The sequence below is a fragment of the Marmota flaviventris genome, chromosome 14 (assembly GCF_047511675.1).
Source record: "Marmota flaviventris isolate mMarFla1 chromosome 14, mMarFla1.hap1, whole genome shotgun sequence".
In the NCBI taxonomy this organism is placed as follows: domain Eukaryota; kingdom Metazoa; phylum Chordata; class Mammalia; order Rodentia; family Sciuridae; genus Marmota; species Marmota flaviventris.
This window is the reverse complement of record NC_092511.1, coordinates 88,423,311-88,495,399: the sequence shown is the minus strand read 5'-3', so window position 1 is coordinate 88,495,399 and position 72,089 is coordinate 88,423,311. Positions and strand designations below refer to the sequence as shown.

Sequence of the window (72,089 nt, the reverse complement as noted above, 5' to 3'; positions counted from 1 at the left end):
CCTTCATGTTCAAAACACTAGAAAAATTAGGGATAACAGGAACATATCTCAACATTGTAAAAGCTATCTATGCTAAGCCTCAGGCCAACATCATTCTAAATGGAGAAAAATTGAAAGCATTCCCTCTAAAAACTGGAACAAGACAGGGGTTCCCTCTTTCACCACTTCTATTTAACATAGTTCTTGAACACTGGCCAGAGCAATTAGAGAGATGAAAGAAATTAAAGGGATATGCATAGGAAAAGAAGAACTCAAATTAGCACCATTTGCTGACGATATGATTCTATACCTATAAGACCCAAAAAAGCTCCACCAGAACACTTCTGGAACTAGTAAATGAATTCAGCAAAGTAGCAGGATATAAAATCAACATCCACAAATCAAAGGCATTTCTGTATATCAGTGAAAAATCCTCTGAAAGGGAAACAGGAAAAACTACCTCATTTACAATAGCCTCAAAAAAAAAATAAAAATAAAATACTTGGGAATCAACTTAATGAAAGAAGTAAAAATAAAATCTATACAATGAAAACTACAGAACACTAAAATAGGAAATTAAAGAAGACCTTAGAAGATGGAAAGATCTACATTGTTCTTGGATAGGCAGAATTAATATTATCAAAATGACCATACTATCTAAAGCACTATATAGATGTAATGCAATTCCAATCAAAATCCCAATGGCATTTCTCATAGAAATAGAAAAAGCAATCATGAAATTCATCTGGAAAAATAAGAGACCCAGAATAGCTAAAGAAACACTTAGCAAGAAGAGTGAAGAAGGTGGGATCACTATACCAGACCTCAAACTATACTACAGAGCACTAGTAACAAAACAGCATGGTTTGGCAACAAAATAGATGTGTAGACCAATGGTACAGAATAGAGGACACAGAGACTAACCCACATAGTTACAATTATCTTATATTTGTCAAATGCACCAATAACATGCATTGGAGAAAAGAGCCTCTTCAACAAATGGTGCTGGGCATATTGGAAATCCATATGCAACAAAATGAAATTGAATCCCTGTCTCTCACCATGCACAAAATTCAATTCAAAGTGGATCAAGAACCTAGGACTTAAACCAGAGACACTGTATCTATTAGAAGAAAAAGTAGGCCCAAATCTCCATCATGTGAGATTAAGCCCCATCTTCCTCAATAAGACTTCTATAGCACAAGAATTAATATCAAGAATCAATAAATGGGATGGTTTCAAACTAAAAAGCTTTTTCTCAGCAAAAGGCTTTTTTTTTTCTTATTTAGAAATTTGGCTCAAATGCCCAAAGAAAAACTTTTAATCAGGCTTTATCTTGTTTTCATTTCAATTTGTCTTTATCTTAATATAAGCAAAAAAGCCAGATTTAAAATAGGGGGAAAAAAGGTACACAGAGAGATTAAAAGAGAAAAAGAAGACAGAGGAAGGAGAGGTAAGAACATGCTTGAGAATGGACTATACTGTATTCCAGGTTGTAGTATATGAATAGGGACATCTTTTGTTGCACTTTAGAATTTTGGGATACCATTTGTTTCTTATTAATTGCATGAGAGCAAAGAAAATCCAATCAGCCATGTCAGGGAATATTAAGAGTGTGGGTAAAGTATTTTGGTTTGACACGTGTATGTGGCACAGGATTGTTTTTCCTTTTTCTTTTTTTCACTTTGTGAACAGCCTTTATCCTAGTTTGTCTGACCTGTGACCAAGGTTTCCCTAGTCGAACGGATATTGTCATGTGCCTGGTAGTCTCCTTCCTAGTGGTAATCGTTCCTGTCTATGACTAGCCAATCTTCACATGGAGACTATTCTCAGAGATGAAAATCTGTTAGATGGTGGCAGCTAGACTTGCAAATTTTAATTGGTCGTCCCATCTCTACCATTTAGAATGTTTAATTTTGGTCTGAGAAGATTTTTGAAACAAAATGGGGAGAAAAAAGTGTCATAAATCCATATCATTAAAGATTTATAGCCAAATAAAAATGAAACAAAACAAAATATATTCACAAGAAATTTTAAATTTAGGATGCAGATAAAACAAAATACATAACTATGTGTGCAGAACCAAAGAGAACTCACCAGAAGATGAAATCTTCATAAGCAACTTAAATTCTGTAGAAACCAGAGTACTCAAATCAGAAGGATATTGTTATATAGAAAGGGCTCACTAGAAAAAAAAATCTTTTTAGTCTTCAAAAGGATGCAACATCCTTTCTTAAGGTGGCCTTATCCAAATCAGATCCCAAATAAAGTCTCTAGGGAATTTCTACTAAAAAAAGATGGACTCGCCAGAGCAGAAAAGGGAAGCCATGGAGATGAAGAACACAAAGGGCTCAGTGTCAGAACCATACTCAGTTCTAGGAGGCTACAATTTCCTCTGAAGGTGGTCTTGCTTCAGACAAGACCAGATATGCCAACCTTAATAACAACCAGAGAGAGATTATCCGATGGAAAATGATATTTATTTGAAGAGAATAGCATTGCAATGGGAATGTTATTCATAATTTATCAACATGCTCAAAGAAGTTGAGGCAAGAGGAAGTTTTTAAAGGCAAATTTAGGATGATTACACAAGATATTTTGTAACAATAATCCTTGGATATGAAGATTAATAGCAAGGATCGTGGGAATTTGAGGTTGAACAGAGAGCAGCTGGGTAGATTTCCTTGCAGAAGTAGTTGTTATATAAGTACTTGTTGTGGTGGCCTTTTTGTAAGGTTATGGTCTGACAGTCAAATATGCACAATTACCCTTCCTTCATAAACTCCAAGACTTATTCCTTTTTTGTTAGGGTAGTCTTGAGGGACTCCGTTTTGATTCTGACAACTTTCACACAGTTGACCTGAGTTAGAATCATGAGGAAGTTTCCTCTGCTTTAACCCATATATGAAAGTAACCTGAACTAACCTGATGTTAGCCAACAGTCTATTTATTGTTCTATTTCTTCGTTTCCACCTTACAAAATGCACTCTTCTGCTATTTTCCAGTGGAAGCTCTAACCTTATTTTGTAAAGTGGAGGATTCTCTGATTTATAAATTGTGAATAAAATCCAATTAGATCTACAACTAAGTCTGTTGTAATTTTGGCATTTGAGGAGCTTCTTAGGACAACAAACCTATATCTTCGTTGCATTTCTTCCTGGTTTTGGTTGTGATCCTCTAGATACTAAACTTTACAGGCTTAATTAGCCCCATTCAATGCCTTGTCCTCTCATTCCTCTTTCTCTTTCTGCTCCTGTTTTCCTTCTTCCACCTCCATTCCCTCTACCATAATCATCCCTGCCCCAGAACATCTCTGAGACACTCATTCCACATGAGTCATGCTTATGTCTCCCTCTGCCTGCTTCTTACCCCTCCAACTTGGTCCTGGTCTCCTCTGGCATCCTTTCTGTCCCCACTTCTCCTTTTTTATTGCCCAAGGTGAGACAGACTCATGGCAGTATACGTGTAAAAATATGGTCAGGTTGGACACTGTAAAAGGGCAATTATATTAACATTCTACTTCTGTCATAAATTCTGCATTATTTGTATTATTTGCCATGTACATATACATGTTAATATTGATGTAATGTTTATGACACAAAAATTTTGCCTTATATTTTTTGACTCATACTCAAAGTAATTTTCTGATGGTCCTAGATTTCTATAATTATATTTAGAACTGCGTAGCAAACTAGAAAGTGGCCAAATATTGTATTTAACAATTAACTTTTACTGCATGTGCATTTATAAGTACAGATTTGTCCCAACTGGTTTGACTGATGATTTTTCAACATTACTGTACTTTAAATTTTGATCTCTGCCTGGGCTAGTGTTTTGTGATATTATAGTCTCTTATGATACCAGGCAGTGACAGTAATCCCTGAGTCCCAGTTAGCTACAAGATATGGTGAGCAGTCAATACTCTACTGCATCAAGCTATGCTATGCATTAAATTAGATGTATTGAATGCATCTTAAGCTTATAATTTCAGTTTACAATGTATTTATCAGGATATAATTCAACTGTATGTGAAAGAGAATCTCTACTAATCTATTGAAAGGTATGTAAGGTTAATAAGGGTAATAAATTTACTTATTTATTATAACAAAATCTGCATGTAACATCCCAAATCATATCATTATTCTGTTTTATCCTTCTGAAAAAAATAGTTCAGTTGGAGAAATTCTGAATTTTAGGATGAATTGTGGGTTAAACTGTACTTGATTATGTTTTTTTATGGTTTGGGTTTTTTCCCCCACATTTTAAAATTGGTGCATTATAGTTTTACATAATGATGGGATTTGTTGTTACACATTTGTACATGCACAATATTATTTGAGTAATATCACTCCCTAGCACTTCCCCCTCCTTTCCCATCATGGTTTGAAGTTGATGATGATAATTTCAGTTGAAGGTTTTTCTACTTTGACCTTAGAATTAGTGTTTCTCAATTATGAGAACTATAACATTGACTAGGGAATGAGTGATTTCTACACACTTTCTTTCACTTGTTTCAATAAAATTATTTTATATAACATAAATCTTGGTGTGTTCTATGAAATTTTTTTTTTTTTTTTTGCGTAAGAGGCTTTTTTCATGTTCATTTTATTGAATCCCTCCTCCAGTATGAATTATGTTATTTCCCTATTTCATTTCAACTACACCAAAGGTGTACTGCAATCCAATTCTGACACCATCTGCTCAGAGTTAGCACCAGAATTCCACATTTTTAAAGGCTCAGTCTCCAAGATTACCCTTACTTCGTATGCCAGGCACATTTTGGGGGACCCCAAACCACTTGTACTTTGATAAACTGGCTGTAAATTTTGAAGTTTCCATGATTTTATCAGATTCAATAATTCACCAAAAAGACTCATACAGCTTAAGTATGAGCCATACTATGATTAGAGTTTTATTATAAAATATACACCTTTATAACAGCTAAGTGAAGAAATACATAAGGAGAGGTAAGTAGGGATCCACAGCCCTCTCCCTGTGGAGTCCTGGATTGTTACCCTCCTGAACATGAAATTATTCAGCAATCATGAAGGACCCTTGAGCCCCACTGTTTAGAGGTTTTATTATATAGGTATATAATGCTTGATCAAATCATTAGCCACATAATTTAACTCAATCTTCTGCTTCCCATTCCCTTCCCAGGTTGGGCTGGCTCAAAATATTAACACTGTAATCACATGGTTGATCTTTTTGGTGAGCAGCTCCCTTCCTGGCGCTGCGTAAGGGCCATGACACTCACCTCATTAGTACAATAAATATACTCCTGTCACTCAGGAAATTCCAAAAGATTTGAAACTCTGCAGGAACCAGAAACAAATACCAGATATATTCTTTAAAAATATTAGCACATACTAATAGAAAGTAATTATTTTTATTAGATTTTCATCTATACATATGCTTTGATTGCAGATAATTACAACACATTTCCCATTATTTCCACATAACATTCAGGAAGCTCTCTTTTCATGATTCAGAGTTTCCTCTTTCAGGGCTGCCCCTCCTCTGAGTTTATTTGTGGATGTCAAGGCTGGATTTTTACACAATACTTGTCCATGGTGACCATAGATCCAGGGTTTCTCCCTAGTTTAGTTGACTTCTATTGTTGAAAGGATACATTAGGAATGAAGGCATCTCCACACTCATAAAATATATAGAATTTCTCCTCCATGTGAGTTCTCTAGTGTTCATGAAGTTTAAAACTATGACTGAAGGCTTTTTACATATTTATTACATTTATAATGGTGAGTTCTTCCATGTTGTTTAATTTTTAAAAAATGACTGTGATTTTAGTATGCCATTCGTGTAATTTTTTTCCTATTATTTCTTTTGTGAAAATAAATGTGAGTGCTCAGTGAAATACGAAATGTTTCCACAGTATCTTGTACTTTATTCTCATAATTAATCTAATAAACATAAGCTTAATCAGAACAAACAAGCTTTTATTCTGGGAAAAACAAAAAACAAACAAATGAAAAACAAAATGCCTGTTTTTACTACTCAAACCCTAGCCTAGTGCTTAGAACAGAATTGCCAGTTAGTAAAAATTTAATCCACAAATGTATTCATTCAAAAAATAGTCACCAAGTCTCCAGCACTCAGTGTTCTCCCTGTTGAAGCTCAAGTAGTAAGGAAGACATGAAATTGTGATCAGGAACACTGTATTCTAGTGAGTGACACACTAGATATAAGTAAACAAGGAAAAAAATCTTTAAGTAGCTGTAAGTGCTCTGAAGGATCATGGATGAGAGTGGAGAGTGGAGTGTTGTGTGGTGCTGTTCTGGACATTTGGATAAGTACATCAGTGTTGAGACTTACCCACTGGGCCCATGTGACATTTACTGTCATCTCCTAACCTTCTTGAGCAGGAACATATCAACATGATAATTTATGCATGAAAGCATTTTCCAACAGTAAAATACTTTATAAGATGATGCTAATAATTAGAGGTAGTGCCTGGAAAAATAATGAAAATGAGTCATGAATAGGGATTAGATTACAACCCTTTGATGGAGGTCCTAGAAAGACTGAATGGGGAAAATGGGGGGATATTGGCCATAAGGAGATAAACTTCCAGTTATAAGACAAGTTCTGGGTATTTAATATATAGCATAGTGACTGTAGTTAACACCATACTGTATACTCAAATTTACTAAGAGAATATATATTAAGTGTTCTTACCTCATCCTTACACAAAGGTAATAGATGTACTAACTAGCTTGATTACAGTGATCATTTCACAAAGTCTATGTATATCAAATCATTACATAGTACACTTTATGTACACAATTTTCATCTGTCAATTACATCTCAATAAAGATGGTAAAAAGTTTTTTTTGAGGACAAATCTTGTTAAGAGTAGAACAGTCTGGCATATTTTAAAATGGTCCTTTTCTTTTGTGGGAAGCACAAGGGTATTTTTCACTAATATTCATTTATAAGAACCTGGTAGAGCTTTGGGAGGTAAACTCATGGAAAGTGAAGCTCCCTCCTGGAGACTTTCTCTCTCATACTTGTCCAAACTAAGCCTCTAGCAATTCATCAATTACTGCTTGGGTTTCTTAGCACTGATTACCATGGAGGTTCTGTTGGTGGATTTCTGCTTAGTAAGTTGTGTTTTTCTCTATTTAACTGTGGATGTCTTCAACTTTAGGGGCTGAGGTTTGTCCTTATAACCTTACTTCTCTATGGATCTAAGAGGAGTTTCAAATTTAGGTTTTTAATACCATTTTCCAATAAAAGAAGGCAGAGGTCCTCAGAGAAATGGATGACACTAGAACTGGGGCATCAAAATACAGAACTAGATAAAATTAAAGTGCCAGAAAGAAAGAAAGTGTCCAACAAAATAAAACCCACCAAGATGGGATTTTGTCAAAGAAAAGAAAGCTACTGGCAAGATTCCCCAATGGCTAAAGCAGGAACAATAGAAATAAATAACATAGTACTGAATTATAACCAAAAGCTTAAGATAACTATCCAGGTGTCCATACTGGATGAACGAGTTGGAGTAAATAGAAAGCTCCTATTTAGAGGAATTCTCCCCAAATAATGCAGACAGTCATCGAGATGAAGCTAACTGCCAACTTCTTAGATGTGGGGTGTGCATAGGGATTTCCTCCTAAAGACTACATCAAGCATAGATGGGGCAAAATGCAAATTCCTGGAGGAGAAACCTGACAAACAACCTTATCCAAGTGGTCATAGTTAACATTAACAGGGAAAAACCATCTATAGAGCACATATGTATGATATCGAGTGTGAGAACAGCACCCTACCTCTAATCTTTTCCAGAACCAATAAGCCCAACTAAATTATGAGGAAAACATCAAGGAAATCTCAAATGGGGAACTTTATCCAACTTGACCAGTATAAACATTATTAAGATCATCAAAAATATGAAAGCCTAAAAATCTGTGATAGCCAGAAGAGCTGAAACATATCACTAGTAAATGTAAGCTGGTGTCCTGGTTGGGAATCTGGAACAGGGAAATTGGTAAATCTAAATAAAATATGAACTTCAGGTGGTAATAATTAATATTTGTTCACTAATTGTGACAAATGTACCACACTGATTTAAGATGTTAATAAGAGGGGGCTCTGGGAAGTCTCTATACTATTCTCTTCAAATTTTGTGTAAATCTTACATTGTTCTGAAATAAAAATTTATTAAAACATTTTGTTTTCAAATGTGTGTACGTTTAGTGTTAGTTATTAATAACTGACAATGATAACTGGCTGTACTTTTTTAAAAAAGAGCACACTGAAAAATAAAGAATATAGCCTATCTTTGTAGAATTTCAGGTATCACTTATTTTATGGCTTAGGTGTATAATTATTCATTATATTATTGTTACTTTTTATTGATGTGTTGCTGTGTCCTGGGCTCATATTCTAAAAAGTAAGTGACATTTCACCAGGAAAAGGTGTAGCCTTCAGATAATCTACATTACTTCATGGCTGAACATTTTCAAAATACTGGCTTTATTAAAAAAAGCTCCAATGGTGAATTGCTTCATTGTGACTGGATCACTTATTCCAAAACATTCTTTATTGTGTTTCCATGTTAGTTGTTGTAATGCAAATATTTGCCACTGGGAAAAAACATTCAAAGATTAGGAGAATATGAACAGAATTCATGACATGATGATATGATGTTTCACTGAAATGTTTGCTAAAACAGAAGCATTCCAAAGGCACTCAGATTGATAATTTACTTGATGACGCTCTACAGAAAGTAATCAGAGAAAAAAATGGAAGGATATTTTGAATGGTTTTAGACGTTTTATTCTGTGGGGAAAATATTACCTCTTTGAGTTATTATTTTGGAGGCACAAACAATAGAATGCTTCTAATTTTAATTGAATGAATAATATTGATTTAGCTAGTCATATAGCTAATGATAAAAAAGGGATATGTGACTTATTTGTATAATAAAATCCAAAAGAAATTTATAATGCTCCTAGGAAATCATGTTAAACCTGAAATACAATTATCAAAACCAGAAATAACACAGTTTTCTTTACCTTTAAATTTCTACAACAGCCATTGCCCATTGTTGGCAAATGTATAATATCACAAAGTATGTTCACATTAACTACACTGTCATAAAATAGAAGAAGCTTTATTGACTTTATTCAAATGAAAGAAGAAATGGACACGGTCTAGCTCGGGATATTATCAACAAGTTAGAAACATCATAATGACCTAATAATGCTTCTCACTAGCGATATGACAATGCACAAATATGGCAGGTATAGAAAGCCTTTAGATTCCCTTCCTCAAAATGATGAATTCTTGCTTATAATAGTTAATGGTTACAATGCCTGTAAATGATATAGCTAGCTACCAATATTGCATATATTGTATATGTATGTGTGTATACTATATATACATAATATATATGTATATGTACACATTGTAATACACACATACACACACGTGTGTGTAGTAGTTTGTATATTTACATATAAATACACGAGCTTATTTATTGATAATAGAAATTCCATTATATATAAATAAAAATAAAATCAGTTATTGGTACTGATTGTACTAGTATGATAACTGATAAAAATACTGTTATTGTGTTAGTAATCACACACACACACACACACACACATCAGTAACTGATAAGAAACAATATCAATGAGTGGATCATAAGAATTGCCAAATAGCAATTATGTCATTTGAAACAGTGTAATATGCATATTTTAACACTACAGTTGACTAAAAATAGAAAAGAGAGAAAAGAAAAACATAGATAAGATTAAGAATACTGTATAAAAGCCAGGTTTGCTGGCACACATCTGTAATCCCAGCAACTCTGGAGGCTGAGGCAAGTTCAAAGCCAGCCTCATCAATTTAGCTAGACCCATTCTCAAAATAAAACATAAAAAGGCTGGGGATGTGGCTCAGGGATAAAGCACCAGTGAGTTCAATCCCAGTAGGAAAAAGAAAATTATTTTTGTATAAAAGTACAAATATAGGAGAGACGAACATTTCCAATAAACGTACAATAAAACTGTAAACCTACAGAAATTATGTAATTTCCTAGAAAATGTAAACCAGCAAAATGGACCCTGAAGTAAGGAAAACATAAATAGTGCAAACAAAAAGTAGCATTAAGAACTCAGGGTTAGGGAGGAAGAGCATGAGAAGATGATTACCTCTAGATAAGGAAGAGAGGTGGAAGAGAAAGGGAGGAGAAGGGGAATTGCATGGAAGATGGAAGGAGACTCTCATGGTTATACAGAATACATGTATGACGATGTGAGGGGAAAAAAAAAAGAAGTGTGTCACATTAGATTGTGTAGAGAGAAGTGAGGGGAGGGGAGGGAAAGAGGGGAATGGAAGGACAGCAGAATAAAATAGACATTATTATCGCTGTGGGTATATTCGTGACTGCATGACCAATGTGATTCTGCAACCTGTACACTCAGAAAAATGAGAAATTATATCCCATCTGATTCAAACATATGATATGTCAAGATCATTGTACTGTCATGCGTAACTAATTAAAACAAATAAAAAAAATAAAGATGGGCAATACTTAAAAAAAAAAAAAAGAAGAAGAAGAAGAAGAAGAACTCAGGGTTAATTGACCTTTAGTTAATTCTGAATTTATTATAAATGACCAAAGTCTAGGAACAAAACCAAAACCAAACAACCAAACCTCTCTTCATTTTGTGGTTTAATATGAAAAGTTAATATGGTGAACCTATTTCACCTAAGATGCTAATCCTTGTAAAAAAAAAAAATACCTGTTACTTCATTGTTATACGTCAAACTGGGACTTTCTTCAACGAAAATAAATATTCTTGATGTATTCGCTTTCATTAAGCCAGGAAAGTGAAATGTTAAGTTTCGGTTTCGTAGTAACAGTTGAAGGAGTGTCGCACATTTCGTAGTAACAGTTGAAGGAGTGTCGCACATTTCGTAGTAACAGTTGAAGGAATGTCGCTCTTTTCTAAGTCTTGCGCTTGGGACCACCCCGGGAAGCCGGGCCGCCACCCGCCACCCAGGAGGGCAGAGGGCGCCGCCCCCGCCGCCGCTCCCTCGTCGCCCCGTCGGCCCCGCCTGGGGAACTCACCGAAATAACGAACCCAAACTTGTAAAACCCCAGGCAAAGCCTCAACGAGAGGACGCTTTTAATAACATGTTTAAAAAGTGTTCTCTTAACAGTAAAGAACAAACCTCACGAGAACACGCCAGCAAACGAGAACTTCCCTACTTCCTATTTCAGAAAAACTTCCGGGAGAAGTGCGGCAAAGAACCCCCCTTCAGCCATCTGCAAAGGACACGAGGGAAGCGAACCTCTCCTTCCCGGCGGACGCGGCCCAAGTGAGGCGAGGACTGAGTCTGACCAAGGGGACTTCCGTAAGCGAAATACGCACGCGCAATACACAGGTCAGAAAAGCGGGCTCTGGCGCCCCCTGCCGGTCCCAGGGCTCAGTGCCTCACGCACTGAGTTCATGGCTTCACAAGAGTCCCACCACATCACTGAAATGTTGGGTAAAAATTATACAATGCCACGATTTTTGAAATTCAAATTGAAATGGACCTATCTCTTACCTTGATCTGAAATGAACGGAGATAACCAGAAGCAAAGTAAAAGACCAATAATACAAGTCAATTGATTTCCTAATTTTACAATTGGAATTTGAAATTAAAAAAAAAAAATTATGACGAAATATCCCAACTTCAAGTCTTTAGGTATAAACCTAAGAAAAGATGTATAAATATGCATCCAGAAAACCCTGAAACACAGAATAAAATAGACATCATTATTGCTGAAACCTTGAAACACAGTTAAATGAAATAAAGAAAAACTAGAATAATTGGAGAGATACTGGTTTTCAGGATTGGTTGACTCAATATTAAGATGGTAGTTCCACCAGAATGAATCTACAGATTCAGCACAATCTTAAAAAAAATCCCGGGAAAGGAGATCAACAAAGTGTTTTAGAACCTAGAGTAGATGACAGAAGACTGAAGAGAAACAAAGTTGAAGAACTTACACATCTAGATTCCAAGATTTATAAATCTACAACAATGGAGAGTGTAATATTAGTGAAGAAATGGGCACATTGATAAACTCCACAGAACAGAGAGCCCCTGAATACATCAACGTAGATATACTCAACTGGCTTTGTCCAAGGAGTAAGAGCTGTTTAAAGATTCCACAAATAGTGATGAAATCACTAGATGACTATGTAGAATAAAATGAATGGAGAAATGAGCTTCACAATTTACACAAAAATAAGTTCAAACTTGTGCATCACCTCAAATTTAACATAAAAAACTGTAAAAATCCTAAATGAAAACACAGACAAAAATTTTCCCCAATATTATGAAGGGTGATGATGTTTTGAATTCAACACCAAGAGGCAGTTAATGAAAGAAAAATAATTCAATTTGTAGATTTTATTAAAATTGAAAATGTTTGCTCTGTAAAAGATCCTGTTAACAGAATGAAAAGCAGCCACAGATTGGGAGAAATATTTGTAAAACATATCTGAACAATGACTTATCAAAAATACACAAAGATTTCTAAAACTCAAAAAGAATAAACAGTCTGACATAAACAATTAACAATCTGCAGACACTTCACTGTAGAATATATACAATGGCAAATAAGTGTAACAACAACAACAAAAAAGAAAGCTCAACAGCATGTCATTAGGGAATTGTAAATTAAAACAATAGTGAGAGTCCTGTGGTGATTAATTTAGGAGACAATTCAGAGATGGAGAGTTGTTAAAACATTAATTCCAGGTGTGTTTGTGAGAGTGTTTTGGGAATAGATTAGCATTTGAATCAAAAGACTGATAAAGAAAATAGCCCTCACCAATGGACATGCTTATCATCCACTCTGAGTGTTCAGATGGAACAAAAAGATGGAAATAGAGTGAATTATCTTTCTTGTCTAGATTTGGGACTTCCATTTGCTTCTGCCCTCTTGGTTCTTGGTTCACCTCACCCAACACTTCCCCTGCTCCACTCAAGCCTTTACACATGGACTGAGTTACACCATTGGTGTTTTCTGGTTCTCCAGCTTGCAGATGGCAGATGGTAGGACTCTCAGTCTCCATAAACACATTATTCAATTTGTGTCTGGAGGTTCAAGGAACTCTTGAAGAGGAGGAATTGGACTAAGAATAAATGGGATCTTTGGCATGTGTGGATGAAAATAATTTCAGCATATGCCATTTGAGACACTGGTAGATTTATTTCAAAAAGCAGATATACATAAGGGAGAATGTGGGCCATCTCAGGGAAGATACTTTTTTGGGGTAAAGTAAGAAATACACATTCAAGGGAAAATGCTGGCCATCTTTAGTACAAGGGAGAATGCCAAACATCTTGAGTGAGAAGCTTTGGGGAAAAGCAAAGAATACACATTGAAGAGAGAATGCAAACTATCTTCAGAGGGAGTAACAGCAACCCCATGGTATGGGGTGTTAATATTTACAGAGGGATGGTTGCTAAGAACTGTACCAGAGGTGGAGTCAGGGGATAGTTACACAATATCATACCAGTTTTACCCATGTTTGTGCATTACTTTCATGTGATTTTTTGCAGGAAGTGATGTATTATATATCCTATTGGTTCTATTTCTTTGGAGAAGCCTGTGTAATACAGATAGCACCACTTACCTGTTAGAATGAGTAAGTTTCAAAAAACTTAACACCAAAAAACAAACCAAAACAACAACAACAACAAAAAACCAACCCCACAAATAACCCAATCAATAAATGAGCCAAGGAAATGAACAAAACATAAACATAGTCTTACTGTATAATTCAACAATTGTGACCTTAAGTAGTTAGACTGCTTTGAAACTTGTATTCAAACAAAACACAGTAATATGTATAGTAGCTCTATTCATAACATTCAGATTCCTTAAGCAATCAGGACATACTTGAATAGGTGAAATGAATAACCAATCTGGGGTACATCTACATGATGTAATACTGCTACTCAATAGGAATGAACTTTCAAGACATCCAAAGACATAGATGAATTTCAAGTGAAAGAAGCCAGTCTGAAGATACCATAGTCATCTTAAAAAAGGCAAAACTATAGAGGTGGTAAACAGATAATTGTCTGTTAGTGGTTTGCAAGGGTTGTGTTATAGGGGAATAGGGTGATAGAAGTAGGTTCAGCAGGTCAGGTGGAAGCAGACCTCCTATGGTTGGTAGAATCATGCTGAGTATTGTAAACAAGGCTTGGTGTGCCCTACCAGCATGAATAAGAAGGCTGCTTCTCTTTTAGACATGTCTACTTCCATGTGGTTCTCTCAGGGCCAGTTTTGAAATGGGCGTTTACCAATAATTTGTCTTTTCTTAGGACCAAGTAGAGAACCATCCTCAGGCACAGGCACAGCTCTTTGTCAGGAAGGGGTGTACTCAACAGATCAGGACAGTTGGTCTTTGGTGTTCAGTTTTGCATTTTCAGGGACACCAAGTGCCAGTGTTTCATTGTCGGTTTTCAGTTTTATTCTTTCATCTTGATTTCCTGCTATTCAATGGGTCTTTGTAAATGTTTTATAGAAGGACAAAGTGGTGGAGGGGACACTTTTCTCACCTGAAAGTGGCCCTTTGCACTGAAGCATTGCCGTCAAGGCAGGAGATAGATTGTCTATAGGGAGGAGAATGGGGCCTCAACATCCAAGATTTAAATTCTAGGCTAAAACTTGTTTGTTTTTTTTTTGGGGGGGGGGCTGGGGAGGGGGCACTTCCTCAGTGAAAGATCCCACTCATGCCTGGATGCCTATTCATTCTGTTGTTGTCCCCAGTTTCCTTGACTACCCTAACATTAAACCCAAAGAATTGTTCCAACCCAAGAAATTCTTTTTTTTTCCTTTTCTAGGTTCACTGCTAATTTTATCTTTTAAAAAATTATTTATTTATTTTTTATTTATGTATGATGGCAGGATGTATTACAATTCTTATTAAACATATAGAACACAATTTTTCATATCTCTGGTTGTACGCACACTATATTCACACCAATTTGTGCCTTCATACCTGTACTTTGGATAATAATGATCATCACATTCCACCATCATTAATAACCCCATGCCCCCTCTCTTTCCCTTCAACCCCTCTGCCATATCTAGAGTTCATATATTCCTCCCATGCTCCTGCTCCGTATCCCACTATGAATCAACCTTTCATCAAACATTCAGAATTTGTTTTTTGGGGGATTGGCTAACTTCATGTAGCATTATCTTCTCTAACTCCATCCATTTACCTGCAAATGCCATGATTTTATTCTCTTTTATTGCTGAGTCATATTCCATTGTGTATATATACCACATTTTTTTATGCATTCATCTATTGAAGGGCATCTAGGTTGGTTCCACAGTTTAGCTATTGTGAATTTTGCTGCTATAAACATTGATGTGACTGTGTCTCTATAGTATGCTGTTTTTAAGTCTTTTGGGCACAGACCAAGGAGAGGAACAGCTGGGTCAAATGGTGGTTCTATTCCCAATTTTCCAAGGAATCTCCATACTGCTTTCCATATTGACTGCACCAATTCAGTCCCACCAGCAGTGTATGAGTGTACTATTTTCCCCACATCCTCACCAACACTTATTGTTGTCTTCATAATAGTTGCCATTCTGACTGGAGTGAGATAAAAATCTTAGAGTGGTTTTGATTTGCATTTCTCTAATTGATAGTGATGATGAACATTTTTTCATGTGTTTGTTGATTGATTGCAAATCATCTTCTGTGAAGTATCTCTTCAGGTTCTTGGCCCATTTATTGATTGGGTTATTTGTTCTTTTGTTTCTTTTGCTGAAAAGAAACTTTTTAGTTTGAGTCCATCCCTTTTATTGATTCTTGATTTTAATTCTTGTGCCACAGGAATCTTATTAAGGAAATTGGGGCCTAATCCCACATGATGGAGATTAGGGCCCACTTTTTCTTCTATTGGTCACAGGGTCTCTGATTTTATTCCTAAGTCCTTGATCCATTTTGAGTTGAGTTCTGTGCATGGTGAGAGATAGGGTTTTAATTTCATTTTGTTGCATATGGATTTCCAGTTTTCCCAGCACCATTTGTTGACTGTCTTTTCTCCAATACATGTTCTTGGCACCTTTGTCTAATATCAGATAGTTGTGGTTTTGTGGGTTAGTCTCTGTGTCCTCTATTGTGTACCATTGGTCTACCAGTCTGTTTTGGTGCCAATACCATGTCATTTTTGTTACTATTGTGCTGTAGAATAGTTTGAGGTCTGGTATAGTGATGCCATCTGCTTCATTCTTCTTGCTAAGTGTTGCTTTAGCTATTCTGGGTCTCTTATTTTTCCAGATGAATTTAATGACTGCTTTTTCTATTTCTATGAGGAATGCCATTGGGATTTTGATTGGAATTGCATTAAATCTGTATAGTGCCTTTGGTAGTATGGTCATTTTGATAATATTAATTCTGCCTATCCAAGAGCAAGGTAGATCTTTCCATCTTCTAAGGTCTTCTTTGATTTATTTATTTAGGGTTCTGTAATTTTTATTGTATAGATCTTTTACTTCTTTCATTAAGTTGATTCCCAAGTATTTTATTTTTTTGGATGCTATTGTAAATGGGGTAGTTTCCCTCATTTCCCTTTCAGAGGATTTGTCACTGATATACAGAAATGCCCTTGATTTATGGGTGTTGATTTTATATCCTTCTACTTTGCTGAATTCATTTACTAGTTCTAGCAGTGTTCTGGTGGAGCTTTTTGGGTCTTATAAGTATAGAATCATATCATCAGCAAATAGTACTAATTTAAGTTCTTCTTTTCCTATATGCATCTCTTTAATGTCTTTGGTCTAATTGCTCTGGCCAGTGTTTCAAGAACTGTGTTAAATAAAAGTGGTGAAAGAGGACATCCCTGTCTTATTCCAGTTTTTAGAGGGAATGCTTTCAACTTTTTTAAAATTTAGAATGTTGTTAACCTTGGGCTTAGCATAGATAGCCTTTATGATGTTGATATGTTCTTGTTATCCCTAGTTTTTCTAGTGTTTTGAACATGAAAGGCTGCTGTATTTTGTCAAATGCTTTTTTTTTGCATCTATTGAGATGATTATATGATTCTTATCTTTGAGTCTATTTATGAGATGAATTACATTTATTGATTTCTGTATGTTGAACCAACCTTGCATTTCTGAAATGAATCCCACTTGATCATGGTGCACAATCTTTTTGATTATTTTTTTATTCAATTTTCCAGGATTTTATTGAAAATTTTTGCATCTATGTTCATTAGAGACATTGGTCTAAAGTTTTCTTTCTTTTATGTGTCTTTGCCTGGTTTTGGAATCAGGGTGATATTGACCTCATAGAATGAGCTTTGAAGTGCTCCCTCTTTTTCTATTTTCTGAATAAGTTGAAGAGTATTGGTATTAGTTTTTCTTTAAAGGTCTTGTAGAACTTGGCTGTGTATACATCTGGTCCTCTTACACTGGGGCTCTCCGGTGGGTGGTGCCCTGGTCACATTGTGCACCTGTGTTAGGCAGCTATTGTGTTGGGTTACCGCCACTGGGGAGAGGGGGAGATTGCAAACCTGGTACATGGCCACTGGAGATCTGATCTGGGAGCTGCCCCCACCTAATATGGTGAGAATGTTCAGCCAAGATGGAGGCAGTCTGCTTTCAGCACTGGGGTGTCTGGTGGGGTGAGGGGAGCCAGGTGATGGTATTGTGCTGTGGGTTGGTAGCAGCTGAGTGACCTGCATGGGTGCAAAACAAAGTCTTGGAGATCTGCAGGTGTGATGATAGGTGATTCTGCTAAGGTGCTTGCAAGCCCTGTGTGGCTAGATCTTTGGACTTTGGGTGTTGGAGGCAGGGGTCCTGCTTGAATTCTTGGCGTCCTGCTCAAACTCTGAGGCCCGGAGCCCTGCGTGGGGTCACAGTGCTGGTGATTTCTGCAGAGAGCAGCTATATAGGGGTCTTCTAACACTCTCAGAGATGCAGTGTTCTGACTAGATGAGATATGGATCACAGACAGAGTGACACAGAATGCTGCCTCCCTCTGGCCCGCCATCTTTAACCCAGACTTTTATTTTTGTACTGGGGATTGTAATCAGAGACACTCTACCACTGAGCCACATCCCAGCCTTATTTTGTATTTTATTTAGAGACAGTGTCTCACCAAGTTGCTTACTGCCTTGCTTTTGCTGAGCCTGGTTTTGAACTCACAATCCTCCTGCCTCAGCTTCCTGAGCTGTTGGGATTACAGGCATATGCCACCCCAACTGGCAGCAGTGACTTCTTGGAAACTTGAAAGTGGATGGGTGGTTCCTGATTTGGTTACCAGGAGGCTCTCTAAGATGATTTTGGCCAGGTGATTACAGAGAAAGTCAATTATAGTGTGAAGGAAAATTACAAGCTGTCTAAATAATTAACAAGCCATTTAATAATTAATGTGACCTGAAAATATTCCCTCAAATGAGTAGCAAATATTTCAATACTCATTAACTATTTTGAGTATAAACTGTTGAAGGTTTTGTAACAGGATTTGGGCAGTAATTGTTATCATTCAAAATGCGTGTGCAATTTGATCAAGTGATTTTACTTCTAGATATTTTATTTACAATCACATTCTCTAATGTATGTAAAGGCTCTCTTGCATATTTAGTGCTGCAACAGTTGGACTTAAATATCTTCCACAGTATAATTAAACAGTTAAGTACACTATGGAACATACATTTGTTATACAAATTGAAGTTAATCTGTATGTGCTGTGGTGGAGATATTCTGAATATAGTTTATGTTTAAAAAGCCAACTATTAAATATGTTTGTGGTATAACACATGTTAAAATATCTACACAATGTACCATAATATATAGTGCATGCATAAATCAGTAAATATATTTATTTAATTCTTACATACTTATAAAATCATCAGCAAATACTCTAATCATTTATGTTAAAACCTGCATAAAATCAATAGCATTCAAGTAAGGAAAGCCAAAAGTCCAAAGAAAAAATGGTCTAAAGTAGAAAGTGTGGTGAAAAATGATGAAACCCCTCTGTATAAATCCAAAATGTGAAATTTGAAGATATCTTTGTAATTTGTGACATGGGATTTAGCAAGGAAGGCCAATGTTATCAGGATATATGTATAATCTTGGGTAATGCCCTTAATCTCTTGACCCTAAATTTCTTAAAAGTGAAATATTTTGGCTTTGCACTAAGCACATCTACACATTTTGTAGCATTTATTAGGATTTATACTACACAGTGACAACTGAAACACTGGCAGACATGTTCTTCTTAGTTCCTCCATAAGCCCACAACAGAATATTGCATGTTTTTTTATAAAATGCTTTAAAAATGTCCTACTTTTTCTTAGTAACTAATTGTCAAAGAAGTCAGTCTAAAATTGCTGGAGTCTGGTGAGTGCTTTCAGAAGACTGAGGAAACTCAGATAAGTGGCAGACCTCTTTTTCCCACTCTGCTTTTCTGGAATGAGTCATTCATTTGCCATATCATAATAATTTCCTTTCACTCCAATACAGAAATACCTGCAATGCCTCCCTCCTGCCCTCTACTTTGCATACCAGTCCCTTCTGGCTGTGAGATTCCTCTAAGGAGTAAGAATCTACAAATAGGGAGATTTGAAGAAGTTTTTTTTTTTTTTTTTAATTTTAAGAGAAATCCTTTTTAGGTTGAATTTTTTTTGAAGCATAAAGTTTAATATTATATGCTGTCCCAGTAGCTGGGACTACAAGTGAACAGAAAAGATATAGCACACTAAGTACCCTAATTAATTCAGTCATCCCTAGTGAAGGGGAATCTCAATTTTCAAGGTGACAGAGCCAAAGACCAGGCCTGTGGTGCAACTTCTCATACTTAAAGAAAACCTTGTTGCTCCCCAGGGATTTCCCCACATAGGTGAAAAAAGCCATCACTTTGTAAGAGTCAATCCTAGTAATGAAATAAAATGGTTCCCTTGTATTTTAACTCATTTTTTATTGAGCTGAAATTCACATAACACAAAACTAATCATTTAAAAGTAAACACTCAGTGGCATTTAGTCTATCCACAGTAATGTTGATGGGGCCCAAGTCAGATGTTGGTGGGATCTTTACTAACTGGATTCAGTCACGTGCCTGCATTAGAAATAAGAACAAGTGATGGAGAGAGAAAACCCAAATTTAATCACAATTTGACCAAAACTGGGAAGATAGCTACAGAAATGTTATAATTTATTGGAACAAAAGCCAAGAAATAAACATATGCAGATTTGGCTAGGCTGTGCGAGACTGAGATATGTTATAGTTACCATTTTATTGGATGTCAACCCAAGCCCAGGGGGGCAGCTTCTCAATATCCATTCTCAGATAAAGAAGCTGGAGTAGAAAAACTACAGGTTATCAAGAAATGGGGAAGGAAAAAATAATTGGAGGATTATTATTTTCAGAGTAATACTGTTATACAACCATCAGTTCTACCTCAGTATAAAACATTTTCATCACTTCCAAAAGGAGACCCCCTGTACTTGTTAAGAAGACATTCCTTATCTATCTGTCCCCATCCCATTACAACCACTGACCTTTTTCCTTTAGTTGTTATAAGGAGGGTGAGTCTTCACTTTCTTGAAAGATATGGCCTCTGTGAGCAATCCTTAGTCTGTGAAGAAGGAAGTGGTCAGATTGTGAACCCTACCTGCAGTTGGGTGTGTAGATCAGAGGCTTCAGATGCATCTCCAATTGGCCATTGTGGCATTGTAAGATATGTATTTGGTCTTTGTTTGTCTTTCTTGGCATAGTACTTCTAAAATCCTTAAATTCTTCAAAGTTATAGTATCCTATCATGTTAGAGTCTGTAAACAAGTCAAGATGGTGCCTGGCATTTTGCCAGAGGGAGTGGTTTGTGAAGTAACGCCAGCGAGCCATTAAGTGTGGAGATTCCTTATTGGTTGACTGCTGTATCTAGTTTACGTTAATTAAGATAAGCTGTGTGGAATGTATATATACCCCTCCTGTCCTACAATAAACGGCTCCCACTCCTGCTGTATCAATCTATGCAAGTTCCTCGCCACCCCCCCCCCCCCCCCCCGTTTATTTTGCTGCAGCTGGACTGCGGCACTATCATATGCTAATAAGTTGACTGGTGGCTGGGGCTCCTACATAGTTTCTGGATGGGGACTGGTCATCAGAATGACCAAGGTAGAATTAGAATTAGGGGGTTGAGATTTTTAGCCTGACTTCCCAGCCTCTGGGAAGTGAAGAGGGGCTGAAATGTAAGTTTAACACCAATGACCAAGGATTAAATCAGTCATGTATATGCAGTGACGCATGCATAAATCAGAAAAGTTCAGGATTCCAGAAAGCCTCTGGATAGATGGGCATGTGCGGGAAGAGTAGCACACTGGAGAGAGTATAGGAGCTCTATATCCCTTCTTACTGGACTCATCTTATGCATTTCTTTTCCTGGATCCTCTGTAATATCTTACATAATAAACAAGTAACTGTGTTTTATTATGAATGTGAGATGCTTAAGCAAATTAACTAAACCCCAGGAAGGGGTTATAGGAACTTTGATTTATTACCAGTTGTTCAGAAGCAACTGGGGTCTGTACTAAAGTTGAGTGGGCAGGCTTGGTGACTGAACACCCACCAAGGAGATTGGACACACTCTCTAAGTAGAATCAAATCAGAGAACACCTGCTAGTGTCCACTACTGCAGAATTACTTGCTGGTGGGAGAAAATCTGGACAAATGTGAATCATTTAGTCACAGAAACCTTCTGTGTTGATTGTGATGTAACAAAAAAACTAGAAAGTTTTTTTTTTGTCTCAACACAGACCCTCAGGAGTTGTGGAGAGACTGTTGATCTGGGAGTGCAGTAGCATCCGAAATTGGGGAAATCATGATTTGAATGTGCCCCAAATTTAATATATTGGAAATGTAATCACCAAAGTAATATCTTAGTGGTATTTGGAAGTGAGTCTTTTGGGAAATAATTAGGAACAAAAGAGATCATAAAGGTGGGACACTAAGGATCAATATAGAGGCTTTATTAAAGAAGAAGAGAGACCTGAACCGGCATATATATTCTAACTCACTATCTAATGCTCTGCATTAATTCAGGACTCTACAGAATCCACATCCATGAGAAGGCCATTGACAGATGTGGTCCCTCAAATGTGAACCTTCAAATCTGTGAGTGGAATTACCCAGTCTGTAGTATTCAGTTATAGCAACAGCAGCAGACAAAGATGTCATGTCATGCTTGATGGTGTATTGGATGTCTCAGTGTCACACATAGGTTTTTAATACCAGAGCACATCACTTGATTATTATCAATAAAATAGCACTTGTTGGAACCCTGAATAATGATGTTTGCATCTTGGCCAAGTCTGACAGAGAGAGAGAGAAAGAGAGGGAGGGAGGGAGGGGGAGAGAGAGAGAGAGAGAGAGAGAGAGAGAGAGAGAGAGAGAGAGAACAAGAACAAGAGGGCACACAGGCGAGTGCAAGAGCACTCAGAGACAAATGAATAAACTTTAGGTTTGTCACTTGCAGTTGTCAATATTTGGTGCAGCTTGAAAAGTATTTTAAAATACACAATTGAGGTAGTTAAAGAGGATGTGTGTGCAGACATTGCTGAGTAAAGGGGAAAGGCTTCAACAAAGAAGGGAGCTCCTTGTTACTTGTCAAACTCTTTTCTGTTTTCCCTCTTTGGCACTCACTCAACCTCCATGTTGTCCATCACACTCCATCTCATTTTCCTACAGGTACTACATGGCAGCACCATGGACCTTCTTGTCAATGATGGAACCCAGTGCTTTGTAATGATGTCATTAATCCAGGACCATGGTACATCTCCATGAGGAGGGGGCTTTTCCATCCAAAGTTGACCATTGAGGAGGGAGAATTCATTGATGAGTTTGAAGTTATCTTAACAACAGATGCACAGCTTAGGAACACCTTATTTTTTGTTTGATTTTATCTTTTTTAAAAAATAATTAATCAATTGATTATAAATAGGTATATATGACAGCAGAATGCAATTTGATTCATTGTTCACAACTGCAACACAACTTTACATTTACATTTTACAACTTTACATTTCTATGCACACCTATCCAGAGTAATGATATCTGTCTCATTCTACCATCTTTACTGCCCCCATTCACCCTCCCTCCCTTTTGTCAAGTCAAAGTTTCTCCATTTTTCCCATGCTTCCCTCCTCCCCATAATGGATCAGTGTCCTTTTATCAGAGAGTACATATGGCCTTTTGTTTTTTGGGGGGACTGGCTTACTTCACTTAGCATAATATTCTCCAACTTCATCCATTTGCCTGCAAATGCCATTATTTTATTCTCTTTTAATGCTGAATAATATTCCACTGTGTATATATACCACAGTTTCTTTATCCATTGGTCTATTGAAGGGCATCTAGGTTGCTTCCACAGTTAGCTATTGTGAATTGAACTGCTATGAACATTGATGTGTGGCTGCATTACTATAGTATGCTGATTTTAAGTCCTTTGAGTATAGATGAAGGAGTAGAATAACTGGGTCAAATGGTGGTACCATTCCAAGTTTTCTAAGGAATCTCCATACTGCTTTCTAGATTGGTTGCACCAATTTGTAGTCCCACCAGCAATGTATGAGTGTACCTTTCCTCCCACATCCCCGCCAACATTTACTGTAATCTGTATTCTTGATAACTGCCATTTTGACTGGTGTGAGATGAAATCTTAGAGTAGTTTTGATTTGCATTTCTCTAGTTGCTAGAGATTTTGAACATTTTATTTATTTATTTATTTTTTAACAAAGATCAAAGTTCATTTATTTAAGTCCTGTTGCATTAACAAAAATAAAAATAAAATAGAAAAGGACCAAATGATCATCTAAAGTTTAAAATTCCTAAATTGTCCAATTTATACAACTGTGGGAGACTTCATCAAGTTTTCTGAGAAGTCCAGGACTTTTTCAGCTAAACCAAAGGGCCACAACCTGCACTACTGAAAGGGTCCTGGGTTAGTCCAATGAAATAGGAACGCATAACCACACACATGGATATGATCTTTGCCGGTTAGGTACTGATAAAGTCAGTCTCAGACAAGTTTCTAAACTGTGCTATATAACTAGATACAATTGAGAAACTCTCAAATGAAAACTTTATATAGTGTCATATCAATCAAAAGAAAATAATGAAACGAAGAAGAGCACGCCTCACTGGGGAGGAAGTGGTGTTCAGGGTGGGCACGACGTAGGCGGTGGGTGGCCGGCCCGCTAGGAAGGTAGGTCAGCTGAGGAGGAAGCATTGGATTTTCTCTGGTGCTGTTAGCTCTGGGGCCGGTCTAGGGCCTCTCTCCAGCGTGGCTGTCCAGGGTTGTCCCAAAGTGTCTGAGTCACCAGGACAAGAACGTTCATGTTTTGTTTCTTTTTTACACAGCAAAGAGAGACAAAAAAAAAAAAGGCCAAGCACCGAGCCACCGCTGGATGCCCACGAGCCTCTCCCCCAGCAGCTGCCTCATCCGCTGGCCACCTCGGGTCGCTGTGGTCTCCATGCTGCCGCCCTCCTCTGACCCACCACATCTCTCAGCCCACTTGGACGTATCAGAAATTCCAAATTTTCAAAGCAGTTTCAGTGTGTTCAGTATATATGTTGCATTTCAAAATGGTTCACGGCCAGAAAATGTTCAGCACCTCCCACACATGGATGCTGGCCCGTTGCCTGTTCTTGGCGTCTCTGTACTTTGTTGGTCCAACTCAGACAGCAACTTTAAAATATTCAGCGCAGCCATATCATGGCAGGACTCCACATCCTTGCCGATACCGTGGCTGATAAGAGGTGGCTGAGAGGAGCAATTGATGAGAGATACAAATTCGTTCTTGTTGTTTTTGGGGAAGTCTTTGTATTCAACCTGGAATCCCTGGGCTCTGGAAAGATAGTCTAGTTGCTCAGAGGGTCTTGTGAGAGGTCCATGGGGTACGTGGCCTGAAGAGATGTTATTCTTTAAAATGGTCTCGGCTGTGGGTGAAGTGCCCCCGTACAACAATTCTCGGGCTATCATGGCAGTTACCGTGGCCTTGGCAGGATTTGGAGCTGCCCTGGTGAAATCTTTGGTGTGATGTCCTTGACTAACTCCTACGGCCTGGGCGACCTCGGGCACCATGGGAAGAATCCCAGCAGGCAGCTGCTGATGACTGAGATAAGGCATCCTAAATTCGTCCTCTTTATTACTAGTCCCATTTTCGTCCCCAGAGCCAGGTTCAAAAAAGGTTACTTTTCTTCCATCCCCTGGTTTCTTTATTGGTGTCTTCTCCTCTGACTTGAGCGCAGGTTTGGTGGGCTGGGCCTGTGGGACTTTAAAACCAAGGATCTCCAGCATGTTCTCAGCTGCGTTGCGTTTGGCCACCTTCTTATTGGTGCCCGTTCCTTCTGCGGTGTGGTTTCCCACCTTCACCTGCATCACGAACTCCCTGCGACGGGGGAGGCCTCGCTCGGTAAGCAGCGTGTACTCCGGCTCCTTCTCCTTCTTGGCCTGCTGGATCTGGGCCAGTCTGCTGATGGGATTCATTCCTTGGCCATACTCTGGGCTTGTCTGTAGCTTGCCTGTGGGCCTGGTTTTCCTTTTGATCCTGGGCTTCACACGCTCCATGGCAGGCAGAGGGGGCAGCTTCCTGAGCTCCTCGAGCACAGCACGGGCCGCGTTCTTCTTGGAGATCTTCTTGCTCTTCCCTTCCCCTTCCCCCACGAACTCCCCAACCGAAACCCTGGTCACGAAGCTCTTCATGTGGGGCGGGCCACTCTCCCGGGCCACCTCGAAATTCACAGGCAAGTTCCGTTTAAGTGCAATCTCAAACACTTGACTTATTTCAGATTTATTGAGATTTTCTTCTTCTGATTCTCTTCCATTCATCTCCAGTCTCTCAGGCGGAGGCTCGTTCTGCAGGATCCTCAAGGCTTTAGCAGCAGCATCGTGTTTCGCAGCCTGTCTCGTCTTTCCTTTCCCATTGAATTGCTGTCCTCCCACAGAAAGTTCAACTTGATAAAGTAAGGGTGGAACTGGAAATGGGTAAAAGTACCTCGGGGGATAAGCACCTCCTCTCATGTTGTAGTTGTAGGTGGACTGCATCCGAGAGTAAGGGTCAACAGGCTTATACATTGGTTTTTTTCCAAGTTTCATGCACAGTGCATTTAGTTGAACAGTAGGAGTTATGCTTTCTTAAAGAGGGCGTTCCAGGAACAATGTTGTTTTTTGCTCAGTTCTGAGAGGTTAGATTTTGAACATTTTAAAATATATTTCATATATATTCAAATGTATACCTTTTTCTGAGAAGTGTTTATTCAGCTCCTTAGCCCATTTATTGATTGGGTTGTTTGTTTTTTTGAGTTCTTCATATATCCTGGAGATTAGTGCTCTATCTGACGTGTGTGTGGCAAAAATTTTCTCCCCAAATGTAGGCTCTATGATCATATCATTGATTGTTTCTTTTGCTGAGAAGAAGTTTTTAGTTTGAGTCCATCCAATTTATTCATTCTTGATTTTATTTCTTGTACTACAGGAATCTTGTTAAGGAAGTCAGGGCCTAAATCTGACATGATGAAGAATTGGGTCTACTTTTTCCCTCTGTTAGATGCAGGGTCTCTGGTTTAATTCCTACATCCTTGATCCACTTTGAGTTTTGTGCATGGTGAGAGGGGTTTATTTTATTTTGCTGCACATGGATTTCCAGTTCTTCCAGCACCATTTGTTTTTTTTTCTTTTTCTATAAGGAATGACATTAGGATTTTAATTGGAATCACATTGAATCTGTATAGTGCTTTGGGTAACATGGCCATTTTGACAATATTAATTTTGTATATCCAAGAACAAAGAGATATTTCCATCTTCTAAGGTCTTCTTCAATTTCTTTCTTTAATGTTCTGTAGTTTTATTGTAGAGGTCTTTCACCTCTTTTGTTAAGTTGATTCCTCATTTCCCTTTCTGAGGATTTTTATGGATGTTGATTTTATAACCTGCTACATTTCTGAATTCATATATTCTAGAAGTTTTCTGGTGGAACTTTTAGGGTCTTCCAGGTATAGAATCATATCATCAGCAAATAGTGCCAATTTTAGTTATTCTTTTCCTATATTTCTCCCTTTAATCTATTTCATCTGTCTAATTGCTCTGGCCAGTGTTTCAAGAACTATGTTAAATACAAGGGGTGAAAGAGGACATCCCTATCTTATTCCAATTTTTAGAGGAAATGCTTTCAACTTTTTTTTTTTTAATTTAGAATGTTGGATTTGGGCTTAGCATAGATAGCCATTATGATGATGATATGTTCCTGCTATCCCTAGTTTTTCTAGTGTTTTGAACATGAAGGGCTGCTGTATTTTGTCAAATGCTTTTTTTTTTTTTTTTTTGCATCTATTGAGATGATTATATGATTCTTATCTTTGAGTCTATTTATGAGATGAGTTACATTTATTGATTTCTGTATGTTGAACCAACCTTGCATCCCTGGGATGAAACCTACTTGATCATGGTGCAAGATCTTTTTGGTATGTTTTCTTATTTTATTTGCCAGAATTTTATTGAGAATTTTTGCATCTATATTCATTAGACATATTGGTCTAAAGTTTTACTTTTTTTGATGTATCTTTGCCTGGTTTTGGAATCAGAGTGATACTGTCCTCATAGAATGAGTTTGGAAGTGCTGCCTCTTTTTGTATATCCTAAAACAAATTGGAGAGTGTTGGTTGTTGAGAGCCACAGCCAAGTCAGCATTGCCAGAAGGAGTGGTTGAGAGGTGACAGCCATTAAGATAATTGCTGTGACTGGATGATGCTGGATTGAAACAGACTGTGTATTGAGTTGTATATAGACCCCTGCTGTCCAGCAATAGGGCGGCTCTGGCAATAGGGAGGCTCCTGCTGCCTCAGGCGCCTGCTACTTGGGAGTTCCCGTTGAGTTCTCGCAGGGGGTCCCCATGAGTTCCGTGGAGCCGGAGCCCTGGTGAAGCACGGGTGGAGTGCGGGTGAGGGTTCGGGCAATAAAGTAGTTCCTGTTTGAACCTACAAGTGCCTCTTGGCGGCTCGGTTATTTTGTGCCCAGCCAGACTGTGGCAGTTGGTATTAGTTCTTTTTTAAAGGTCTTGTAGAACACGCCAATGTATCTGTCCAGTCCTGGCCTTTTCTTGATTGGTAAACTTTTGATGGCATCTGCTATTTCATCACTTGAAATTGATCTGTTTAAATTTTGCATATTATCCTGATTCAATTTGGGCAAATTTTATGACTCTAGAAATTTGTCGATGCCTTTAATATTTTCTATTTTAGTGGAGTAAAGGTTTTCAACATAATTTCTAATTATCTTCTGTATTTCTGTAGTGTCTGTTGTGATATTTCCTTTTTTATATGTATTTTAGTGATTTTTTTCTCTCCTTCTCTTCGTTGGCATGGCTATGGGTCTGTCAGTTTTATTTATTTTTTCAAAGAACCAACTTTTTGTTCTGTCATTTTTTTTTCAATTGTTTCTTTTGTTTCAATTTCATTGATTTCAGCTCTGATTTTAATTATTTTCTGTCTTCTGCTGCTTTTGGTGTTGATTTGTTTTTGTTTTTCTAGGTCTTTGAGATGTAGTGTTAAGTCACTTATTTTTTGACTTTTTCTTCTTTTAAGGAATGAACTCCATGCAATGAACTTTCCTCTTAGAATTGCTTTCATAGTGTCCCAGAAATTTCAATATGTTGTATCTGTGTTCTCATTCACCTCTAAAGACTTTTTTTTATCTCCTCCTTGATGTCTTCTGTAACCCATTGTTCATTCAGTAGCATATTATTTAGTCTCCATGTATTGGAGTGGATTTTATTTCTTCTTTTATCATTGATTTCTAATTTCATTCTATTATGGTCTGAGAAAATGCAGGGTAAAATCTCTACTTTTATAATTGCTTAGAGTTGCTTTGTGGCATAGTATATGGTCTATTTTAGAGAAGAATCCATGTGTTGCTGAGAAGAAAGTATATTCTCTCATTGAAGGCTGGAATATTTTATAGATGTCAGTTAAGTCTAAGTTATTGATTGTATTATTGAGTTCTATAGTTTCTTTGTTCAGCTTTTGTTTGGAAGATCTATCTAGTGATGAAAGAGGAATGTTAAAGTCACCCAAAATTATTGTGTTGTGGTCTATTTTGACTCTTGAACTTGAGAAGAGTTTGTTTGATGAACATAGCTGTTCCATTGTTTGGGGCATATATATTTATAATTGTTAAGACTTGTTGGTGTATGGTTCCCTTGAGAAGTATGTAGTGTCCTTCTTTATCCTTTTTGATTGGCTTTTAGTTTGAATTCTACTTTCTTTGATATGAGGATGGAAACCCCTGCTTGTTTCTGCAAACAATGTGAGAGGTATGATTTTACCCAACCCTTCATCTTCAGTCTGTGAATGTCTTTTTCTATGAGATGAGTCTCTTGGAAGCAGCATATTGTTGGGTATTTTTTTTGATCCAGTCTGCTAGTCTATGTCTTTTGATTGGTGAGTTTAGGCCATTAACATTCAGGGTTATTATTGAGACATGATTTGTATTCCCAGCCATTTTTGTTTATTATTGGTATTTAATGTGACTTGGTTTCTCTTCTGCTTAGATTTTCCTTAGGTGTAATCCCTCCCTCTGCTGATTTTCATCATTGTTTTTCATTTCCTCTTCTTAGAATACTTTGCTGAGGATGTTCTGTAGTGCAGGCTTTCTAGATGTAAATTCTTTTAACTTTGGTTTATCATGGAAGGTTTTTATTTCATCATCAAGTCTAAAACTTAGTTTTGCTGGATATAAGATTCTGGGTTGGCATCCTTTTTTTTTCAGAACTTGGTGTATGTTGTTCCACGATCTCCTGGCTTTGAGGGTCTGGGTTGAAAAATCTGCTGAGATACAAATTGGTCTCCCTCTATGTGATCTGATTCCTCTATTTTGCAGGTTTTAAGATTCTGTCCTTATTCTGTATTCTACACATTTTGATTATAATGTGCCTTGGTGTAGATCTGTTGTAATTTTGTACATTTGGTTTCCTGTAAGCCTCTTGTATTTTGTTTTCCAATTCATTCTTCATGCTTGCGAAATTTTCTGATATTATTTCATTGAGGAGATTGTGCATTCCTTAGGTATAAAATTCTGTGCCTTCCTCTATCCCAATAACTCTTAGATTTGGTCTTTTGATGCTGTCCCATAATTCTTGTATGTTCTGTTCATGGTTTCTAACTCTCTTCTCTGTGTAGTCAAATTTATTTTCTAGATTGTAAACTTTGTCTTCATTATCCGATATTCTTTCTTCCAAGTGATCTAGTCTGTTGGTTATTCTTTCTATTAAATTTTTTTATTTGATTTATTGTATTCTTCATTTCAAGGATTTCTGACTGTTTTTTTTCAGGGTCTCTATTTCTCTCTTGAAGTAATCTTTTGAAACCTGTATTTGCTCGTTTAGGTCATTTTTAAATTCACAGATCATTTTATTTATGAAACTCCTGAACTCCTTCTCTGACATTTCATCAACTTTGCTGTCCATAGGTTCTGTTATTACAGTGTTCTGGTTTGTTTGGGGCATTTTCCTCCCTTGTGTTTTCATGTTATCTATGTGTCTGTCTGTCTTGCCGTGTGGATCTGAGATCTTACAGTTTCTTACCTATATTCTTGTAGTACTCTCTCAGATTGTTTTTACCTCACCTTGATGTTGGGCTTTCAGACCCTGCTGGTGACCCTCAATGGGTGCTACTGCATTCTGGATCTGGGACCTGTGTAAGTTGAAGTGGGTAGATCTGGGCCACTGGGGTTGACATCCCATGGTAGTCTGCTGGTCAGAGGACATAGCCCTGCACCAGAGGCTAGGCTCTGGTGAGTGTCTGCCCCATCTGAAAAGGGGTGGACCCAACTCACTGTGCACCTGAGCCCCACAGAGGCTGAGGTGAGTGTATCTGGGCTGCTGGGCTTGACCTCCTGCACCTGACTTTTCTTTCTTTTAATGAATGAACTCCATGCAATAAACTTTTCTCTTAGCACTGTTCTCAATGTCCTAGAGATTCAGGAACACCTTTTGAGACTCCTATTTTTTCTCCTGTTATTGCATTGGTGCTGTCTTCTGAATTTTAGACATCCATTCTCAATGAATAAGATGACTTTCTAGGCTTAGTTAATTGACATAGGCATTATTTCTATAATATTCATTATTAAAGTTGTGAAAATTTCAATCCTATAGAAAACTCAAGTAAAAGCCACTTTCTGTACGTTGTCCTCAATATTTTATTTAAGAGGTTTTTTTTTTTTTTCAAAAGCAAGAGACACAATCTCAATTTATTAAGAATGTGAATTGTTTTTCATTAGAGTCTTTCAGAGGTTTGGGATTGCTCTCTGGGTTTTATATTGTAATGAAATAAGAAATAAGGGGAGAAGAAGATGGGAATTGAGAGAAAAGTTGTATTTTTTATTGCTCTATGACTTGGGATTTCAGCAGTGGGAATACCTCTTCTCTGTAAGGTGGATGAATTAGGAATTTCACTGAAACTCAAAATTTGTCAGTTAGAGTGTCCAAGAGATTTAGAAATCTGGATACATTAAATGAAAAAAATAGAAAACTATGGAGCCAAGCCAGTAGTTGCAGCAGCAGCACACCCCCCAAAATGGAGCATCTATGTACATCAAACAAGATCTTCTCAATTTCAAGAATAATACTGGGTGACTTTAACATGCTTCTCTCATCACTGGATAGGTCATCCAAACAAAAACAAATAAAGAAGGTACAGTACAAACAATGCAATTAATAATTAAGACTTAACAGACATATATAGAATATTTCATCCCTCAAAGACTAAATATAATTTTTTTTTCAGCAGCATATGAAACATTTTCTAAAATAGATGATATTTTAGGCCATAAAGCAAATCTTAGCAGACAAAAATAGATTCTATCAGACCAAATGAAATGAAATTAGAAATTAATGATAAGATAAAAATAGAAACTACTCTAACATATGGAGACTAAATAACACACTTCTGAATGATGAATGGAGAGCAAGAAATAAGGGTGAAAAATAAGAAAATACTTAGAGGTAAATGAGAATAGTTATACAACATATCAAAATCTCTGGGATACAATAAAGGCATTTCTCAGAGGAAAGTTTTCAGCATTGAGCCCATTCATTAAAAGAATAAAAAATCACCAAATAAATAATCTAATATTACATTTTAAGGACTTAGAAAAAGAAGAGCAAATTAATACTAAAAGTAGTAGAAAAAGGAAATAATTAAAAGCAGAATAAAAGTCAACAAAATTGAGATTAAAAAGAATTAAAAAAATCAATAGAAAAAAGTTGTTTTGGAAAGAAAAAAAAATTGATAAATCCTTAGCCAAACAAACCAAAAGAAAGAGGGAAAAACTTGTAATTAAACTCTGTGATGGAAAAGGAAATATCAACACAGACACTACATAAATACAGAGGATTATCAGAAAATACTTTGAAAATTTATAGTTAAATGAGCTAGAAAATCTTGAAGACATCAACAAATTCCTAGAGACATATGACAGATAAATTTTAGGTAATGAAATTGAAGAAGCCACCAAGCGCTTACAAGCAAAGAAAAGCCCATGACCAGATGGATTTTAAGAAAGTCCTCCTAGACCTTTAAAGAAAACTAATACCAATTCTCCTCAAATTATTCTGTGAAAAAGAAGTAGAGGAAAGTCTTCCAACATCATTCTATGAAGCCAGTTCTCCCTGATATCAAAACCACACAAAGACACATCAGGGAAATAAAACTTTAGACCAATGTCCCTGATGAACATAGATATAAAAATTCGTAATACAATACTGGCAAATCATGTAAACACATTTACAAAAGATAGTGCCTCATGATCAAGTGGGTTTTATCTAAGGGATGTGAGGCCAGTTCAATATATGGAAATTGAAAATATAATTCATCATATAAATAGACTTAAAGACAAGAATCACATGATGTCTCAATAGATGCCAAAAAGCATTTGACAAAATACAGCATTTATTCATGTTTAAAACACTATAAAAACTAGGAATGGAAGGAACATACCTCAACATTGTAAAAGCTATATATGACAAACCCAAGGCCAACAGGAACAAGATAAGAATACTGATTTTCACCACTTCTACCCAACACAGTCCTTGACATCCTCCAGAGAAATTCTGAAAAATAAAGAAATTAAGGGATACAAATAGAAAAAAAAGAAGAACTTAAACTACCTCTGTTTGCCAATGACATGATCCTCTATTTAGAAGACCCAGAAACCTTCTAGAACTCATGATCAAATTTAGCAAAGTGAGAGTATACAAAATTAACACTCATAAATAAATTGTGTTCCTATACTCCCAGTGATGAATCAACTGAAAGAGAAATTAGGAATATTATCTCATTTACAGTAGTCTCCAAAAGTGAAATACTTGGGAACCAATCTAACAAATGAGGTGAAGAACAACTAACAATGAAAACTACAGAACACTAAATAAAGACATTGAAGAAGAACATACAAGATGGAAAGACCTCCCATATTCTTATATAGGCAGAATTAATATTGTCAAAATGGCCATACAACCAAAAGTACTATACAGATTCAATGCAATTCCAATCAGAATTCCAATGACATTATTTATAGAAGTGGAAAAAAACAGTCACAAATTCATTTGGAAAGATAAGAGGCCCAGAATAGCCAAAGCAATCCTTAGCAAAGAAATAAAAGAGGAATGCATCATAATGCCAGACATTAAATTATACTACAGAGATAAAGTAACAAAAAGAGCATGGTATTGGCACCAAAACAGGCAAGAAGACAAATGCAATAGAATAGAAAGCACAGAGACAAACCCACATAAATACAGTAATCTCATACTAGATAATGATGTCCCAAACAGACACTGAAGAAAAGATAGCTTATTCAGCAAATGGTTCTGTAAAAACTAGAAGTCCATATGTAGTAGAACTATGTCATGCTTATCTTAAATATCAAGATAGAGTAAACAGTGAAAGACTGTTTTGGCTTTAAACCAGATTTCAGGTTGTTTTTGTCCCTAGCTTGTTGAATGATTATGAGAGAAAATCAGAGATATGGAAGAAAGATAAGAGCATGTTTTGCTTTGAGTTTAGGAAATGACTGCATTTCATCTATGTGACAGAGAAGATCAATTTCAAATAGAAGTTCATCTCAGTTGAACTTAGAATGAAATTTAACCCTCTCACCCTGTACAAAACAACTCAAAGTGGATCAAAGACCTATGAATTAGACCAGAAACTGTGAATTTATTAGAAGAAAATGTAGGCCCAACACTCCAACATATCAGCTCAAGAACTGACTTTCTTATCAAGACTTCTTCTCCACAGTAAAGGAAATAAGAGCATGAAGAGAGAGAGAGAGAGAGTTTACAGAATGGGAGAAAAATCTTTACCACTTGCTCCTCAGATGTTAATTTTCAGACTATATAAAGAACTCAAAAAACTTAAGATAAAAAACAATAAATAACTCAATCAATAAATGAGAAAAGAAATCAAACAGTTCCTAAAAGAAGAAACATGAGGGCTGGGGTTTTGGCTCAGTGGTAGAGTGTTCGCCTAGCATGGGTTTGATCCTCAGCATCACATAAATGTAAAATAAGATATTGTGTCCATGTAAAACTTAAAAATAAATATTAAAAAAGAAGAAACATGAACAGTTACAAATATATGAAAAATTTTCAATATCTCTAGCAATTAGAGAAATGCAAATTAAAATTTTACCTAGATTTCATCTCACTCCAGCAATTATAAAGAACACAAGGAACAACAAATATTGGTGAGAATGTGGGGGGAAAGGGTACAGTCATACATTGTTGGTGGGACTGCAAGGGTACAACTCCTTAGAAAGTGGTAGGGAGAGACCTCATAAATCTATGAATGGACCACCACTTGACTCTGTTATTCCACTCCTCAGTATATATCCTAAGGAGTTAAAATCATCATACTGCAGTGATGCAGATATATCAATATTTATAGCAGCATAATTCACAAGAGCTAAGATACAGAACCAAACTAAATGCCCATCAACAGATGAATGTATAAAGAAAATGTGGTTTATATACACAATGGAATATTAGTTAGAAATAAAGAAGAATGACTTTATGACATTTGCTGGTAAATGGGTGGATCTTAAGAGTATCATGTTAAGCAAAATAAGCCTTTCCCTAAAAACCAAAGGTGGGATGGTTTTGCTGTTATGTGCATGCTAACATAGAACAAGGTGGGGTTAGGGGAAAGTAGAATTTCAGTAGATTAGACAAAGGGGATGACAGGAAGGGAGGGGGAATAGGAATAGGAAAGACAGTGGAATAAATCTGATATAACTTTCTTATGTATATAAATGAATACACCACTCTGAATCTCAATATTGTGTACATTCATGTAATATCCTAATTAGAATAGTATACTCCACATTCATATAAATATATCAAAGTAGATTCTACTGTCATGTATAACTAAAATACAAATTTAAAAAGTAAATGTGGTATATATACAGTTTGGTGTATTAACGACTTTATTATATTTTCCATAAATGGATGAATCTTGAGACTATCATGATAAGTGAAACAAGCCAATCCCCCTTCCCCCCCAAAACCAAAGGTCAAACATTTTCTCTGATATGTGCAAACTACACCCAATAAGGGGGGTGGTGGAGTAGAAGTTCTGTGGATTAAACAAAATGGAATTAAGGGAAGGGATAGAGATAGGAAGTGGAGACAGTGAATGAATTTCACACAACTTTCTTTCTGTGTACAAATGTGAATACACCACAGTGAATCTTACCATTATGCACGTTCACAAGAAGTTAATTTTAAAAAGTCAGTATGGGTAAACAGCATAAAGATCAACAGATGGAAGGGAGCATGAGATGGGGGGAGGAGAAGTACTGAGTTCTGAATTAGAATAAGGTATATTCCATGCTTGTACATTTATATAAAAATGGATTCTGTCATGTGTAACTAAAAAGAACCAATAACACAGGGGTGAAAACAAAAAATAAAGGTGGGGGAATCGCATGAAAATCAAAGGGAGTAGATGAAGGACCAAGGAGAGGGATAAAGAAGGGAGAGGGAAGTGCTGGGGAGAGATATTGGCCAAATTATATTGTGAGAATTTTGCATGTACAAATATCTAACAGCAAATCCCACCATTATGCCCAACACTAATGCACAACTCTAATGCAACAATAAAATATATGAAGAAAAAAATAAGTATCTGGACTTTGTCCCCAATTTCTGGCAGAGAGCTCCTGATGGACTTGCAACTTCCTGAGTGACAGAGGAATCAGGGGCACGTTTTGTGCTAATAAGGTAAGTCTTGATGGGACCCCAAATACTTTAGTGTGTGACTGGTAATCAGAAAGACAAACCATTAGATTAGATGACTGGAACTTTCATCCCCAATGAAGAACCTCTGAGAAGGGGTGAGGGACTCAAGATTGAGTTAATCACCAGGGGCCAATGATTCAACCAACCACACATACATAGTGGATCTCCCATGGAATCCTGAACACTGGGTTCTGAGAGCTTCTGAGTTGGTGACCATGTGCAAGTTCTGGGAAGCGGTACACTAGGAGAGAATATTTGGATCATTCTTCATTGTAGAATTTGTAATAATTTGGTACTAGTAAGTGAAGTGCTTTTCTGGGTTCCGTGAGTCTTTCTAGCACATTTTTAAACATAAAGAGGGAAGTATAACTCTGGAGTTATAGTTGGTACCAGGAAGCATTGAAGGCCTGGAACTTGTACATGACATTTCAAGTGGGTCCTGGCTTTGGGAGCAAGCCCTTAACCTGTGGGGTCTGCAGTAACTCGGGGTAGCGAGTATTACGCTGGAATTGTGAGGAAAGGGGCGGGTGGCCGCTGTGGGGACTCGCACAAAGCGGGCTCTCAGGGAGTAGGTAGCCCCCGGACGGAGTCTGGGAAGGCGGCCGCCCAGGGCTCGGGACCGGGACCCGCAGCAGAGTCCTGCCGGTCCCACCCTCGATCCCAGTCGTGGCGCTACAGGGTTGGCGCCGCTCCTGGTCAGGTCACTTTCGGCGACGACCTTCAAATCGGACCCGCAGCCCACCTCCAGGGCACAACTTCCGGGCTCGTCCACCTGGGACCCAGGCGCCACTGTGGGTCAAAGTTCGCGCCATCGGATAGGCCCCGCCCCCCACGCCTCCGCCGCCACCACTCGTCGCGCTTCCGCTTCCGCCTCTGCCTGCTGGGGGCGGTTCCCTGGGCTCGCCCCTCCAGCCGGGCTGTCAGCCCAGTGGGTGACCTCGAGTGGGACAGGTTCTGACTTCCTCACCTGGACACAGTCTCCGTAGGTGGGAGGCCTGCGGCTGCCACATCATGGCCATGGGACCTGTGGACGCCCCCCACCCCGCCATGCCCGGTTTCCCATATGAAGCAGCCCATCAGTCAGGGGGATGAGACTACTGTACAGGCGGACAGGGGCCCTGGGAAGGGCCTGCCAGGTCCCCTTGCTGTGAGGGGACCGCCTCCGAGGGCCTCCTGGACAGCCAGCTGCGGCAAGGACTTTCTTGGCCTTACGTTGTGAGCTCACCCCCAGCCTCAGGTCGGGAAGTGGGACCTTCCTTCAAGCAGGCACGGCTCTCTGGGTAGCACTGCCCAGTGGTGGCCCCGTGCAGACAGGGATGTGGTAGAAAACAGACTCTCCCAGGGTGTTGGGACTAAGCACCTAAGAGAAACTACACCAAAAGAAAGCCTCGCTTCCCAGGCTCCCCATGAGGTTGGCCTTGGAGTCCCTGGAGCTGCTGCAGTGCCCTGATGGGCCCCCCAGTTCCCCAAGCAGCCTTCCTGCTGAAGTGCTGAAGAGTTTGCTGTCACCCTGACCTTCCATTAGTGTTCCCCATACAATCCCATAACTAAGGTAACCTGGAAAGATAACTGAGTTCCCTGTAGTTTGAAGTGGCCAAAGGATGCAAAGAGCAGCACACGGTATGGATCAAATAGATAGTAGCCGATTCTATTAGGTAAAGAAAATGTCAACTTAAAGAGAATGACTACTGGAGACATTAGGGTGCCCTCTCTCATCCACTCTTCCTCTTCTACAGTAGCACCCCTAGTGTTTGGCTGCAGTTGGTTCAAAGGTAACAGATGCCATAAGGTGTACAGTCAGTGAGGTTGGGGACTTCTGTTTAGTTAAAGATAACATTTCTTTCATTTGATGTGATTAAACAAACACAGAAGCTCGGATTGCTGCTGTCAGAATTTGCCACTACAGTAGAAGGCAGCCTGAGAACAAATTGCTAAGAGGAAAAAGGAAGGACCAAGACCACCACAGAGGAGTCCAGGTCCACTGATGATCAGTGAGTCAAATTCATTTTGGTAAGTGAGTCAGTTAGCATTGGGATTTGCTGTTTCATGTAATAGTGTAAATAACTGGGAAAGAACAGTTTTACACTTTGAAAAAAAATGATCTCTTAACAGTGAGACTAAGAAGATGCTTATAAAGCTGCACATTGTACACCTTCCCTATAGAACTAGGAAAAAAAAATCTCAATTATTTACAAAATTAACTCCTAAAAGCCACCAAAAATTTTTAATATTTTTATAACAGAAAGTACTATAAAAGAAGAGTGGATAAATGTTTTGGCAGACTGTATTCAAAGCCTAAGATGGAAAGTGAAATTTCTCCTATCTTATCTCTACCTGTAAGTTGCCCTTCATTTAGCAAGAAACCCGTGGACACTTAATTGAATCTATTAAGTAATTCATGTAGAAAAATATCAAAGGACCAGAACTGAAGGGCACTAGTGATTTCTTTCCAGGTTTTGAGAAATGTTAGAACTGAAACTTCAGAGATGTGTTTTTTCTATTAATAAAAAGGATGTTCTGTCATTTTTCTCTTCCAGTGTGGTATCTGGGTATTGTTTTTATGTCATGTCTCTTCAGGTTTCTTTATTTGGAACATTTCTTCAGTCTTTCTTGGTCTTTTATATAATTAATATCAAAAGTTTAGTCCTCCCTTTTTTTTTTTCAATTGTCCTACAGTAAAATGGACATTCCTTTTGGCTTATAGTTCTTTGGGTTTCAATATACATTGAGACTCATGAAACCAGCACCACAATATGGTTACAGAAAAAGTTCTGTTAGCCCTCAAATTCCTCCATTACTACTCTGCTATAGCCACACACCTGTCCCATGCCTAATCTTAGCATGCATGATCTCTTCTTCATCACTATAGTTTGGAACTCTTGGGAACCTCATATAAATGGACACAGACTTCTTCTCTTACACCTCCCTCACCCTGCCTTATTGTGTATTAGTATCCAAATATCAATTTGAGACTGGATTTTTTTCCTTGACATAATGCCTTTAAGATCCATCCAAACTGTTGCCTTTATCAATAATTTTTTTTTCTTATTGCTGAGTAGTTAGTATTTATTGTATGGATTATCACAATTGGTTCATTCAACAATAGTAAGACTTTTGGGTTTGTTTCTAGTTTGGGGTGATTATGAAGAGATCCGGCTAAGCATTCATGTACAAGTTTTTGTGTGAAGATAAGTTCTGAATTCTGTAGGATAAATAGCTAAGGGTAAGATTTGCTGGATTCTACGGTGGGTATATGTTTGACTGTTGAAGAAACTGCCAAACTGTTCATCCTTGTCATTACCCATGATGCAACTGGGAGGAGATGATCTCTTCCTGGGGAGAGTTGCATTTAATTAACCACTGCCTGAGTAGGATGTACAGACTAGGAGATGAAGGAGGCAATCAACAGCCTATTTGAGTTTATTTTTAAAAAAAAATTGTTCTTTTTAGATATACATGATAGTAGAATGTATTTTGACATGTTACACGTACATGGAATATAACTTATAAGTTGGATCCAATTCTTATGGTTGAACATGATGTGGAGGTACACTGGTCATGTATTCACATTTGAACATAGGAAAATTATGTCTAATTCCTTCTACTATCTTTCGTATACCCATTCACCCTTCCTTCTCTTCATTCCCCTCTGTTTAATCCAATGAACTTCTTTTCTTACATCTCCCCCACCCCACCTTATTGTGTGTTAGCATCCAAATATCACAAAGAGCATTCTGTCTTTGGTTTTTGGGATTGGCTTATTTTGCTCAGCATGATAGTCTCCAGTTTCATCCATTTTTGGGCAAAGGCCATAATTTTATTCTTCTGTATGGCTGATTAGTATTCCATTGTTTATATATACCACACTTTCTTTATCCATTCATCTGTTGAAGGGTACCTAGGTTGGTTCCATAACTTAGCTACTGTGAATTGAGCTGTTATAAACACTGATGTGGCTGTAATATGTTTAAGTCCTTTGGATATACACTAAGGAGTGAGATAATTGGGTCAAATGGTGATTCAATTCCAAGTTTTCTGGAGAATCTCCATACTACTTTCCATAGTGATTGCACCAATTTGTGGTCCACCAGCAATGGATCAGTAAACCTTTTTCCCCATATCCTTTCCAATATTTATTGTTACTTGTATTCTTGATAGTGGATATTCTGACTGGAGTGAGATGGAATCTCAGTATCATTTTCATTGTTATTTCTCTAATTGCTAGAGTGTTGAATATTTATTTCTTCTTCTGCAGAGTGTCTGCTCAGTTCCTTTGCCCATTTATTTTTATTTTTTTGTGTGTGTTAAGATTTTTGAGTTCTTTGTATATCCTGGAGATTAGTGCTCTGTCTGAGGTGCAGGTGGCTCCATGTTCTTGATTGTTTCCTTTGGTGTGCAGAAGCTTTTTAGTTTGATACCATCCAACTTATTGATTCTTGATTTTACTTCTTGTGCTTTAGGAGTCCTGCTGAGGAAGTTGGTTCCTAGGCTCCTAGGAGCATTGGGTCTATGTTTTCTTCTAGTAGGCACAGTGTCTGGTCTAATACCTAAGTCCTTGATCCACTTTAAGTTGAGTTTTGTTCAGGGGTCTCACCTTCATTCTGCTGCATATTGATTTCCAGTTTTCCCAGCATCACTTGTTGAAGAGGCTATCTTTTCTCCAATGTTTGCTTATGGTGCCTTTGTCTAGTATGAGATAACTGTATTTATGTGTGTTTGTCTGTGTTTAATTTTGTTCCATTGGTCTTAATGTGTGTTTTTTTGTGCCAATACCATGTCATTTTTATTATGATAGCTCTGTGGTATAATTTAAGATCTGGTATTGTGATGCCTCCTGCTTCACTTTTCTCACAAAGTATTGCTTTAGCTATTCTGGGACTCCTTTTTTCCAAAATGAAAGTAATGGCTACCTTTTCTATTTCTATGAAGAACATAATTGGAATCTTTGTAGGAATTGCATTAAATCTGTATAACACTTTTGGTAGTTTGGCCATTTTGACAATATTGATTATGCCTATCCAAGAACATGGGAGATCTTTTCATCTTCTAAGGTCCTCTTTAATTTCTTTCTTTAGTTTTCTGTAGTTTTAATTATAGAGGTCTTTCACCTTATTTGTTAGACTCCCAAGTTTTTCATTTTTTTGAGGCTGTTGTGAATGGCATAGATTTCCTACTTTTTCTGTCAGCCAATTAATCATTGGTGTGTAAGAATTCAATTGGTTTATGGGTGTTAAATTTATATCCTGCTTCTTGGACCTCCTGGATGGACAGGAGGACTATTCTCCCATAGGTTGCATTCCAGATTGGAGAACATGTATCAAACAGAAAGAAGAGTGTAAGGCTTCCCTGCAGGAAGGGAGAGCTGGACACACCATGGATCTGGGACTGATGCTGGTTCTTTGTCTAGAGACCTGCCCTGTCACAGCCTGTACAGCCAGTGAGACTTGGCTGGGGTGGACTGTATTGTGGAGACAGGAAATTAAACAGGAGCTATGGGAAACAGAGTCCAGGCTTCTGCCTGCCCACAGTGCCATGCCTTTCAGCCTGGGCACCCAGATTGACCTAGAGGATTTTCATAAGTCTCCAGCTGCTGTTGCCTTTTGTGCAGCTACACATGAGTGGCTTGAACCTGGAGCACTGTGCTCACTACCTGCAGGCCCAGCTTGAGGATGTGAAGTGCAGCAGGAAGAGGAGGACTGGGGTGGGTATACAAGGGTAAGGAGGGTACACAAGTGTAAATGAAAAAGGTCATGTTTTGGTCCCACTGGATGGAGTCTATAAGTCTAATGTTGCACTGGGAATAATGATAAGCCTTTTACCACTCAGGCAATGTTGTTGGTCTGAGAAGAGATCCTGTGTGGGCTTTGGGGCTAAAAACTTCTGGGCAGATAGAGTATTGACTGTTTTAGCAAAGCTCAGGGCAAGGCAGTCATGTTGGAATCATTTCTCCTCTAGCTGCAGCCTCAGTTCCAGAACAAGCTCTTAAAGCACCTGCAGAGCTACAGCCTTCTCCAGGAGGTGCTCTGGTGCCCAGTCAAGTGGCAGCACCAGCATCAGATCCAGAGCTTGTGTTCAACCCAGTATGTGTTTGGAAGCAAGAGGCAGTTCTAGAGCTGGCTTTAGTGTCAGCTTTGGAGTTCCAGGCAGCTCTTGCTCCACTGCTGAATTTAGCTCTGTCCCCAACTCTAGAGCTGAAGTCCATCCCATTACCAGTTCTGTCAGTAGAGCCTTGCCAGCCTTGACTTGTGCCACAGAGAAAGGGCTGAGAAAGGGAATGTGTTAACATTCCCTCCAGACCTGAGGGCAGAGAGCTTCCTGCTAATGGATGAAATGTCTTTGCATGCCTGGGCTTGGTGGTTGAACTTCCTTCTGGTGTCTGCTGCCTAGATCTGCTGTTTCCTGCTGTAGAGCCCATGTTCCTGTCTCAACTCCATTTCACCACTGCAGTGAGTGATGCTGACTTCTGGGTGGTGATGAGTTCCAAAAGGAAAAGATATGTCTATGAGCTCTGAACAGGGCAGAGTGGGAAGTTAGAACAGCATCATGGGCAGTAAAATGATCGTGCTCTGTATGTCAGTGAGGCAGGTGTGCATTTGTACAACATAGAGGAAGAAGCAGGCAGAGGCAGGCAAGGCAACCAGAGTAGAGGCAGTATTTTGAGGGATAAAGGAGCTTAGAAGCAGGCCCTGTGCAAAAGTAAGGTTTCCTATTTGGTGGTAGACTGAGGGGACAATGTTGTCTCTGATTGCATCCTTGGCTAATCTAAAGAGCCAAGATAACTCAAAGTCTGGGTATAGTTTCCAGAAGCCCCATAGAGAGTGCTGTGAACCTGAAGTTTTGGGGATTCTGCTGATGTTGCCATCTCCACAGTTCTTGAAGTCGAATTCAGAGTCCTCGGCAATGACGTCCAGCTCCACTGCATCTTTGAGCAACACCTCTTCAGAATTGTCCAGGCCTTTTCCCATGGCCACCAAAAGCAACAGTGTCCAGTATTGCAGGTATCTCCACTAGCAGTACCTCACTGCCCATCTACAACAAGCAGCTGGGAGACAGCTGCATGGTTTACATCAACCTAGAAGAGCAGATTATGATGGAATACGAGATAATCCTGGTGAGCCTGACAGCAGGGGTTTCTCACAGGTGACCACACTGGAAAAGGCAGAAAACATCCAACACCATGGACTAGTCCTGCCATCTTGAATTGGAGCTTCTGGAAGGTTAGGAGGGAATAAAGAAGGGAGAGGTCTGTGTTTAGGACTTGACCTGAGAGGAGGGAGAGCACCCGTATGCCCAGCTCCAGCTGTGAGTGGGCCTGCATGCTGTGGGGTTTGCCAGCCACAAGTGTAAGAGCACATGCTGGAGACAGATGAGGTCAGAGAAATATCTAGGGTGCAGGCTGCACTGTATGGGCCACAGACACCTACGAGCCATTCAGGAAGCCAGGAGTGTGAGTCTGCATATCCCTTGAATGGGTAGCTGAGAAAGTCTCTTTGTAGAATTTATATGGATGTGGAGTATACACCCTAATATTTCAGGTGTCCAGATGCAGAGGAGACATGTTCAGTTCTCCCCCTGCTGGTTCAGGTATCCCATTACACCCCAGCCACCACTGAGCCTCTAGTCTCTCACCTGCATGGTCTTGTTCCTCAGTTTGTTTTTTGCCCTGGCTGTAAGGACCAAAGCCTGCAACATTTCTGCCTGTGCCAAGTAAAGAATCAGCCTGCATCCTAGAGTAGAACTGGCATATAGTGGGTCACTGGTCTATTACTCTGATCTCAGTGGGAATAGGAGGTATCTGTGCACAGACTCTTGAGTCCTTTTACCTTGAGTGAAAAGTGGCTCCAGATAGGACAATGGCAATTACAGGCAGACTATTGTATGAGGATTGGGGTAGTAGCCCATGGGAAGAACCAATATGATTACAGGGAGCCCAGCCTTAGGTGGCAGGATAACAAGAGGTGCCTTTGTGTTCACAGCTGAGGTGTCTCCTGAATGTCCCTGACCACTGTTGTCTGGGCATAACCTCCAGGCCACATACCCTGATGACCTGTTTTTCATGCTGATCCAGGTGACCTTCCAGGATAGGGTTCCTGCTATGATATTCAGGATTTGGACCAACACTGCTTAAAAAGGAATATTTGGAAAATTTGAGCTCCCATAAATCATCTCAGAGCATCAGAATAAGTGGGACAACGAGATGGTGGGGAGAAATGATCAACCAGCAGGCTCCAGACAATTTGCATCCCCAAAAAAGAAAGAAAGAGTGCCTTGGCCTAGAAAAAAACAGCCAGAGTGTGTGGTGGGTCTTGTGCACAAAGGAAACTGCACTAAAGTGGGCCTAAAATATGCAGGTGCTCTGTGCTGTCCCAGGGGCTGCTGGACCTCCCTAACATGTGTCCTCCCCTGCATCAGTCACTCATTGCAAAGCTGACATCTATAATGGTCAAAGAAGAAAGCCTCCTTCAAGCAGCAGCATGCACCATGGTCACTGATAAAGATGATCTCTGACTAAGAAGGGAAAAAATGGGCTACAAATGGAATCACACTGATGTGAAAAAAGAGGGGGATGAGGAGGGGAAGGAGGCAAACAAGAGAAAGGAATACAAAAAGCACAAGAGTAGGTTTAATTATAACTGGAATAAGAATACAAATCAGAGGGATAATGATGAGGAGGAAGAGGAAGACATGAAAACATTTCTGTTCCTGAGGGCATACCCCTGCTCAGGTCATCCTCCATCCATGCCCAACATACTTCCAATTTTTATCACCTTCTAGGAGTGTATTCATCTATAAATGGATTAATCCACTGATTAGGTCAAGGTACTCACCATCAAACAATTTCCTGAAAGCACTTGTTTCAATATTCCTGCATTGTGAAGAAAGGTTCAGCACATGGGCCACTGGGGGCAAATTCTGACACAAACACTAGCAGTAGTTCTTTGGCAGGTCCAACCTGAACTGAGTCATTCTGGTGTTCAAGGGGCGTTTTCTTTGAAAGGTGTTAGTTCTTGTGCGCAGTCTTTCCTCAAGGAAGACCCATGGAGGAAGTCTTTGATAGTACTATAGCTGGATTGGAGGGCTCTACGGGCTGTGGATGGCCTGACATGGCAGAGGCTCTCAGATGTTGAGTGTGTCCTGTGGTGTACTACTTGAATGTCAACTACCACCTTTCTGCCACTCCCTCCCCACAATGGGATCCCTGACAATGGAAACATCGTATGTGCCATAAACTCTCCAGTCAACCATTACTTCATCCTGGGAAAATGATCCACCAGCAAGTGGCCAAGATCAAGGAAGGAGGGTAAACACTGATCTTATTGGCTCTTTTTTTCTGGTACTACTGTACATCCACAAAAGGAGGGAAGAAACCTCAGATTCCTATATGTTCTAGAAGCCCTACAGAGCAAACTGACAGGCTGGGGTGGCTTACAGTTTCTGGGTTTGCTGATGTTGCCATCCCCCACAGTTCTTGAAGTATCCTCTGCAATTACAGACAGCATCACCACAGCCTGGAGGAGAACCTTTTCTCCAAAAGGAGGACACAGGTTTATGGACAATAAATGCTTCATGAAGCCTAGTGTCCTAGGAGTCACTACTAGCAGATCCTCAAGGCCCTCTAAAACAAGCATTTGGGAGACAGATTCTTGGTTCATATTAGCTTAGAAGAGCAAAGCAGAAAAAACTGTAAGAGTGTCCTGATAAGACCAGTAGAAGGGATGTCTCCTTATGCTTAACCCAGGGCAGGGAGCAAACACATATCAAATGCCATGGACTATCCATGCCCTTTAGAATTGGAGCTCCTGAATGGTCAGGAAGCATAGATGGAAACAAGGAAGAAAGAGGTCAGTGTTAAGGGATAGACCTGAGAGGAGGGAGAGCACCAGTATGTCTACCCCCATATCTGGGGGAGTCTGTGTTTGGTGGTAGCAGGCAGGCCAGAAGTCCAGGGGCAGGTATTGGTGGGAGATGAGAATAGGAAAGGACCTAGGCCCATCTACTGTATTGGATGGAGAATGCAGGTGCACATGGAGGACATTGGTATGAGGTTCTTTGTGTCCCTTGAATAAGGAACTGGGAGGGTCTCTGCAGAATTTATATGGATATGGTGTAAACTAAACCTCTAGGATCCCATTTTTAATGATCACCCTTGCTGAATGAGGTGCTCCAATACACCCCAGTCAGCACTGAGCCTCAGGAGGCCAGGTGCTCTCATGGCTATCATTGAGCACTCACACACACGATCTTGTCCTTGAGTCTGTTTTTGTCCTGGGAATCAGGATCAAAGCCTCTAGGGCTTCTGCCTGGGCTACACACAAATGCAGCCTGCATCTCAGAGTAGACTAGGGATATATAGGAGGACACGGTCTATTCCTCCCATCTTGGTGGGAGAAGAGTGTGTCTGTACATAGGCTGTGTGGTCCTTTTATTCTGAGTGGAATGTGACTCTACACAAACAAGGCAATGGAAGCTACAAGCACAGTGTTGTATGAGAACTGGGCTCGCAGCCCATCAGAAGACCCCACGAGATTACCAGGAGACCACCCTCAGGCACTAGAGTGATGACATGGTATCCTTTTATTTAGAGCTGAGGTGACTCAAATGACCTGACCACTGTCCTTCAGGTAGCCACTGTCCTTCGGGTAGGCCCATTTCCTGAAGGCCTGTATCCTATGTTGATCCAGGACCTGCCATGATAGGGCTTCTGTAATCATATGCAGGACTCTGGACCAACACTTGCTAAAGGAGGAGAATTCAGAAGACCATGAGTAAGTGGGACAATAGGATGGCAGGGAGCAATGGTCTGGAAGTGGACTCAGGACAAATTGTAGTTCAAAATAGTAGTATCTGACCTAGAAGAACACTCAAACAGGGTGTGGTGGGCGTTGTGCACAGGAAAACCTGCACTGAGGCTGGAAAAACGGTTTACAGGTTCTATTATCTTCCCCAGTGGCTAATGCAACCCCCACCATGTGTTTTTCCCTGGACCTGAACAGGCATTCCATGCTGGTATCAGTGAGGAGTAAGGAGGAAAGCTTCCTCTCAGGGTCAGGATGGCTCCATAGCTCACTGATAGGAATGGTTTTAGAGGAAGATGGGAACACAGGGACTAAGGATGAAATTGATACTTTTCTGGCCTGAAGCACAATATTTAAAGCATTGTGTATGACATTAAAACCACAGCCTGTGTGGAGTATTGTCAGTGTTCCAGCAAGCAAAACCAGGAATAAATTTTTAAAAAGTACAGGCTGGGCAACAGCCTGAATAGTCTATCTTTGGACAAATTCCCAAGTCCTCTGTGCCAGAGTCTGCTTCCCAATAAGTGATCAGAATAGTGAGATCATTATCCCTAACTAAAGTAATCTGAGGGATTTCTAAGCATGTATACCACAGAGCTGATCTATAAATAATACCATTGCTGTTTTCTTTTTTGAGAGTAAAACATCCATAGCAGCCATGATCCCAACCTGTCTGCACTGAAACACTCCACCCCTAGGAATTCTAGGGTAACTTATCTCATATATTAATCTACTAAGTTTGTTAGGTTAGTAGAGTCTTACAGAAGAGGAAGGCTGAAGCCTTGGTAGGCTAAGGAAATCATAGCAGAGATACACACATCCAGCCCAGCATTGACTGAGAACAGGCTGTAGGCCAGAGGAAGGCTGCAGGAAACAGGTGTTCAGAGGAAGGACTAGCTGAGTGTCTGAAACCCACTGGGGGTTGTGGCATCCCTGGGCCATAGCAAAATGCTGAAGTAAAGCAGTTACTCCCCTGGTCTTTGGAACCATTGTTCTCAGTAGGGTAGCATTTGTGATGTGGCATCCATTCTAGGAAGCCTGGACCCATGGAGGCAGGCACCACCAATGGCAGGAGCATGGCTAAATGTGGTATGTGTATTGGTTAGCCTTTTCTCACTGTGACAATACTTGAGGAAAATAACTTAGAAAAGAAATCATGTATTTTGGCTCTGGGTCTCATTGCTCTCCATTTGATTATGCACTGAGTCTGTCTATAATGACATAAGTGTATGGCAGTGGAAAGTTACTCAGCCTCTTGCCAATCAGGGCATAGATTAGGAGAGAGAGAATGAGGGTGATAGAGGGAGGGAAAGAAAGATAGGAGGATGAGGAATACTACTAGGAGAATGAAGATTAAGGGGAGCCAACTGGGAAAATATACACCTACCAAAGGCCCTCTTCTGTGCAGGTCTTTCTTCAACCATGCCCAAACTAGCTGCAGTTCATACCACCTCCCAGTATTGTATTCATCTTGAATGAGTATTTCATGATAACATCAGAGCACTCACCATCGAATGCTTCCCCCAAAACTGACCTATGATCATTGCTGAATTGGGGACCAGTCACTCAACATTTGAGCCTTTTGCAGGAGATTCTGGATGCAAACCCTTGCAGTGTCCTATGGCAGATACAAGAGGAACTGAAATGTTCTGCCAAAGCAACAGATATTATGTCTGTTGAAGTCATTTTTTCCTCAGGAAGAACTATTGAGGACATCTTTGTAGGTATTGGAGCTGAATTGGTGAACTCGCAGGTCTGTGGATCATGCCTTTCCTGACAGAGGCTCTCAGATGTTGGGAGTGTCCTGTGGTGCATCTGTTGAAAGCCACCTAATACCTGTATTCTCCTCTCTCCCCAGAGCTGAAGATTCCCCATGACGCAAATATCTTTTATTCCCTGAATCCTTGAGTCAAGTATGACTTTGTACTGAGGAAGAAGATCTTCCCAAGTAAGAAGAACAATGAGTGGATCCAGCCCAAACCTCCCCCTCATGATGCAACAGAGGCTCAAAATCACCACAGGAACCTTAAAAGAACATTTTGCAGCTCTCCGACTGGGTAGTACTGAAGCATCACATGATCGTTGGCATTTATTTCTTTAAATATGTGCTCCAAAATTTTGCAGTTACCCATCTATAATTTGCCAGTAGATCCTTGTTATTTATACCACTTAGTAAGACATTTATTATTATAGCAAAACTTTATTGTTTAGTTTTAGCATTTAAAATATAAATGTTTTCCTTTGTAATCTGTAATAATTTTAGCAGCAATTTCTAGAGGAAACAAACAAAAAGGAAGAAATGTTTCATTTGATCAACTAGAAATTTTATTAGGGTTATGGCAGATTATATATCTGAGTAAATTTTCCAGTGGGAGTAATTAAATACTGGATTTCATGGAACACATACACAAACCCATCCACCTACACCCCATGCACTTAGATTGAATGATTGAATAGATTCAATGTCTGTGCTGAAATGTTTGGGAGAAGGGTTTCAAATTCTCAGATTTTGAAATGTTTTCAATTACATAAGTTACCTTGGGAATGAAACTCAATTCTAAACAAGAAATGCATGAGTACTTTACACACACCTTTACACATATCCTGAAGTTAGTATTATATGCAATATATTTAGTGCACCTGTATTCTGACTGTGACCATACTTGGAGGTCAGATGTGTAATTTTCTACTTGTAGCATCACAATGCGTCTCCAATGTTTTGATTTTGGAATATTGCAGATTTTTATTTTTTTAGATAAGGAATGATATATACCATACATATGTCTTTTTATTTATACATGTAATGATAATGAATGTCATGCATTTAGGAATCTGTAGACTGTAGAAAATGAATAAATGCCTACTGTTGCCTGGACTTGTCTGCAGAATCCTATAGAGTCTGAGCATCTAAAAACCTAGTCATTGAAGGATTTTTATGGCATGGAACAAATTTAAAGGGGTATTAAAGAATAGAACTATTTTTTTTTTCTGACTCATGGAGCAGGACTCACAGTTGTTCAAGATTTTATGGGTTACTAATCTTTGATAATTCTGTTATTTGTTAATATATTTAATGCAGTTAATTGTAGTTGAAAACTACCCATTTGAAATATATTAATTAGCATTGTTTCTGTAAATATAAACTGACTGTAAATATAAACCATTTTTGATAACTACAAGGAAGACAAGATTTTCAAATTTTCAAACTTGAAATTGGGCATTGTCCTTGAAACTGTTAGTCCCTGAGTTTGAATGAAGGAGTTAGAAAATTTTCAATTTTCCACAGTATATAAAAAATTACACACTTAAAAGAATGTATATTTGCTTAAACTATCTACAAATTGGAATTTTGTAAGCAGTCATTCAATTTTTTTAATTGATAGACTACATGTTTATGAAAACTAGAAAGTGTTTTCATGGGATAAAATAGTATCAGTTAATTTATAATGTCTATATTCTTGTTTGATATCTTGCTCCATTTCAGTGTTACCAAGCTTAAATTCAAAATATCAATGAAACAAACACACTGTCTATAGAACAAACCCTGTTAAAGATTTCTTTAATATTTCTTATTTGTGATATGTTCTCTTATTTTAATCACCATTAAAGAATAATTAGTTATGCATTTTTACCATTATGTAATAAAAATTAAATGCACAATACCAGGAAAATGTGTTTACAAATTAAGCATTTGCATATATCAGTATAGTTAGCATAATGAAAAGACAGGTCTTTTCTAAATGGCTTCATTTTCATTAGCAGGCATTATTAGTGTGTATAGAAGTATTATATGCATATTTGTCCATCTTCATCTTTATGCTTTAAAAGTTCATGATATTAAGACATTTGTAGCATAATAAATAATGTACAACTTAGTCTTGTATTTACTCCTTTTCAATTCTTAGTCTTCCAATGAATGTATCATAATAATTTTTAGGTTTCTAATAACAAAATATCATAGTCATTAATTGGTTGGACATTATTTCTCAATAGAGCAAATCTTGTTTCTATAATAAGAATTTGGCCAAAAAAAATGAATTCAAAATTTATTTCAATATATTATTCTTCTGACACATAGCAAAAAATTTCTTAAGAAATGAAAATGGTTATTAACTACAAGTTATAATAATTTTGTATTTTCAGAATATTACTCTCTGAAAAAAGCATATACAAGAAGTATAAAGTGAGATGGAAGGCACGGCGATCGGCACAGGTGGAAGGTGGAGCCGCGTGGTGCTTGGTGCAGAACACAGAGGCTTTGCTTGCGGGTCACCAGACCTAGCTCTGGACAAAGCACAAGGTCACCCCAGTATCCCCCACCTCACCAAATACCCTATGCGGGAAACAGACGGAATCCATCTTGGAAAACCTTACTCCCCATCTATCGGTGAGCGTGGCTACCAGCCTGGTTCTGTGGCTGATCAGGTACCTGGTTTCCAACTCCCCAACCCCAGCTGTGATAACTCAAAATTTTTCCCACAAGCTTTTTTTTTTTGGTGGGGGGGGGGGGGCGGTGCGTAACTATCAATATGTAACAGCAACTGTACAGGCACTTGGTTTCCAACTCAGAGACTAAGAGTAAGGAGGCTCCAGGTAGAAGCTCAAGCCCTCTCACACTGGCTACCTCCACCATCCTGAACACAGAGACTCAAGCCAGGAATAGACAACTCCACCTACTGCAAGAAAAGAAAACAGAGTTCTGAGACTTTTCTTTCTTTCTTTTATTTTTTTGCTCTTCTCATCCAATCTCCTTTACTCTTCAACCTCTGGTCCTCACAACCTCAACATTTGTGAAACCAAGAACTTTGCATGAAATAGGACTTTAACAACTTAATCACCAGAATAATATAATATAGAGGAATTGCATATGCCCCACTTCCCCCCCCCCCTTTTTCTTCTTCTTATTTTCTTTCTCCCACTCACTTTTTTTTCTTTCTTTCCTTGTTATTTTTTTCTTCCTCCCTCTATCCCACTTTCAACCTCCTAACTTTTACTATTTATATGTAGGGTGATTTTCTAAATACAGATAGGAGTTTGTATACATTCTTCTGTAAATTACCCCTGTCTATTCATTAGAGTTCTCCAAAGTTGCTAAGTTAGATTAACCCCATACTGTCACTCCTTTCCCCCTTAATATAATGTCCTATGCCTGACCCTCGGTTTTCCATATGCCACCAGAAATGGCATGCCTTTTATGAAACTAATGACTATATTTTAAATAATAATTGAAGCCAACATCTGTAGAAATAGAGTCTAACTATAAATGTATTAATAATGAAAACTTGCTCATAGATGATGTCCTATTGATATTGGGAACTGTTAAGATTATCTATGCTAAGCCTCAGGCCAGCATCATTTCTAAATGGAGAAAAACTGAAGGCATTCTCTCTAAAATCTGGAACAAGACAGGGATGCCCTCTCTCATCATTTCTGTTCAACATAGTTCTTGAAACACTGGCCAGAGCAATTAGACAGACAAAAGAAATTAAAGGAATAACTATAGGAAAAGAAGAACTTAAACTAGCACTATTTGCTGATGATATGATTCTATACCTAGAAGACCCCAAAAAACGGACACCTAGGTGATTGCATAACTTAACTGTTATAACTTTTGATGCTATAAACATGGGATGAATGTATCATTATAGTACACTGTCTTTAATTTTTTTTTTTTTTTTGGTTTAACACTGAGGAGTGGTATGTCTGGGTCATATGGTGGTTCCATTACTAATCCTTGGAGGAACCTCCATATTGTTTTCTATGTTGGTTGCATTAATTTACAATTTCACAAAGAATATATATGAGTTCTGTTATCAACATAATAAATGTATCATTACCAGCAATTTTTATTATTTGTATTCTTTTTTTTTCTAAATAAAAAAATTTTCTTCCTCACAACATCATACATGTATTCTGTATAATGATGAGGGTTTCGTTCTATCTTCCTTGCAACTCTCCTTCTCCCTCCTTTTCCCTCCCACCTCTCTTAACTATTTAGTGGTAATCTTCTTCTCATGCTCTTCCTCCCTATCCCATTTTGAGTCACCCCCCCCCCTTTATATCAGAGAAGACATTCGGCATTTGTTTTTTAGGGATTGGCTAACTTCACTTAGCATAATCTGCTCTAATGCCATCCATTTCCCTGCAAATGCCATGACCTTGTTATTTTTTAGTGCTGAGTAATATTCCATTGTGTATAAATGCCAATTTTGAAAATCCATTCATCTATTGAAGGGCATCTAGGTTGGTTCCACAGTCTAGCTATTGTGAATTGTGCTGCTGTAAACATTGATGTGGCTGTGTCCCTGTAGTATGCTCTTCTTAGGTCTTTTGGGTATAATCCAAGAAGGAGAATAGCTGGGTCAAATGGTGGTTCCATTCCCAGCTTTCCAAGGAATCTCCATACTGCTTTCCAAATTGGCTGCACCAATTTGCAGTCCCACCAGCAATGTATGAGTGTACCTTCCCCCCCCCACCCCCCACCCCCGCCCCTGCATCCTCGACAGCACTTATTGTTGTTTGACTTCATAATGGCTGCCTATCTGACTGGAGTGAGATGGTATCTTAGGGTGGTTTTGATTTGCATTTCTCTGACTGCTAGAGATGGTGAGCATTTTTTCATGTATTTGTTAATTGATCGTATGTCCTCTTCTGAGAAGTTTCTGTCCAAGTCCTTGGCCCATTTGTTGATTGGGTTATCTGCTTTTTTGTTGTTTAACTTTTTGAGTTCTTTGTACACTCTAGAGATTAGAGCTCTATCTGATGTTTGAGGGGTAAAAATTGGTTCCCAGGATGTAGGCTCCCTATTCACCTCGCATATTATTTCTCTTGCTGAGAAAAAAACTTTTTCAGTTTGAATTCGTCCCATTTGTTGATTCTTGGTTTTAACTCTTGTGCTATAGGAGTCTTATTAAGGAATTTGGGGCCTGCCCCCACGAGATGAAGATGAGGACCAACTTTATCTTCTGTTAGACGCAGAGTCTCTGGTCTGATTCCTCAGTCTGCCGTCTTGAAAGGTACCTAAACACGCTCCCCGAGGGAAGAAGCCCCTCATCCCTGGAGCCACCATCCCACCTGGGGTTTCTGACAGGAAGAAGCCCAGAGCCCCCACCTCTGCCAGCTGTCAGTAGTTTGGACACCTGGGATCTCCAGGTCCAGGGGTAGCTCCATTCCCACCATTGATAGCAGGCCCCCCAGCCTGGGCAGCCCAACCCACTCAGCCCTTGGTGCTGACAGACGTAGAAATCCCACCGTGGGGGCCCATGCCAGCACCCACACACATTCTGTCATGTATGACTAAAAAAAATAAGTAAAAATTTTTAAAAAAGGTGGCAGACTGGAGCTGTCTACTGCTGAGGCCCTGTGAGTACTGTTGGGCTTTGGGCCCTGGTGAGAGAGTAGGAAGTTCCTACTGGAGTCAGATGGAGGCCCCAGATGTGGGGGAAGGGGGACTGTGAAGTCATAATGGTGTTCATGAGGGTGGCCCCCAAGGGAGCCACTGGCTGCAGAGCCAAGCCTGCCAAGGTGCTGGGAGAGGGCCTGGGAGGAAGGGCCAAGGAACAGTTGGCAGGCTGTGGAAGAGGGGGACACAAATTTGGAGGTAGGAGGGTGTCTCTGGGAGGAGAGAGCAGCGCCCACCCACTTTGGGCGGGGAGGCAGTGCTGGGGTGGTAAGGCAAGGTCTGGCTGAGGCCCACTGATGCCAGAGGCTTGGCCCCTTCCCAGGTAGAGGGGCCCACACATGGGCTGGGGTTGGGGGGCATGGTATAGCTGTCCCAGATGGCCTGGGACTCACCCATCAGAAGGCAGTGGATGTGCTGCGGAGCTTTCTGTTTCTCCCAGTTCAGGTCCTCAGTGGTGACTGGACAGGCCAGTTCCAGAAGTGGTGGCAGCCTCAGAGGTCCCCCCTATTGATGTGACGGCAAAGGAAACTTTCATTTCTGTGGCCTACCCGTATTCCCCATGGATGAGCATTTCTTCCTTGGCAATGGCTGTCCCGCTCTGCCTACAGCCACCTTCTCACACTGGGCCTTCTTTGGCATCCATTTCCCTGCAAATGCCATGATCTTGTTATTTTTTAGTGCTGAGTAATATTTCATTGTGTATAAATGCCACATTTTTAATCCATTCATCTATTAAAGGGCATCTAGGTTGGTTCCACATTCTAGCTATTGTGAATTGTGCTGCTGTAAACATTGATGTGGCTGTGTCCCTGTAGTATGCTCTTCTTAGGTCTTTTGGGTATAATCCAAGAAGGAGAATAGCTGGGTCAAATGGTGGTTCCATTCCCAGCTTTCCAAGGAATCTCCATACTGCTTTCCAAATTGGCTGCACCAATTTGCAGTCCCACCAGCAATGTATGAGTGTACCTTCCCCCCCCCACCCCCCACCCCCGCCCCTGCATCCTCGACAGCACTTATTGTTGTTTGACTTCATAATGGCTGCCTATCTGACTGGAGTGAGATGGTATCTTAGGGTGGTTTTGATTTGCATTTCTCTGACTGCTAGAGATGGTGAGCATTTTTTCATGTATTTGTTAATTGATCGTATGTCCTCTTCTGAGAAGTTTCTGTCCAAGTCCTTGGCCCATTTGTTGATTGGGTTATCTGCTTTTTTGTTGTTTAACTTTTTGAGTTCTTTGTACACTCTAGAGATTAGAGCTCTATCTGATGTTTGAGGGGTAAAAATTGGTTCCCAGGATGTAGGCTCCCTATTCACCTCGCATATTATTTCTCTTGCTGAGAAAAAAACTTTTTCAGTTTGAATTCGTCCCATTTGTTGATTCTTGGTTTTAACTCTTGTGCTATAGGAGTCTTATTAAGGAATTTGGGGCCTGCCCCCACGAGATGAAGATGAGGACCAACTTTATCTTCTGTTAGACGCAGAGTCTCTGGTCTGATTCCTCAGTCTGCCGTCTTGAAAGGTACCTAAACACGCTCCCCGAGGGAAGAAGCCCCTCATCCCTGGAGCCACCATCCCACCTGGGGTTTCTGACAGGAAGAAGCCCAGAGCCCCCACCTCTGCCAGCTGTCAGTAGTTTGGACACCTGGGATCTCCAGGTCCAGGGGTAGCTCCATTCCCACCATTGATAGCAGGCCCCCCAGCCTGGGCAGCCCAACCCACTCAGCCCTTGGTGCTGACAGACGTAGAAATCCCACCGTGGGGGCCCATGCCAGCACCCACACACATTCTGTCATGTATGACTAAAAAAAATAAGTAAAAATTTTTAAAAAAGGTGGCAGACTGGAGCTGTCTACTGCTGAGGCCCTGTGAGTACTGTTGGGCTTTGGGCCCTGGTGAGAGAGTAGGAAGTTCCTACTGGAGTCAGATGGAGGCCCCAGATGTGGGGGAAGGGGGACTGTGAAGTCATAATGGTGTTCATGAGGGTGGCCCCCAAGGGAGCCACTGGCTGCAGAGCCAAGCCTGCCAAGGTGCTGGGAGAGGGCCTGGGAGGAAGGGCCAAGGAACAGTTGGCAGGCTGTGGAAGAGGGGGACACAAATTTGGAGGTAGGAGGGTGTCTCTGGGAGGAGAGAGCAGCGCCCACCCACTTTGGGCGGGGAGGCAGTGCTGGGGTGGTAAGGCAAGGTCTGGCTGAGGCCCACTGATGCCAGAGGCTTGGCCCCTTCCCAGGTAGAGGGGCCCACACATGGGCTGGGGTTGGGGGGCATGGTATAGCTGTCCCAGATGGCCTGGGACTCACCCATCAGAAGGCAGTGGATGTGCTGCGGAGCTTTCTGTTTCTCCCAGTTCAGGTCCTCAGTGGTGACTGGACAGGCCAGTTCCAGAAGTGGTGGCAGCCTCAGAGGTCCCCCCTATTGATGTGACGGCAAAGGAAACTTTCATTTCTGTGGCCTACCCGTATTCCCCATGGATGAGCATTTCTTCCTTGGCAATGGCTGTCCCGCTCTGCCTACAGCCACCTTCTCACACTGGGCCTTCTTTGGCATCCATTTCCCTGCAAATGCCATGATCTTGTTATTTTTTAGTGCTGAGTAATATTTCATTGTGTATAAATGCCACATTTTTAATCCATTCATCTATTAAAGGGCATCTAGGTTGGTTCCACATTCTAGCTATTGTGAATTGTGCTGCTGTAAACATTGATGTGGCTGTGTCCCTGTAGTATGCTCTTCTTAGGTCTTTTGGGTATAATCCAAGAAGGAGAATAGCTGGGTCAAATGGTGGTTCCATTCCCAGCTTTCCAAGGAATCTCCATACTGCTTTCCAAATTGGCTGCACCAATTTGCAGTCCCACCAGCAATGTATGAGTGTACCTTCCCCCCCCACCCCCCACCCCCGCCCCTGCATCCTCGCCAGCACTTATTGTTGTTTGACTTCATAATGGCTGCCTTTCTGACTGGAGTGAGATGGTATCTTAGGGTGGTTTTGATTTGCATTTCTCTGACTGCTAGAGATGGTGAGCATTTTTTCATGTATTTGTTAATTGATCCTATGTCCTCTTCTGAGAAGTTTCTGTCCAAGTCCTTGGCCCATTTGTTGATTGGGTTATCTGCTTTTTTGTTGTTTAACTTTTTGAGTTCTTTGTACACTCTAGAGATTAGAGCTCTATCTGATGTTTGAGGGGTAAAAATTGGTTCCCAGGATGTAGGCTCCCTATTCACCTCGCATATTATTTCTCTTGCTGAGAAAAAAACTTTTTCAGTTTGAATTCGTCCCATTTGTTGATTCTTGGTTTTAACTCTTGTGCTATAGGAGTCTTATTAAGGAATTTGGGGCCTGCCCCCACGAGATGAAGATGAGGACCAACTTTATCTTCTGTTAGACGCAGAGTCTCTGGTCTGATTCCTCAGTCTGCCGTCTTGAAAGGTACCTAAACACGCTCCCCGAGGGAAGAAGCCCCTCATCCCTGGAGCCACCATCCCACCTGGGGTTTCTGACAGGAAGAAGCCCAGAGCCCCCACCTCTGCCAGCTGTCAGTAGTTTGGACACCTGGGATCTCCAGGTCCAGGGGTAGCTCCATTCCCACCATTGATAGCAGGCCCCCCAGCCTGGGCAGCCCAACCCACTCAGCCCTTGGTGCTGACAGACGTAGAAATCCCACCGTGGGGGCCCATGCCAGCACCCACACACATTCTGTCATGTATGACTAAAAAAAATAAGTAAAAATTTTTAAAAAAGGTGGCAGACTGGAGCTGTCTACTGCTGAGGCCCTGTGAGTACTGTTGGGCTTTGGGCCCTGGTGAGAGAGTAGGAAGTTCCTACTGGAGTCAGATGGAGGCCCCAGATGTGGGGGAAGGGGGACTGTGAAGTCATAATGGTGTTCATGAGGGTGGCCCCCAAGGGAGCCACTGGCTGCAGAGCCAAGCCTGCCAAGGTGCTGGGAGAGGGCCTGGGAGGAAGGGCCAAGGAACAGTTGGCAGGCTGTGGAAGAGGGGGACACAAAGTTTGGAGGTAGGAGGGTGTCTCTGGGAGGAGAGAGCAGCGCCCACCCACTTTGGGCGGGGAGGCAGTGCTGGGGTGGTAAGGCAAGGTCTGGCTGAGGCCCACTGATGCCAGAGGCTTGGCCCCTTCCCAGGTAGAGGGGCCCACACATGGGCTGGGGTTGGGGGGCATGGTATAGCTGTCCCAGATGGCCTGGGACTCACCCATCAGAAGGCAGTGGATGTGCTGCGGAGCTTTCTGTTTCTCCCAGTTCAGGTCCTCAGTGGTGACTGGACAGGCCAGTTCCAGAAGTGGTGGCAGCCTCAGAGGTCCCCCCTATTGATGTGACGGCAAAGGAAACTTTCATTTCTGTGGCCTACCCGTATTCCCCATGGATGAGCATTTCTTCCTTGGCAATGGCTGTCCCGCTCTGCCTACAGCCACCTTCTCACACTGGGCCTTCTTTGGCATCCATTTCCCTGCAAATGCCATGATCTTGTTATTTTTTAGTGCTGAGTAATATTTCATTGTGTATAAATGCCACATTTTTAATCCATTCATCTATTAAAGGGCATCTAGGTTGGTTCCACATTCTAGCTATTGTGAATTGTGCTGCTGTAAACATTGATGTGGCTGTGTCCCTGTAGTATGCTCTTCTTAGGTCTTTTGGGTATAATCCAAGAAGGAGAATAGCTGGGTCAAATGGTGGTTCCATTCCCAGCTTTCCAAGGAATCTCCATACTGCTTTCCAAATTGGCTGCACCAATTTGCAGTCCCACCAGCAATGTATGAGTGTACCTTCCCCCCCCACCCCCCACCCCCGCCCCTGCATCCTCGCCAGCACTTATTGTTGTTTGACTTCATAATGGCTGCCTTTCTGACTGGAGTGAGATGGTATCTTAGGGTGGTTTTGATTTGCATTTCTCTGACTGCTAGAGATGGTGAGCATTTTTTCATGTATTTGTTAATTGATCCTATGTCCTCTTCTGAGAAGTTTCTGTCCAAGTCCTTGGCCCATTTGTTGATTGGGTTATCTGCTTTTTTGTTGTTTAACTTTTTGAGTTCTTTGTACACTCTAGAGATTAGAGCTCTATCTGATGTTTGAGGGGTAAAAATTGGTTCCCAGGATGTAGGCTCCCTATTCACCTCGCATATTATTTCTCTTGCTGAGAAAAAAACTTTTTCAGTTTGAATTCGTCCCATTTGTTGATTCTTGGTTTTAACTCTTGTGCTATAGGAGTCTTATTAAGGAATTTGGGGCCTGCCCCCACGAGATGAAGATGAGGACCAACTTTATCTTCTGTTAGACGCAGAGTCTCTGGTCTGATTCCTCAGTCTGCCGTCTTGAAAGGTACCTAAACACGCTCCCCGAGGGAAGAAGCCCCTCATCCCTGGAGCCACCATCCCACCTGGGGTTTCTGACAGGAAGAAGCCCAGAGCCCCCACCTCTGCCAGCTGTCAGTAGTTTGGACACCTGGGATCTCCAGGTCCAGGGGTAGCTCCATTCCCACCATTGATAGCAGGCCCCCCAGCCTGGGCAGCCCAACCCACTCAGCCCTTGGTGCTGACAGACGTAGAAATCCCACCGTGGGGGCCCATGCCAGCACCCACACACATTCTGTCATGTATGACTAAAAAAAATAAGTAAAAATTTTTAAAAAAGGTGGCAGACTGGAGCTGTCTACTGCTGAGGCCCTGTGAGTACTGTTGGGCTTTGGGCCCTGGTGAGAGAGTAGGAAGTTCCTACTGGAGTCAGATGGAGGCCCCAGATGTGGGGGAAGGGGGACTGTGAAGTCATAATGGTGTTCATGAGGGTGGCCCCCAAGGGAGCCACTGGCTGCAGAGCCAAGCCTGCCAAGGTGCTGGGAGAGGGCCTGGGAGGAAGGGCCAAGGAACAGTTGGCAGGCTGTGGAAGAGGGGGACACAAATTTGGAGGTAGGAGGGTGTCTCTGGGAGGAGAGAGCAGCGCCCACCCACTTTGGGCGGGGAGGCAGTGCTGGGGTGGTAAGGCAAGGTCTGGCTGAGGCCCACTGATGCCAGAGGCTTGGCCCCTTCCCAGGTAGAGGGGCCCACACATGGGCTGGGGTTGGGGGGCATGGTATAGCTGTCCCAGATGGCCTGGGACTCACCCATCAGAAGGCAGTGGATGTGCTGCGGAGCTTTCTGTTTCTCCCAGTTCAGGTCCTCAGTGGTGACTGGACAGGCCAGTTCCAGAAGTGGTGGCAGCCTCAGAGGTCCCCCCTATTGATGTGACGGCAAAGGAAACTTTCATTTCTGTGGCCTACCCGTATTCCCCATGGATGAGCATTTCTTCCTTGGCAATGGCTGTCCCGCTCTGCCTACAGCCACCTTCTCACACTGGGCCTTCTTTGGCATCCATTTCCCTGCAAATGCCATGATCTTGTTATTTTTTAGTGCTGAGTAATATTTCATTGTGTATAAATGCCACATTTTTAATCCATTCATCTATTAAAGGGCATCTAGGTTGGTTCCACATTCTAGCTATTGTGAATTGTGCTGCTGTAAACATTGATGTGGCTGTGTCCCTGTAGTATGCTCTTCTTAGGTCTTTTGGGTATAATCCAAGAAGGAGAATAGCTGGGTCAAATGGTGGTTCCATTCCCAGCTTTCCAAGGAATCTCCATACTGCTTTCCAAATTGGCTGCACCAATTTGCAGTCCCACCAGCAATGTATGAGTGTACCTTCCCCCCCCACCCCCCACCCCCGCCCCTGCATCCTCGCCAGCACTTATTGTTGTTTGACTTCATAATGGCTGCCTTTCTGACTGGAGTGAGATGGTATCTTAGGGTGGTTTTGATTTGCATTTCTCTGACTGCTAGAGATGGTGAGCATTTTTTCATGTATTTGTTAATTGATCCTATGTCCTCTTCTGAGAAGTTTCTGTCCAAGTCCTTGGCCCATTTGTTGATTGGGTTATCTGCTTTTTTGTTGTTTAACTTTTTGAGTTCTTTGTACACTCTAGAGATTAGAGCTCTATCTGATGTTTGAGGGGTAAAAATTGGTTCCCAGGATGTAGGCTCCCTATTCACCTCGCATATTATTTCTCTTGCTGAGAAAAAAACTTTTTCAGTTTGAATTCGTCCCATTTGTTGATTCTTGGTTTTAACTCTTGTGCTATAGGAGTCTTATTAAGGAATTTGGGGCCTGCCCCCACGAGATGAAGATGAGGACCAACTTTATCTTCTATTAGACGCAGAGTCTCTGGTCTGATTCCTCAGTCTGCCGTCTTGAAAGGTACCTAAACACGCTCCCCGAGGGAAGAAGCCCCTCATCCCTGGAGCCACCATCCCACCTGGGGTTTCTGACAGGAAGAAGCCCAGAGCCCCCACCTCTGCCAGCTGTCAGTAGTTTGGACACCTGGGATCTCCAGGTCCAGGGGTAGCTCCATTCCCACCATTGATAGCAGGCCCCCCAGCCTGGGCAGCCCAACCCACTCAGCCCTTGGTGCTGACAGACGTAGAAATCCCACCGTGGGGGCCCATGCCAGCACCCACACACATTCTGTCATGTATGACTAAAAAAAATAAATAAAAATTTTTAAAAAAGGTGGCAGACTGGAGCTGTCTACTGCTGAGGCCCTGTGAGTACTGTTGGGCTTTGGGCCCTGGTGAGAGAGTAGGAAGTTCCTACTGGAGTCAGATGGAGGCCCCAGATGTGGGGGAAGGGGGACTGTGAAGTCATAATGGTGTTCATGAGGGTGGCCCCCAAGGGAGCCACTGGCTGCAGAGCCAAGCCTGCCAAGGTGCTGGGAGAGGGCCTGGGAGGAAGGGCCAAGGAACAGTTGGCAGGCTGTGGAAGAGGGGGACACAAAGTTTGGAGGTAGGAGGGTGTCTCTGGGAGGAGAGAGCAGCGCCCACCCACTTTGGGCGGGGAGGCAGTGCTGGGGTGGTAAGGCAAGGTCTGGCTGAGGCCCACTGATGCCAGAGGCTTGGCCCCTTCCCAGGTAGAGGGGCCCACACATGGGCTGGGGTTGGGGGGCATGGTATAGCTGTCCCAGATGGCCTGGGACTCACCCATCAGAAGGCAGTGGATGTGCTGCGGAGCTTTCTGTTTCTCCCAGTTCAGGTCCTCAGTGGTGACTGGACAGGCCAGTTCCAGAAGTGGTGGCAGCCTCAGAGGTCCCCCCTATTGATGTGACGGCAAAGGAAACTTTCATTTCTGTGGCCTACCCGTATTCCCCATGGATGAGCATTTCTTCCTTGGCAATGGCTGTCCCGCTCTGCCTACAGCCACCTTCTCACACTGGGCCTTCTTTGGCATCCATTTCCCTGCAAATGCCATGATCTTGTTATTTTTTAGTGCTGAGTAATATTTCATTGTGTATAAATGCCACATTTTTAATCCATTCATCTATTAAAGGGCATCTAGGTTGGTTCCACATTCTAGCTATTGTGAATTGTGCTGCTGTAAACATTGATGTGGCTGTGTCCCTGTAGTATGCTCTTCTTAGGTCTTTTGGGTATAATCCAAGAAGGAGAATAGCTGGGTCAAATGGTGGTTCCATTCCCAGCTTTCCAAGGAATCTCCATACTGCTTTCCAAATTGGCTGCACCAATTTGCAGTCCCACCAGCAATGTATGAGTGTACCTTCCCCCCCACCCCCCACCCCCGCCCCTGCATCCTCGCCAGCACTTATTGTTGTTTGACTTCATAATGGCTGCCTTTCTGACTGGAGTGAGATGGTATCTTAGGGTGGTTTTGATTTGCATTTCTCTGACTGCTAGAGATGGTGAGCATTTTTTCATGTATTTGTTAATTGATCCTATGTCCTCTTCTGAGAAGTTTCTGTCCAAGTCCTTGGCCCATTTGTTGATTGGGTTATCTGCTTTTTTGTTGTTTAACTTTTTGAGTTCTTTGTACACTCTAGAGATTAGAGCTCTATCTGATGTTTGAGGGGTAAAAATTGGTTCCCAGGATGTAGGCTCCCTATTCACCTCGCATATTATTTCTCTTGCTGAGAAAAAAACTTTTTCAGTTTGAATTCGTCCCATTTGTTGATTCTTGGTTTTAACTCTTGTGCTATAGGAGTCTTATTAAGGAATTTGGGGCCTGCCCCCACGAGATGAAGATGAGGACCAACTTTATCTTCTATTAGACGCAGAGTCTCTGGTCTGATTCCTCAGTCTGCCGTCTTGAAAGGTACCTAAACACGCTCCCCGAGGGAAGAAGCCCCTCATCCCTGGAGCCACCATCCCACCTGGGGTTTCTGACAGGAAGAAGCCCAGAGCCCCCACCTCTGCCAGCTGTCAGTAGTTTGGACACCTGGGATCTCCAGGTCCAGGGGTAGCTCCATTCCCACCATTGATAGCAGGCCCCCCAGCCTGGGCAGCCCAACCCACTCAGCCCTTGGTGCTGACAGACGTAGAAATCCCACCGTGGGGGCCCATGCCAGCACCCACACACATTCTGTCATGTATGACTAAAAAAAATAAGTAAAAATTTTTAAAAAAGGTGGCAGACTGGAGCTGTCTACTGCTGAGGCCCTGTGAGTACTGTTGGGCTTTGGGCCCTGGTGAGAGAGTAGGAAGTTCCTACTGGAGTCAGATGGAGGCCCCAGATGTGGGGGAAGGGGGACTGTGAAGTCATAATGGTGTTCATGAGGGTGGCCCCCAAGGGAGCCACTGGCTGCAGAGCCAAGCCTGCCAAGGTGCTGGGAGAGGGCCTGGGAGGAAGGGCCAAGGAACAGTTGGCAGGCTGTGGAAGAGGGGGACACAAAGTTTGGAGGTAGGAGGGTGTCTCTGGGAGGAGAGAGCAGCGCCCACCCACTTTGGGCGGGGAGGCAGTGCTGGGGTGGTAAGGCAAGGTCTGGCTGAGGCCCACTGATGCCAGAGGCTTGGCCCCTTCCCAGGTAGAGGGGCCCACACATGGGCTGGGGTTGGGGGGCATGGTATAGCTGTCCCAGATGGCCTGGGACTCACCCATCAGAAGGCAGTGGATGTGCTGCGGAGCTTTCTGTTTCTCCCAGTTCAGGTCCTCAGTGGTGACTGGACAGGCCAGTTCCAGAAGTGGTGGCAGCCTCAGAGGTCCCCCCTATTGATGTGACGGCAAAGGAAACTTTCATTTCTGTGGCCTACCCGTATTCCCCATGGATGAGCATTTCTTCCTTGGCAATGGCTGTCCCGCTCTGCCTACAGCCACCTTCTCACACTGGGCCTTCTTTGGCATCCATTTCCCTGCAAATGCCATGATCTTGTTATTTTTTAGTGCTGAGTAATATTTCATTGTGTATAAATGCCACATTTTTAATCCATTCATCTATTAAAGGGCATCTAGGTTGGTTCCACATTCTAGCTATTGTGAATTGTGCTGCTGTAAACATTGATGTGGCTGTGTCCCTGTAGTATGCTCTTCTTAGGTCTTTTGGGTATAATCCAAGAAGGAGAATAGCTGGGTCAAATGGTGGTTCCATTCCCAGCTTTCCAAGGAATCTCCATACTGCTTTCCAAATTGGCTGCACCAATTTGCAGTCCCACCAGCAATGTATGAGTGTACCTTCCCCCCCCACCCCCCACCCCCGCCCCTGCATCCTCGCCAGCACTTATTGTTGTTTGACTTCATAATGGCTGCCTTTCTGACTGGAGTGAGATGGTATCTTAGGGTGGTTTTGATTTGCATTTCTCTGACTGCTAGAGATGGTGAGCATTTTTTCATGTATTTGTTAATTGATCCTATGTCCTCTTCTGAGAAGTTTCTGTCCAAGTCCTTGGCCCATTTGTTGATTGGGTTATCTGCTTTTTTGTTGTTTAACTTTTTGAGTTCTTTGTACACTCTAGAGATTAGAGCTCTATCTGATGTTTGAGGGGTAAAAATTGGTTCCCAGGATGTAGGCTCCCTATTCACCTCGCATATTATTTCTCTTGCTGAGAAAAAAACTTTTTCAGTTTGAATTCGTCCCATTTGTTGATTCTTGGTTTTAACTCTTGTGCTATAGGAGTCTTATTAAGGAATTTGGGGCCTGCCCCCACGAGATGAAGATGAGGACCAACTTTATCTTCTATTAGACGCAGAGTCTCTGGTCTGATTCCTCAGTCTGCCGTCTTGAAAGGTACCTAAACACGCTCCCCGAGGGAAGAAGCCCCTCATCCCTGGAGCCACCATCCCACCTGGGGTTTCTGACAGGAAGAAGCCCAGAGCCCCCACCTCTGCCAGCTGTCAGTAGTTTGGACACCTGGGATCTCCAGGTCCAGGGGTAGCTCCATTCCCACCATTGATAGCAGGCCCCCCAGCCTGGGCAGCCCAACCCACTCAGCCCTTGGTGCTGACAGACGTAGAAATCCCACCGTGGGGGCCCATGCCAGCACCCACACACATTCTGTCATGTATGACTAAAAAAAATAAGTAAAAATTTTTAAAAAAGGTGGCAGACTGGAGCTGTCTACTGCTGAGGCCCTGTGAGTACTGTTGGGCTTTGGGCCCTGGTGAGAGAGTAGGAAGTTCCTACTGGAGTCAGATGGAGGCCCCAGATGTGGGGGAAGGGGGACTGTGAAGTCATAATGGTGTTCATGAGGGTGGCCCCCAAGGGAGCCACTGGCTGCAGAGCCAAGCCTGCCAAGGTGCTGGGAGAGGGCCTGGGAGGAAGGGCCAAGGAACAGTTGGCAGGCTGTGGAAGAGGGGGACACAAAGTTTGGAGGTAGGAGGGTGTCTCTGGGAGGAGAGAGCAGCGCCCACCCACTTTGGGCGGGGAGGCAGTGCTGGGGTGGTAAGGCAAGGTCTGGCTGAGGCCCACTGATGCCAGAGGCTTGGCCCCTTCCCAGGTAGAGGGGCCCACACATGGGCTGGGGTTGGGGGGCATGGTATAGCTGTCCCAGATGGCCTGGGACTCACCCATCAGAAGGCAGTGGATGTGCTGCGGAGCTTTCTGTTTCTCCCAGTTCAGGTCCTCAGTGGTGACTGGACAGGCCAGTTCCAGAAGTGGTGGCAGCCTCAGAGGTCCCCCCTATTGATGTGACGGCAAAGGAAACTTTCATTTCTGTGGCCTACCCGTATTCCCCATGGATGAGCATTTCTTCCTTGGCAATGGCTGTCCCGCTCTGCCTACAGCCACCTTCTCACACTGGGCCTTCTTTGGCATCCATTTCCCTGCAAATGCCATGATCTTGTTATTTTTTAGTGCTGAGTAATATTTCATTGTGTATAAATGCCACATTTTTAATCCATTCATCTATTAAAGGGCATCTAGGTTGGTTCCACATTCTAGCTATTGTGAATTGTGCTGCTGTAAACATTGATGTGGCTGTGTCCCTGTAGTATGCTCTTCTTAGGTCTTTTGGGTATAATCCAAGAAGGAGAATAGCTGGGTCAAATGGTGGTTCCATTCCCAGCTTTCCAAGGAATCTCCATACTGCTTTCCAAATTGGCTGCACCAATTTGCAGTCCCACCAGCAATGTATGAGTGTACCTTCCCCCCCCACCCCCCACCCCCGCCCCTGCATCCTCGCCAGCACTTATTGTTGTTTGACTTCATAATGGCTGCCTTTCTGACTGGAGTGAGATGGTATCTTAGGGTGGTTTTGATTTGCATTTCTCTGACTGCTAGAGATGGTGAGCATTTTTTCATGTATTTGTTAATTGATCCTATGTCCTCTTCTGAGAAGTTTCTGTCCAAGTCCTTGGCCCATTTGTTGATTGGGTTATCTGCTTTTTTTTTGTTTTAACTTTTTGAGTTCTTTGTACACTCTAGAGATTAGAGCTCTATCTGATGTTTGAGGGGTAAAAATTGGTTCCCAGGATGTAGGCTCCCTATTCACCTCGCATATTATTTCTCTTGCTGAGAAAAAAACTTTTTCAGTTTGAATTCGTCCCATTTGTTGATTCTTGGTTTTAACTCTTGTGCTATAGGAGTCTTATTAAGGAATTTGGGGCCTGCCCCCACGAGATGAAGATGAGGACCAACTTTATCTTCTATTAGACGCAGAGTCTCTGGTCTGATTCCTCAGTCTGCCGTCTTGAAAGGTACCTAAACACGCTCCCCGAGGGAAGAAGCCCCTCATCCCTGGAGCCACCATCCCACCTGGGGTTTCTGACAGGAAGAAGCCCAGAGCCCCCACCTCTGCCAGCTGTCAGTAGTTTGGACACCTGGGATCTCCAGGTCCAGGGGTAGCTCCATTCCCACCATTGATAGCAGGCCCCCCAGCCTGGGCAGCCCAACCCACTCAGCACAGACGTAGAAATCCCACCGTGGGGGCCCATGCCAGCACCCACACACATTCTGTCATGTATGACTAAAAAAAATAAGTAAAAATTTTTAAAAAAGGTGGCAGACTGGAGCTGTCTACTGCTGAGGCCCTGTGAGTACTGTTGGGCTTTGGGCCCTGGTGAGAGAGTAGGAAGTTCCTACTGGAGTCAGATGGAGGCCCCAGATGTGGGGGAAGGGGGACTGTGAAGTCATAATGGTGTTCATGAGGGTGGCCCCCAAGGGAGCCACTGGCTGCAGAGCCAAGCCTGCCAAGGTGCTGGGAGAGGGCCTGGGAGGAAGGGCCAAGGAACAGTTGGCAGGCTGTGGAAGAGGGGGACACAAAGTTTGGAGGTAGGAGGGTGTCTCTGGGAGGAGAGAGCAGCGCCCACCCACTTTGGGCGGGGAGGCAGTGCTGGGGTGGTAAGGCAAGGTCTGGCTGAGGCCCACTGATGCCAGAGGCTTGGCCCCTTCCCAGGTAGAGGGGCCCACACATGGGCTGGGGTTGGGGGGCATGGTATAGCTGTCCCAGATGGCCTGGGACTCACCCATCAGAAGGCAGTGGATGTGCTGCGGAGCTTTCTGTTTCTCCCAGTTCAGGTCCTCAGTGGTGACTGGACAGGCCAGTTCCAGAAGTGGTGGCAGCCTCAGAGGTCCCCCCTATTGATGTGACGGCAAAGGAAACTTTCATTTCTGTGGCCTACCCGTATTCCCCATGGATGAGCATTTCTTCCTTGGCAATGGCTGTCCCGCTCTGCCTACAGCCACCTTCTCACACTGGGCCTTCTTTGGCATCCATTTCCCTGCAAATGCCATGATCTTGTTATTTTTTAGTGCTGAGTAATATTTCATTGTGTATAAATGCCACATTTTTAATCCATTCATCTATTAAAGGGCATCTAGGTTGGTTCCACATTCTAGCTATTGTGAATTGTGCTGCTGTAAACATTGATGTGGCTGTGTCCCTGTAGTATGCTCTTCTTAGGTCTTTTGGGTATAATCCAAGAAGGAGAATAGCTGGGTCAAATGGTGGTTCCATTCCCAGCTTTCCAAGGAATCTCCATACTGCTTTCCAAATTGGCTGCACCAATTTGCAGTCCCACCAGCAATGTATGAGTGTACCTTCCCCCCCCACCCCCCACCCCCGCCCCTGCATCCTCGCCAGCACTTATTGTTGTTTGACTTCATAATGGCTGCCTTTCTGACTGGAGTGAGATGGTATCTTAGGGTGGTTTTGATTTGCATTTCTCTGACTGCTAGAGATGGTGAGCATTTTTTCATGTATTTGTTAATTGATCCTATGTCCTCTTCTGAGAAGTTTCTGTCCAAGTCCTTGGCCCATTTGTTGATTGGGTTATCTGCTTTTTTGTTGTTTAACTTTTTGAGTTCTTTGTACACTCTAGAGATTAGAGCTCTATCTGATGTTTGAGGGGTAAAAATTGGTTCCCAGGATGTAGGCTCCCTATTCACCTCGCATATTATTTCTCTTGCTGAGAAAAAAACTTTTTCAGTTTGAATTCGTCCCATTTGTTGATTCTTGGTTTTAACTCTTGTGCTATAGGAGTCTTATTAAGGAATTTGGGGCCTGCCCCCACGAGATGAAGATGAGGACCAACTTTATCTTCTATTAGACGCAGAGTCTCTGGTCTGATTCCTCAGTCTGCCGTCTTGAAAGGTACCTAAACACGCTCCCCGAGGGAAGAAGCCCCTCATCCCTGGAGCCACCATCCCACCTGGGGTTTCTGACAGGAAGAAGCCCAGAGCCCCCACCTCTGCCAGCTGTCAGTAGTTTGGACACCTGGGATCTCCAGGTCCAGGGGTAGCTCCATTCCCACCATTGATAGCAGGCCCCCCAGCCTGGGCAGCCCAACCCACTCAGCACAGACGTAGAAATCCCACCGTGGGGGCCCATGCCAGCACCCACACACATTCTGTCATGTATGACTAAAAAAAATAAGTAAAAATTTTTAAAAAAGGTGGCAGACTGGAGCTGTCTACTGCTGAGGCCCTGTGAGTACTGTTGGGCTTTGGGCCCTGGTGAGAGAGTAGGAAGTTCCTACTGGAGTCAGATGGAGGCCCCAGATGTGGGGGAAGGGGGACTGTGAAGTCATAATGGTGTTCATGAGGGTGGCCCCCAAGGGAGCCACTGGCTGCAGAGCCAAGCCTGCCAAGGTGCTGGGAGAGGGCCTGGGAGGAAGGGCCAAGGAACAGTTGGCAGGCTGTGGAAGAGGGGGACACAAAGTTTGGAGGTAGGAGGGTGTCTCTGGGAGGAGAGAGCAGCGCCCACCCACTTTGGGCGGGGAGGCAGTGCTGGGGTGGTAAGGCAAGGTCTGGCTGAGGCCCACTGATGCCAGAGGCTTGGCCCCTTCCCAGGTAGAGGGGCCCACACATGGGCTGGGGTTGGGGGGCATGGTATAGCTGTCCCAGATGGCCTGGGACTCACCCATCAGAAGGCAGTGGATGTGCTGCGGAGCTTTCTGTTTCTCCCAGTTCAGGTCCTCAGTGGTGACTGGACAGGCCAGTTCCAGAAGTGGTGGCAGCCTCAGAGGTCCCCCCTATTGATGTGACGGCAAAGGAAACTTTCATTTCTGTGGCCTACCCGTATTCCCCATGGATGAGCATTTCTTCCTTGGCAATGGCTGTCCCGCTCTGCCTACAGCCACCTTCTCACACTGGGCCTTCTTTGGCATCCATTTCCCTGCAAATGCCATGATCTTGTTATTTTTTAGTGCTGAGTAATATTTCATTGTGTATAAATGCCACATTTTTAATCCATTCATCTATTAAAGGGCATCTAGGTTGGTTCCACATTCTAGCTATTGTGAATTGTGCTGCTGTAAACATTGATGTGGCTGTGTCCCTGTAGTATGCTCTTCTTAGGTCTTTTGGGTATAATCCAAGAAGGAGAATAGCTGGGTCAAATGGTGGTTCCATTCCCAGCTTTCCAAGGAATCTCCATACTGCTTTCCAAATTGGCTGCACCAATTTGCAGTCCCACCAGCAATGTATGAGTGTACCTTCCCCCCCCACCCCCCACCCCCGCCCCTGCATCCTCGCCAGCACTTATTGTTGTTTGACTTCATAATGGCTGCCTTTCTGACTGGAGTGAGATGGTATCTTAGGGTGGTTTTGATTTGCATTTCTCTGACTGCTAGAGATGGTGAGCATTTTTTCATGTATTTGTTAATTGATCGTATGTCCTCTTCTGAGAAGTTTCTGTCCAAGTCCTTGGCCCATTTGTTGATTGGGTTATCTGCTTTTTTGTTGTTTAACTTTTTGAGTTCTTTGTACACTCTAGAGATTAGAGCTCTATCTGATGTTTGAGGGGTAAAAATTGGTTCCCAGGATGTAGGCTCCCTATTCACCTCGCATATTATTTCTCTTGCTGAGAAAAAAACTTTTTCAGTTTGAATTCGTCCCATTTGTTGATTCTTGGTTTTAACTCTTGTGCTATAGGAGTCTTATTAAGGAATTTGGGGCCTGCCCCCACGAGATGAAGATGAGGACCAACTTTATCTTCTATTAGACGCAGAGTCTCTGGTCTGATTCCTCAGTCTGCCGTCTTGAAAGGTACCTAAACACGCTCCCCGAGGGAAGAAGCCCCTCATCCCTGGAGCCACCATCCCACCTGGGGTTTCTGACAGGAAGAAGCCCAGAGCCCCCACCTCTGCCAGCTGTCAGTAGTTTGGACACCTGGGATCTCCAGGTCCAGGGGTAGCTCCATTCCCACCATTGATAGCAGGCCCCCCAGCCTGGGCAGCCCAACCCACTCAGCCCTTGGTGCTGACAGACGTAGAAATCCCACCGTGGGGGCCCATGCCAGCACCCACACACATTCTGTCATGTATGACTAAAAAAAATAAGTAAAAATTTTTAAAAAAGGTGGCAGACTGGAGCTGTCTACTGCTGAGGCCCTGTGAGTACTGTTGGGCTTTGGGCCCTGGTGAGAGAGTAGGAAGTTCCTACTGGAGTCAGATGGAGGCCCCAGATGTGGGGGAAGGGGGACTGTGAAGTCATAATGGTGTTCATGAGGGTGGCCCCCAAGGGAGCCACTGGCTGCAGAGCCAAGCCTGCCAAGGTGCTGGGAGAGGGCCTGGGAGGAAGGGCCAAGGAACAGTTGGCAGGCTGTGGAAGAGGGGGACACAAAGTTTGGAGGTAGGAGGGTGTCTCTGGGAGGAGAGAGCAGCGCCCACCCACTTTGGGCGGGGAGGCAGTGCTGGGGTGGTAAGGCAAGGTCTGGCTGAGGCCCACTGATGCCAGAGGCTTGGCCCCTTCCCAGGTAGAGGGGCCCACACATGGGCTGGGGTTGGGGGGCATGGTATAGCTGTCCCAGATGGCCTGGGACTCACCCATCAGAAGGCAGTGGATGTGCTGCGGAGCTTTCTGT

At 41.7% G+C, this 72,089-nt stretch overlaps 1 protein-coding gene and 2 long non-coding RNA genes across 5 annotated transcripts in view; 1 reads left to right on the top strand and 2 right to left on the bottom strand.

The window, feature by feature from the left end:
- LOC139701832 (uncharacterized) overlaps positions 1 to 11,342 on the bottom strand; it is a 20,280-nt gene extending 8,938 nt beyond the window's left edge. The window contains exon 1 of the long non-coding RNA XR_011704428.1: positions 10,752 to 11,342. This is a non-coding gene — a long non-coding RNA (uncharacterized lncRNA). The remainder of the gene's footprint in view (positions 1 to 10,751) is intronic.
- Positions 11,343 to 23,964: 12,622 nt separating this feature from the next.
- Positions 23,965 to 26,222, bottom strand: LOC139701831 (double-stranded RNA-binding protein Staufen homolog 1-like). Of its 2 annotated transcripts, XM_071601869.1 has the most exons (2): positions 25,029 to 26,222; positions 24,831 to 24,943 (listed from the first exon to the last, which is right to left on the bottom strand). In XM_071601869.1, exons 1-2 carry the CDS (start codon positions 26,133 to 26,135, stop codon positions 24,899 to 24,901), a joined length of 1,152 nt encoding a protein of 383 aa, XP_071457970.1. In that variant the 5' UTR covers positions 26,136 to 26,222; the 3' UTR covers positions 24,831 to 24,898. The 2 variants fall into 2 exon arrangements, with proteins under 2 accessions (XP_071457969.1, XP_071457970.1); XM_071601868.1 differs by having other exon boundaries at positions 23,965 to 26,222.
- Positions 26,223 to 37,230: 11,008 nt separating this feature from the next.
- On the top strand, positions 37,231 to 51,567 carry LOC139701752 (uncharacterized). 2 transcript variants are annotated; one of them, XR_011704264.1, is made up of 4 exons: positions 37,231 to 37,316; positions 38,200 to 38,340; positions 48,985 to 49,183; positions 51,270 to 51,567. It is a non-coding gene; the product is annotated as an uncharacterized lncRNA (long non-coding RNA). The 2 variants fall into 2 exon arrangements; XR_011704263.1 differs by lacking the exon at positions 51,270 to 51,567 and having other exon boundaries at positions 48,985 to 50,421.
- The last annotated feature ends 20,522 nt before the right edge of the window (positions 51,568 to 72,089 follow it).

Coding starts and splice junctions, on each gene's coding strand:
- LOC139701831 (XM_071601868.1), bottom strand. CDS start 26,135: ATGAAACTTGGAAAAAAACCAATGTATAAGCCTGTTGACCCTTACTCT.